The sequence below is a fragment of the Periophthalmus magnuspinnatus genome, chromosome 8, assembly GCF_009829125.3.
Source record: "Periophthalmus magnuspinnatus isolate fPerMag1 chromosome 8, fPerMag1.2.pri, whole genome shotgun sequence".
Lineage (NCBI taxonomy): Eukaryota > Metazoa > Chordata > Actinopteri > Gobiiformes > Gobiidae > Periophthalmus > Periophthalmus magnuspinnatus.
The window spans coordinates 11,050,338-11,111,285 of NC_047133.1; the positions used below are offsets into that span (position 1 = coordinate 11,050,338).

At 38.9% G+C, this 60,948-nt stretch overlaps 2 protein-coding genes across 2 annotated transcripts; one reads left to right on the forward strand and one right to left on the reverse strand.

Moving 5' to 3' along the window:
- Nucleotides 1-27,173: 27,173 nt before the first annotated feature.
- On the reverse strand, nt 27,174-34,829 carry pctp (phosphatidylcholine transfer protein). Its single transcript, XM_033971883.2, has 6 exons — nt 34,627-34,829; nt 31,950-32,067; nt 30,793-30,872; nt 30,521-30,692; nt 30,274-30,341; nt 27,174-28,426 (listed from the first exon to the last, which is right to left on the reverse strand). Exons 1-6 carry the CDS (start codon nt 34,753-34,755, stop codon nt 28,352-28,354), a joined length of 642 nt encoding a protein of 213 aa, XP_033827774.1. The 5' UTR covers nt 34,756-34,829; the 3' UTR covers nt 27,174-28,351.
- A 1,379-nt stretch (nt 34,830-36,208) lies between these two features.
- Nucleotides 36,209-40,844, forward strand: tmem100a (transmembrane protein 100a). The gene is made up of 2 exons (XM_033971884.2): nt 36,209-36,389; nt 40,167-40,844. The coding sequence occupies exon 2, from the start codon at nt 40,222-40,224 to the stop codon at nt 40,633-40,635; it is 414 nt and encodes a 137-aa protein (XP_033827775.1). The 5' UTR covers nt 36,209-36,389; nt 40,167-40,221; the 3' UTR covers nt 40,636-40,844.
- Nucleotides 40,845-60,948: the final 20,104 nt, after the last annotated feature.

Here is a 60,948-nt window from a genome sequence, read left to right on the forward strand (position 1 = left end):
TCCGCTCTTGTCTCTTGAGAGTTGTGAAAATCACTTATAAACTCATTGTGGTGAATAATTAGGATGTTTGGAATGCTTACAAGTGAGGAATAACTCTGGACTACTGCAAACTGTTTAAAATGAACTAGTTTTTTTGTTTTGTTTGTTTTTTAAGACAGTAGAATCGATCTAAATCTAAACCTATTTATAAATTATTGTTCATGTTGCAGTTTGGTGTAGTATCTGTGGACCTTCATACCATGGACTACTTTATATGTATTTACTCCACATACCAGAATCAGACTTACTTTTATTCATTCTTAAGGCAAAATCTTTTTTTGTTACAGACATGCATTTGACCAGCAGAAGAGTTTTCAGTAATTAAAAGTTAAGAAAACTAAAACTAATTATAAAAACTCTCTTCTTTTTTGACAACTAAAATAAACTTACATTGTAACCTAAAGCTACCATCTATGATTATATTAGCCAAACCAGACCTGTTGTATTCTCGCATATCACCACTAGACGGTATCTACATTACTGCAGTTAAATTAACTTGCAGATTGTAGCTCTAATTTGAAATAAAATATAGTCCCGTCGCTATCTATCTATCTATCTATCTATCTATCTATCTATCTATCTATATATATATATATATATATATATATATATATATATATATATATATATATATATATATATATATATATATATATATATATATATATATATATATATATATATATATATATATATATATATATCTATATATATATCTATATCTATCTATCTATCTATCTATCTATCTATATATATATATATATATATATATATATATATATATATATATATCTCTATATATATATATATATATATATATATATATATATATATATATATATATATATATATATATATCTATATATATATATATATATATATATATATATATCTATATCTATATATATATATATATATATATATATATATATATATATATATATATATATATATATATATGTGTGTGTGTGTGTGTGTATATATGTGTGTGTGTGTGTGTATATATGTGTGTACAATTTTACAATCACGCAAAATGGACTCTTGTGAGCTTTAAGCAATGTTACAGTGTTGTTACCTCCTCAAAAACATACCTGGAGTTGTGTTTTGGTCCATTTACACATGTTTGAGTAATCCTTTATTATTAGTCTGTCTACATCTCCAAAGCTCAAAATGCTCTGTTTCACCTTGTGATGTCACGAAGTGGTAGTTTTCAAGTTCCAAAAGTATGTTTTTAATGAGGAAACAACATTATAACATAGATCAGAAAGTATCATAATATGGGCCCTTTAAGCCATCCCTTTAGGACGTCCCTTTATCTAAATACTGTTTCAAATCGTTCCACATCTAACATGGACACTTGTGTTTGGTGTTGTGATGGTTCAGTGTTGTAACAGTGGAATTAACAGCAGCAGTAGCAGAGGTGTGGGGTCCAGCGCACAGAGCCTGCTTGTGACTCCGCTCTCTCCTCCCCTCCTCCTCTCCTCACCCCCTCCTCACCCCCTCTTCTCCCCCTATCCCCTCTCCTCTCCCCCCCCTCCCTCCCTCCCTCTGCTCTGTCCCTCTCGGCTCCAAGTTCACACTTCATAAATCAAGATGGACCGTCCCAGGTGAATTCATGTCTCCGAGAGGGACAGAGACGCCATTGTCCACAGACAGCATCGGTCTATGAGCTCAGTCTACGTTTGTCCAGCGTCCAGGGTTAACCTTATATTAAAGGTAAGTTTGAATGAAGGCTTAAGTTATTTCTGTGGAACACTGTGAAGTGAACAATAATCGACCAGTGGGGATGAGACAGGATTATGTGCCACTAGTACATAAAGTCAATCGAAAATGTGTGAAGTGGGGGAACTGGAGGAAGTGTCTGGGGTGAGGGAGGTCTGGAAGTCCTTGCTTAGACTGCGGCCCCCAGTCAAAGGTTTGGACATGCTTTATCATTTTTTGTTTTTTCTTCATTTTTATGACTGTTTACATTGTAGATTCCCACTGAAGGCATCCAAACTATGAATGAACACATGGGGACTGTAGTAAACAAAAATAAACTCAAAATAACTCAAAATGTGTTTTAGTTTTAGAGAGAAGGCCAAAGGTCGACAAAGCAAAGGGTGGATACTTTGAGAAATCTGAATATAAAATGTAAAAATATATTTAGTCGAGTCATTTCACTTTTTTTCTTCACAACATAATTCTATATATCCTGAGTCATATATTTGATGAATTCAGTTTGTATCTACAATGTAAACGTAGTACACATGAAGGAAAAAAAAACATTAAATGAGAAGGTGTGTCCAAGAAGGCGCCTGATTTGTCTGTTATTAATGTTCATATCTTGATTTATGGACACAATAGCAAAATAAAAACACCGGGATCATGTAGAGCGGGTTAATATGAACTTGTAAGACCAAAATGATGAGTCTGACAACAGAAGTTACAAAGAAAGGGGCGACATTTTTTGGGCGTAAAGTGAATTGGAGCCAGAGTCGATGGAGCCAGAATTGCGCCCATGCTCACTTCCTGTTTGGAACGTGGCTAACATGTTAGTTATGTCCATTTATATAAAGTGTATGGTCCAAACTTTTGACTGGTAGTGTATTTATTCAATAGTCAAACCAACCAATGCATTTGTTCTCCAGAATCTTTGTCAGAAGAACCAAGCAAGACCCTAATCCAGATTTGAGTGAGAATTGTGGTCCTTGCCTGGCCAAGATCACACCTTTTTTTCTCCTTGAACGTATCCTTTTTGCAATTTCTAATGGGTGTGATTGACAGTCAGAGTAGCCAATCACGCGCTGCCTGTGTCAAAACAAAGATGGCGCTTTACGAGTAAAAATAAATAACAGAATCACCAACCAAAGACCTAAACTTTGCTTTGGTCAGCTGGGTTTGACTCCCTGTGTGAAGTTTGCATGTTCTCCCTATGTTTGTGTAGATTAGACCCTTCTGTAGATTTTTACTTTAGAATCAAGACTAAACTAAGACGAAACCAGGACTAAACCAGGACTAAAATGGGTACTATTAGCTCTCAAGTAATTCAAATATTCTTCCCCTCTTGTCTGGGCGAAAATGCTGCATCAGCCTTAAGTCTCAGCTCCCCTGGCAGTTTGGATCACTCTTAGAAAACAGAACTAAACCAGAACTAAACCAGGACTAAAATGAGTACTATTAGCTTTAGTATTAATATAGTAAATAAATTAAATATTCTTGTTGTCTGGGTGAAAGTGCTACATCAGCCTTAAGTCTCAACTCCCCTGGCTGCTCGGACAAGTCTAAAAACTAAATCAGGGACTAAACCAGAGATAAACCAGAAGTAAACCAGGACTAAACCAAGACTAAACTAGGACCAAACTCAGGCAAAATTGCAGAGTCAGCCTTAAGTCTCAGCTCCTTGGTCAGCTCGGATCACTCCAAAAACCATCACTAAACCGGGGACTAAACCAGAATTAAACCAGCACTAACCCAGGACTAAACCAGGACTAAAATAGAAAATGGGTACTATTAGCTCTAGTATTCCAAATATTCTTGTCGTCTGGGTGAAATTGCCACGTCAGCCTTAAGTCTCAGCTTCTCTGGCAGCTTGGACCGTTCCAAAAATACGAGCTCTAATTGGACTTGTTTATTTCTGTTGGGGAGAATTGGTCTAAGTGTTTTTAGCAGCTTGTTTGTGGCGCTCTGGGAGGTATGGCTCTATGGAAAAACTCCGACACAGACTTTAATTTTTTATTTTTTCTACTGTAAATAAGTCCTTTTACAGAGGAGTGGGCAGTGACATCATGGTGTTGACTCCGGGGGATGACTGATGCTCGCTGCTGTCTGTAAAGCCCTAATACACGAGGAGAACCAGCACACAGGGGACCTCTGTCACCTGCTCAGCCCAGAGAGAGGCTCCAGACTGGGGGAGGAGGAGGCCAGCGCAGGGGTGGGGGTGGTCCTGGCTGCTCCTATAGACTAATATAGACACAGTGTTTTACTATGGCCATACGACATGTCTGAGCTCTGGGGGATATGAAACACTCCAATAGTAAATAGTGCTGGAATGGGACTGGACTTTCATGTAAAACACCAAAATTAGATTTGAACTGTGACGAAAGCTGTAACTAAACCTGGAATAGACCAGGACTAATCCAGGACTGGACCAGGACTAATCCAGGACTGGACCAGGACTAATCCAGGACTGGACCAGGACTAATCCAGGACTGGACCAGGACTAAACCGGGACTAAACCAGGACTAGACCAGGACTAATCCTGGACTGGACCAGGACTGGACCAGGACTAAACCGGGACTAGACCAGGACTAATCCAGAACTAGACCAGGACTAATCCAGGACTAGACCAAGACTAAACCAATAGTGGACTAAACCAGAACTAGACCAGGACAAATCCAGAACTAGACCAGGACTAATCCAGAACTAGACCAGGACTAATCCACGACTAGACCAGGACTAATTCAGGACTAGACCAACACTAAACTGGGACTGGACAAGGACTAAACCCGGACTAGACCAGGACTAGACCAGGACTAGACCAGGACTGGAGCAGGACTAAACCAAATCCAAATCCACTTTATTTATATAACACATTTTATAAACAAACCCATTTCCAAACAACAAAAGTATAATTGCTAAAAATCAAAACCAGGGCTAGAGCAGGTCTAAACCAGGACTAGAACTGGACTAAACCAGGACTAGAACTGGACTGAACCAGGACTAGAACTGGGCTAAACCTGGACTAACTCAGGACTAGAACAAGGACTATACAGGGATCAAACCAGCGCTAAAGTAATTTGTATTTTATCGTTTCATTTCATTGTTTATTTTCACTTCTTATATGGCATTGCGTGGTTCCTAACTGTTTTACCTGGTGTGCCCATGGGAAGAATATTTTAAAAATGTATTTGTTAGTTTTGTTCACCAAGTGGTCATTTAAAACATCTGTGAAAATAAATATAAAAAATGTTCATTCTCATGCTAATTTCACCAGCTGGGAAAAATATATTGTATAAATTCTTTCTTTCCGATAAAGTTAGTGTTAAAACAGAAGCCATAATATTACTGGGGGCGGGGTGGTTTAAGTGTCTTGCCCAAGGACACAAGAACAGTATTCATCTGTGGGAGCTGGAATCACACCGTCAACCTTTGAGTCAGTGGACCAATGTGTAACCAATGACGTTTATGTCGAGAGCGGGATTCGAACCGCCAACCTTCAAATCAGTGGACAAACAATTTAAAATATACTTATGTTATACTATAAATTTATCGATATTAAGTAAAAATCACTGTTTCAAGAGGTTATGAAAGAATGGGCAGTTTATGCTTTTAATACTTTACGAGAGAGAAGCTTTGTTTTAGTATCACAACAGCAGCAGAACCATCAGCCTCCTCAGCTTCTCCATCTCCTCCTCTTCACGTCCACCAGTGTCTATAGGCCCAGAGGGAGATTATAACACATACATCCTTTTTACATAATTCCATATATCTTACTTCATATATTTTATGCCTGCAGTATGTATATGAAATGTTGAAAGTAGTAAAAATAAAAAAATATAATAAAAATTCCTAAACATTATTTTTGTCTCTACAGTCTTTGTTAAAGGTACAGTGCGTAACTTTCTGGAGGCAGCACGTCACCTGCCTGATTCCACGGAAACACAAAGTTAAAACTGTACTTTCTCCATGGCGATAGATACGTTTTACGCCATACTGTGGAATATTATACCCAAATGAACCAAATTTGCATGGAAAAAAGCGGGAGGAGGCCCTCATCTAGGCCAGATACGAGTCAGGTTTGTGGAGGTGTAAGCCCACTTACAGTAACAACGCACAATTTTCAGATTAATAAATACAACTAAAAAACAAAACAAAAACATGCTTGTATTTTAGTCTCCTTTTTTGGCCAAAAGGTTACATCCTGCGGCTTAAAAATTGTTTAAATATTAGAAACCTATTTTACATGTAGACAGTTGATCTTGTTTTATATTCTTGTCTATGTGTTCAAACCAACTTTTTTCAGGATATTTGTTTAAAAAAAATGTGCAAACATGAAATAACGAGCAATAATCACAAAATGTACAATGAATCTACAATGAAAGGCACACATAGCCACATGAAAACGTTGATTTCAAATGATTCAGGCTGAGCTAAACTCAAGACTGAAGTCATAGTCTTTGCCCCATAGAAACATAGAGAAAGTGTCTGCAGTCACCTCCAGTCTCTCTCTCAAAAACCTTCAAATCAGGCTAGAAATCTAGGGGTGATAATAGACTCAGACTTGAACTTTAACAGCCACATCAAATCAGTGACATCTGCAGCTTTTTACCATCTAAAAACATTGCAAAAATCAAAGGTATATAAAGGTAAAACCAGACTTGGAGAGACTTATCCATACATTTGTCTCTTTATTCATCCTTCTAAAACGCTAATTAAAGGTACTATATTACACAAAATTGACTCTTGTGAACTGTAAGTCATGTTACAAAAGTTGTGACCTCATCAAAAACATACATGGATTTGTATTTTGTTCCATTCACACATGTTTGAGTTATCCTTTAATATTAATCTGTCTACATCAGGGGTGTCCAAACTTTTTCACCGAGGGTCACATACTGAAACATATTTGAAGCAGAGGGCCACAGACCAGTGTCGATACAGGGAGTCAAATGGTGAATTTAACACAGGTTTGACAGAGACATTTTACCTTTAATAAGACTTGGAAGATTATTTTTAGGTCTGTGTCACAATGGAATTTGATGTTATTCAGGTTATAGAGGTAGAATCTCTTCAATTTGTAGTAAAAAATACTTCCTGATCCATTGAGCCAGTTTAGGAGGAGGCATGAAGGCCAACAAAAATTGGTCTGAGGGCCGCATTTGGCACCTGGGCTGTAATTTGGACAGACCCGGTCTACATCTCTAAAGTCCTTTTTCACCTTGTGATGTCATGAAGTGGTAGTTTTCAAGTTAACAGCTCCTTTTACCTATTGTTTAGAGATTGGCAATTCCAGATCTGAAATTATCCAAATTATTCTGGTGAAGGTGTTTGGAGTTTACAGACACAGTGGAGCACTTCCTGTATTACCATGTGACATCACAAGGTGGAATAGAGTGTTTTCTCTTTGAGAGAAGAACTTAAATATGTAGGATTTGTGTGTTAAATATGTGTGAATGAAGAAAAACACAACTCCAGGTATGTTTGTGATGAGGAAACAAGATTATAACATACAGTAGATCAGAAAATAGTATAATATGTCCCTTTAAACTGTAGTTATGAAAAAGCTTTTACCTAAATCTTAATAGTCAAAACTACTCTAAGATAAATATTCTTCACTCAAGTCATGTAGCCTCTCGCAGTGCGCTCCCAGTATAGCTCTAGTCTTATAATCCCACTATCAGCTTGTCCATAACAGCCCATAATGCAGTGCAGAGCCGGCGGCGTCTGAGCTCTGCGTCGGGGGCCTTGTAAAGCCGCGGGAGCACAGGGAAGAGCGCTGATGTGTGGGGGTCCCTGCTGTGCCGCGACCCCTCGGTGGGACAGTGGTCTGGAGCTCTGTCACCAGCTCCAGTGATCAAAGCGGCGACCCCAACCCGAGCGGCTCCGTCTGCGAGGGGAGGGGCTATGTGGGGCTCAACACAAATCAGTCTATCTGTAACGTTAGCTTAAATGGACAATGGCTAAAGAGGCATGGGACGATACTGAAATTTTGTGTTGAAATTATTATGGCCAAAGTAATTTCAATAAATGATTATGTCACAAGAGTTGAACCCCCATGGCTTCCCCGTAGACGTTGGCGTCCATTTTCTCAACTGTTTTGGTTGTTATTGATATGGACACTGCATTATGTCACTTCAAATTGTGGGCAAAGTTGAAGTTTTCTAGGACGTACACTAAATGTCAAAAGTTTGGACACACATCTCATTTAGTGTTTTGTTTTTTAATGTATTTTTTACTACATTCTACATTTTAGATACATACAGAAGACATCAAATACATGAAGAAAAACGATCTCATCCCTTTTTCCATGCTTGGGACCTCTACCAGAGTCCTAGGAGCTTGAGGGTTCTGCACAGTCTCTTTGCTGTTTCTAGTACTGCACTTTTCTGGACTGAGATGTTTGTTGTTTCTCCTGGGATCTGCTGTAGCCACTCCTTCAGTTTGGAGGTCACTGCCCCAAGTTCTCCAATGACCACGGGCACCACTGATGCCTTCACCTTCCAGGCCTTCTCCAGCTCTTCTTTGAGCCCCTGGTATTTCTCTAGTTTCTCATGTTCCTTTTTCCTGATGTTCCCATCACTTGGTCCTGCGATGTCCACCACAACGGCTTTGCTCTGTTATTTATCCACCACCACAATGTCCGGTTGGCCCATCACCATTCTGTCAGTCTGTATCTGAAGTCTCACAGGGTCTTGGCTCGATCATTCTGCACTACCTTTGGAGGTGTTTCCCACTTTGAACTTGGAGTCTCCAGTCCATACTCTACACAGATGTTTCTGTATACTATATATATATATATTATAGTAGTGGCCACCAGCTTTGTTGTGCAGTGTTATTTATATATATATATTTTTGCTACATAATTCCTTATTCATATATGTGATGTCTTCTGTATGTCTAAAATGTAGAAAAAGCTTTGAATGAGAGGGTGTCCAAACTTTTGACTGGTAGTGTATGTTTAAACACCAGTAGCAACAGTAGCTGATCCGAAGGTTGGTGGTTCGAAACCCGCTCTCGACGTAAACATCATTGGTTGAGCGGTCAGATCCATTGACCCACAGGTTGGCCGTGCGATTCCAACTCCCACAAATGAATACCGTTGTTGTGTCCTTTGGCAAGACACTTAACCCACCTCACCCTCAGTGTCTGTGTACACTGGTGTATGAGTGTGTGTAAATGGGTGAGTGGTTCCTTGATGTAAAATGTCACCATCCTAATTATTAACCGCAATGAGTTATTAAGTGATTTTCACAACTTTCAGAGACGCTGAGTTTTGCCATGACGGTCAAGTTAACAACAGCTAGCATGCTAACGCACACTTCCTTGTTCCTGGACAATAAAACACTCTTTAATAAGATACAGACAGCACACAGCGAGCTTATTTTGACCTCATGAGCTGCTTATACCATATATCTGTACTTTGGCAAGACACATTTTGCTCAAACACATAGGAAAAAAATCGGGTACATGACCAAATTAGTGATGGACATGTGACTGCACGCTCATAAATTACACAAGCTGTTTTGGTCTGTCCCTCTGTTGGTTTATTGATCCTCAGACTCTGGACAGTGACGAATGGTCTTTGGGCTCCAGCAGAGTCCAGACTCCACAGGATCCCGACCAGAGTCCAGTCCGGAGAGTAAAGACCAGACCAGAGACCAGTCCAAAGTCCAGCTCAGGTCAGACTAAACAAAGACACAGCTATCCAGGGACCACAAAATCCACAAGATCTCCTGACCCCTGCCTCTGATCCGAGACCAGACCAGGACTAAACCAGGACTACACCAGGGTATAAATCTACTCCTGATCTCTCTGTGGAGTGTGTGTGTGTCCTTCCAATGTTAATGCGGCAGAGTGGTTATCCTGTCTCCTCCTGTCAGTAAGGACGTTGTGGGTTAGACTCCTGAGATCTGGAGTGTGTATTTATTGACATACCAATGTACAAGAACAAGAAATACAGAAATATAAAGTTGCAAAATGTATATGATGAATTTAACTCCCAGAGTCAAGGGTAATAACATATTTGGTACAACGAACAAATACGCACAGTGACTACTTTATTAAAGGTAAGGTATTATTCTGCTACCAGCTTAACATAACGCTAAATGGATTGGGATTTTTTTTAAATAATACAACAAAACATGCTATTTTAACTGTGAGCAGGGTCACCTCTCCACAGATCTGACGTGTAATTTGTTGCTATCTGCTTGTTTCCATGGAGATAGATATGTTTATTGCAATACTGTGTAATATAAGAAAATCAAACTTGTTTCCATGGTGACAAACTGATAGTGTAGTAAAGTTACATAGTGCACCTTTAAGGGGTTAGGAGTTAGGTCTAGGTGTCAGGGTGCATAGGCCTTAGTTTTTTCAAATTCTGACTTGGTTTGGTGGGATAGTACCGATGGTAAATATCTGTCATAGTTTTACATCAGGTAAGTGCCAGTTTGTGGGAGGAAAAAAAGAAAAGAAGAAAAGTACAAACGCTAAAATGAATAAATGTTTAAAGATGAGGCAGTGGACAGGGAGCTGCAGGTGGATGTCACTGACAACATGTTAAAAACTACACAAATGAAATTAATACTTCACCAGAGGAGAGATAGATGTGTGTGTCTCATTGCTAACACTAATGCTAATTTTGAGACATAATAAATATTACAACACCACCAACTGTAGTATTCCACCAATGAAATAAAGGGGTAGTCTTTATTTTAAATCATTTGAATTTTAATAGGTTGTTTATTTTTTTTTTCCGATTTTTTTTTTTTCATTTATTCAAATTTTTTGTTTGATCAGTGTATAACTCCATGCAGTCTACATAGCTACATTATATTCAGCCTGATGCCCATAAAATAAAGCATTCAGTATGTAGCAGCAGCTTACAGTTTTAATCATCATGTTGCAAAATCAAGGTGTTATCTATTTTTTATTAGTCTAATCATAACTATTGTGGATTTTATACAAGTTTTGGCCATAGACTGTATATATAAATGGACATAGATAACATGCTAGCTGCCGCATTCCAAATAGGAAGTGATCATGGGCGCGCTCCCGGCTCCTTTGGCACCGATTCACTTTACAATGAAAAACTGTCACCCCTCTCTCTGCAGTGAGCCTCATCTTTTTGGTCTTAAAATGTTCATATTAACCCGTTCTACATGATCCCAGTGTTTTTATTTCACTATTGTGTCCGTGAATCAAGATACAAATGTTAATAACAGACAAATCAGGCGCCTTGTTTCCCTGAAGGCTAGTGATAGCAACAGGTTTGATTGACAGCGTTGCTCCCTGCTAGATCAGTGGTGAGGGGCGTTACCTTCAATAGTATTGCTCCAGATTGGCTCATTGGTTGCTATGATACTCGCGCTCGGATTTCCAAATATGGAACTCAGCTCCATATCCGCCCCTGTCCAGGACCAGACCAGGCCTCGATGAGCTTCAATTCACTGGAGTCGAACGGTATGGGTGACGTCACACTCACTTAGTCCGCTTCTTTATATGGTCTATGGTTTTGGACCTTATTAACATTACGGTTGCTAGGTAACAAAGATGAAAGTACCTATACATATGTCACATCTGCTGCTCATTTGCAACTAGGAAGTAAAATGATAAACTTCACTAAAATACAAAACTAGGCAATTTTATTAGTAAAATCTTAAATACATATATACATATTTTAATTTCGCCTTATATTTTTATTTTTTTTTACCATTAATAAACACTTTAAGCTGTCCATTTGAAGAACTCTGGAGTCGTATTTGTGTTTCTCTGCACAGTGCATTCATATGTCATTCCCATCTCGCCTGTGAGTGACTGAGGCCCATTAAAAACACATTAGATTAGTCACCGCTGCAGTAACTGTACTTTTATTCAATGTAAGAAGGCGATTTGTCAGCTGTGCAAACACAAGGATGAAATATTGAACATAAATACATGCGCTGACATGGTACAAACCGTTTAGAGAGTCCAGCTCAGTGATGGATGTGATCGACTGACACTTTCAGACCAATATTTATCCTCACTCAAGCTTCTACATGATGTGATTTCAAATACTGCTTTCGTTGGACTAAAACTAAAATGGTATAATCCATCTTTGTACCGTGAGTCAGTGTGTCAAGTTGTTATTTATCTGGATAATTGGCTTACAGTTGGTAGATTTCACTTTGCGCCATCCTTCACTGCCACTGTGGTAAAACCTGTCAAAGGCCTTGGGCGAAAATCATTGCGAGATCTGTTTGTACAATAATATCACTACAATATCTGAAACTTCAGAGGTTCGGGTTAGGTTCAAGGTTTTTTTTTTGTTGTTTAAAGTATTTGATCCACTGTTCAATGTCTATCGTAGCGACTCACGGGGGGAGCAAAGATTCAGACTTGGGTAAAAGTTTGCACAAAGTTTATTTACAAACGCGGAAATGTGAATGAAGGTTGACAGAGCAGACAGTTGGGAGCGGTGTCGTATGCAGTCATCTTGGAGCAAGTCGTGGGTCGTGGGGTCAGAGGCTGGGGTGTCCGTAGAGGTCATAGAGTGCTGGGTCGGAGGCGGAGGTGCAGAGTGGTTTCAAGGAGCGAGATCTGGCAAAGAATGAGAAATAACGAACTGAGAGCTGAGATCATAAACGCAAAAACTAGACAGTACCACGGTGGATGCACGGACGATCTGGCGCTGAGTGTCGGATCATCGGCCCCTTTGTCCTCCACAGGTGCAGCTTGATTGTAGATTTGTTGAAGGTGTGTGTCGGAGCAACCACAATCTCCGCCCAGCTCTAGGCAAGACACAGAAGCTAGGGAGAAGGACATCAAAAAAAACAAAAAAAAACAACACAGGACAGACTGGGATCTTGACACTGCCACTTGGATAACCTATCAGGAGCAATAGGACCCATCTCCAGACTACTTCAGCTGGAGGATTTGACTCATTGTGCATGTTTTGGGTTGACCCTGACACGAGGAGAACATACACGCAGAAATAAAACTATCAAACTCAGATGCTTTTTCGTCTCTTTGCACCTCTCTAAATACATGCTTGACATTGCTGAGATGTGTACGTATTATTGGGTTTTCGAGAAATCTGACAAACTGGAGAATAACCAAGCTCCTGTCGTATGGAGTGAAGTGTGCAAAGAGACCGATCCTTCTCTTGTGGTAGAGTACTCTTATTGCAAGCGTGGATTTCAGGGGTGACAGAGATGCTGCGCTTGGAAAGGATACGTCATATTTAAAAAGACTATTTGGACAATTTTGAGCGAAAGTGGGAGCCATTTACTTCATATTTGGAAAGCATGGGCTGATAAATAGAGCAGTACACAGTGAGATAGCACCTTGGTGAATGGGATTTTATTTAAGTTTTTGTTTTTTTTAGTTACTATACGCTTTTAGTAATGTCTTTTCTCCATCCTTTTATGTTAAAACTAAGCAAAATTGCATCAATGTACAAATTCACACTGGCTTCTCAATAAATATATTTGAAACGACGTTGCTGAGGTGTGGAGTTGTTCATAGGGAAAGTGATCCGTGCAGTAACAGTTTGCACAGTGTCTTTTAGCCTTTTTTAACAGAGCGTAACAGGTTTATAGTGGCTGTAAATACCAGACTCTGAAGGAAAGTCCCTGAGGAATCCTAAACAAATATCACATCAACACTCGGGACTAAACAAAAAGGTCCAAGGGATCATGTGGGATATTCTTTTTAAACAACTATAGTAAACTTTGGTACCACTTTATAATCGCTACATCTTAATTAGCCTTAATGAAGCATGAGGAAAGACTTAATTCATAATGAACAAAGAGATAAATAAGAACTAAGAATATTAAGAAATCAGGTTTTGTAAGAGGTTACATTAGGAGGTTAGGGTATGATGTAGCATATATATACATCAGTGATATATGCAGGATATAGCACTGATAATGCACCACCACGTTACATTACAGGTCAGATCTATGGATAAGCAAGCACACTTTTTTTGAGTCATAAAAGACCTATGACTTTATTTCAGAAAGGTTCATTTGATCTTCTTTTCTTCAAATTACTTTTTTTTTTCATCTAACAGACCAGTTTGTTTATTCTTGACATGTTTGCATCATCAGATGAGTCACATGATGTTGCTGTGATGTGTCTTTGGCGTAGGCTTCATTCTGGGGAAGGTTCGACTTCTTCAGAATAGTATCCCAAGTGCGGCACAGCAAGAACGCCCCACTGACTCGGTTTAGTGTATGGGCACGTTTTTGGATTTATTTTGCTTCTTTTATCCAGTGATGATGTTTACTGTCCTCTGTCCCAATAACTTTGGCTCCATCCAAATCCATAATGTGATTGTCCCTTTAGTAGTGGTCTGAGACGGGGCTATTTTATCTTTGGGATGGAGTAATTGTCCAAATTTGTTCTATTAATTTAATGGTGTGTTAATGTTGTGTTTCCTCAATGCAATTTGTATTTTCTGCATGGATTATAGACTGGGAAACAGCAACATCTACGACTGAATAAAGATCGATAGATACATTTAAGACCATATTTTGAAGCATATTGTATAAAGAAGTGGACTAAGTGTGACATCATCCATAGCGTTGGTTCTAGCTAAATTAAATTAATCGAGACTAGCAGTTATAGTGGCTCATTTGGAACCAAGATCCATGTTTGGAATTCGGAAAACGTGTATCATTGCAACCATGGAGCCAGTCAGGAGTGAGAGTGTGGAAGCCCTTTAGTAACGCTGTCAATCAAACACGTTGCAAAGACTAGCACGAGCAACTTTAGGGAAAGAAGGTGCCTGATTTGTCTGTTATTAATGTTAATATCTTGGTTTATGGACATGGACGATGAGCATTGTAAGGTCAGAATGATGAGCCTGACAACAGCAGTTACAGTGAGAGGGGCGATGTTTTTTCAATAGAAAGTGAATTGGAACCAGAGTTGATGGCGCCGTGCTCACTTCAGATTAGGAACACGATGGCTAGCACATCTATCGGACAACCTTAGCTGGTGGATTTGACCTTTAGTGCATGTTTTGGGTGCCTGGAGTAATCCCGCCCAGAGAAAAAGAGAAAAATGCAAACTCCACACAGAAAGACCTGGGAGTCGAACATGAGACATTCTTTGTGTGAGGCAAGAGTGCTATCAAATCAGCCACCATGCCCCAAATTAGCCATACTGAGCTGTTTTAAACTGGGACGGGACACATAACTCTGACTGTGAGAACACTTCATTAAAGACCAACAAGAATCTATTTCACGCTCGTTCATTTTTCAAAGGCCCTCGCAGTCGTGGGTTTATGTTCCCAAATTTGCTGCCGGAGCCGAGAGGACAAAACACTGATAAAAACCAGAGTAAAGTCAATAATCTGAGCGCTCTGTCCAATCGCTGTGCTGTTTGTGGAGAGATGGAGCGCAGATAGTGAGCGCTCCCCCTCCTTCTCTCCAGACCTCATTGTGAACCTGCTGTCATCATCTTCTGCATAGATCTGTGTACGTTTAGATTTGTTTTAGTTTGAGTGTTGTTGGAGCAGAGCAGGAGACGCAGGAACAGGCTCAACCTTTTATTCTGTTAACATGTTTCTTTGTCTCATGGTTCTACGGAGAAGTTTGAACACGGAGACGACTCAAGGCCTTTCACTAAATCTCAATCCAAGCCCAACAAAACAGGTCGGTAGGTAAACTTTATCGATCCTTTGTCAGGGAAATTCATTCTTTACATATGTCCAAGGACAACCTGTCATGAGAATTAAACTTCTGCCATACAGCGCTACGGGACCCATCTCCAGATCTTGGTCTAGTCTTGGTCAGGACTACCTTAGCTGGAGGATTTGACCTGTAGTGCATGTTTTGGGTTGATGGGTGAAACCAAAATGCCCAGACACAGGAAGAACATACAAACTCTGCACATAAACGGAATCAAACACTAGCTACTCGGCCACTGTGCCAATCTCGATACTTGAAATACCAAGGATGGTTTCCAAAATAAGTGTCACATACACTGGTCCCATGGTCCTCGTGGGGGTTACATTCTGAAACTAACCCGCAATAGGCGAAATCCGTGAAGTCGTCAGCTTTATTTTTTACAATTATTATATATGTTTTGCAGCTGTAAAACCCCTCACCACACACTTTATACACTTTTCTCACACAGGCATTAACATTTTCTCACATTTTTCTCTTGTTTAATTAATTAATAGTGAGTCACGTATATTTCACAGTTCCTCTGACCGTGCCTTTTTGTCCTGGTGGTGCTCCACTGTACTGTCGAGCGAACATTTATGCAAATTTGGCTGAACACATTCTGTACTGTAGAGGAGACTGATTAAGAATGGTCTACAGTCCCTTAGCCAATCAGGACGGAGAACACAATGTACGAACAGTGAAACGTCTTCACTCCTACAACGATTTGTCCAGTTGACAGATTTAAACTTCGTCTTTGGCTCTTTGCAAAATGTATACATTTGAATACTTGTTTTCATCATTAATCAGACCTGTATCGTTGACTCCATTTTGTGATACTCTCCTTAAAAATGAGACCGGCATCCTGCAGTTTTAAGGTGCAGATTTAAACAGAGCAGTGACCGGGGCCGACAGGAGCAGAGACGGAGGAGGCGTCGCTGCTGCAGAGAAAGTCATTTACGTCAAACCAAAACTCGTAAAAACTGTAAAAATGTCTCGTAATTTAGCCACGACAGCGATAATCAGTGTTCATTTTTATTATTTGCTACAAACTGAGATGGGCTGTAAACGTAAGAATTTCGGATTGTTCAAACTGGACTCGTGCTGAAAGGATGAAATATAGGTTCAAATTACTTCTGTTCTGTATAGATCTTGTTTTGTCCATTTTAGATTCAGTTCATTTTCTGATTAAATAATGATTGCATTCCCAGGAGGGCCAGTTTAATGCCATACTGTGGAACATTCTAGACATGCTTTTAGACAGACAAGTGACGAACCCTCTGAATGAACCTTTAATCCAGGCATGCCCAAACTGTGACCCATGGGCCAAATGCGGCCCTCAGACCAATTTTTCTTGGCCCTCAAGCTTCCAGGTGAATTGGCCCATATTAACTTAAACAGTACTTTTTACTGTACATTTCTGAAAATCTACTTTAAGAAGCCCATATCAAATATTTAGTGTGTCCCACTGAGGATGTCAACATGAATAAAGGTCTAGTGGTTCAGTCTAAGTTGTAATAATAACGCAGATTTGAAGTATTCACTGTATTGGTGACCAGTCTATGGCCCTCAATCGAACCTCAGCTTTGTCTGTGTTTTTATGTGTGGCCCTAAATGAGAAAAGTTAAGACACCCCTATTTTAAGCAATAAGATAACTTATTTATTTTAATTAATTAAATTATTTTTGCAATTTTTAAGAACTATTTCTCCATCTCAGCCCTCACCTCGCAGCAAGAAGGTTCAAGTCCCAGTTAGTTTAATACAGATGTTAAATTTGCAGCTAAATAAATACAAGACAATAAAGGGTGAGTATGATTGTTTTGTTTGTGGAAATATCTCTTCTGACACTGGTGGAGGTGAAGAGGAGGGAATGGAGAGGCTGCGGAGGCTGTAGGGTTTGCTCTGTGATAAAGAAAAAGTACTGCTGGAACAAACGCGAAAGAAATATATTAGCTTTTATGAATGTAGTGCTCTTCAACACGCAAGATGGCCCCAACATGCAAATCAAACACAACACCACTCCAGGTAAGTTTTTGACAGTGTAGTAACATCACAAAATGATTAAATCCTCAAAAAAGTCCAGCTTAAAAATATGGGGACTATAAATCATGATGCAAAACAGCATTAGCCAAACGCTGCACTAATTATGACAGGAGCAGGGCCAAATGTCAGATTTACGTGTTTGCTCAAGGGCGCGGGCAGTGCTGGGAGTCGTACTCGCGGCGCCGGTCTCCTCCCTCCCTCTGTGGCTCTGTTTATTATGAAACGCAACAAAACCACCCCAGTCTAACCTCCCGCACACCGAACGCTGCAAAAACAACTATATCTGAGGCTGAACATGAGTTGAAAGAAGAACTACTGTCTAAGTTTAGAATTAAATACATTTCTCACAGTTTTAAGTGTTGAGACTGTCCTGTTTATTGTGTTGTTCAAATGCATTTTAAACATTTTAGTTAAAAGACAAAAAGTACAAGATAACCACTCTGCCACAAATGCGTTTTTATTTTTTATTAAAAGTAAAAAAGTACAATAAGGGGGGAAAAAAAAGTTTGGAGATTGTTGTGCAATGAAAAAAGTAAAAATGTAGGTTAAATCAGACACAATATGCAAAATACGTGTTTGAAGTTTATATTTTATTCTAGCTGTTTAAATAACAAAATGTTCCACAGTATGGCATTAAACTTATCTATGTGATCATATTATCTGTTCAATTAGGTGTTTGTCACAGATGTTACGTAACTTGGCTTAATGGCATCACCTGCTTGTATCCATGGAGATAAATATGATCTGTGGTGGAAGAAGTACTCACTTTTGTTACTTAAGCAAAAGTACAGATATCAGAGCAAAAAAACACTCAAGTAAAAGTATCACATGAAAAAAATCTACTTAAGTAAACGTACCTGTTTAAAAATGTACTTAAAGATCAAAAAGTTAAAGTATTTTGCGTAGATTTTAAGCTCTAATAATTCTTCAGATGTAGTGATTATGATAAAGATTTACATTGAATTATGTTCAACAGAAACAATGTAATTAACGGAAATTTTTCTTGTAGCTTTTTTAATTTATAAAACTGTTCAAAAATAAACCACTCAGCCTTTTACTTTTCAGTCCTGTTGAAAATTGTAGTGCATAAAATACAGATACCTGCTCTCAAATGTAGTGAAACAAAACTAAAAAGTACTGTACACTCTTTAAAACTGACTTAAGTAAAGTGCAGATACCTACATTTTTTAATTTAAATAAAATAATAATAATAAAAAAATACTGCTACTTTACTACAACTTTTACTTTGTTCCATTCCACCACTGTACTGTATAAGTTTAATGCCATACAGTGGAACAATCTAGGCAAAGCTATAACATCTCCATGGAGACAAGCAAACGGCAAACCTTTCACCAGAAACTTTCACCACAAAACTTTAAATAACGCGGGAGAAGTGTCTTGCCCAAGAACACAAGAACAATATGCACTGGTCAGAGCTGGAATTGAACCACTCTCACCTTACGCTCACTAAAATTTAAGTTTAGATTTATTAAGTAAAAGCATAGACTGTAGAAAGAAGTGAACTAAGTGAGTGTTAGTGGTTAGCGGTTATAGTGGCTAATCTGGAGCCGAGTTCCATGTTTGGAATTCCGATTGCGAGTATCATAGCAACAGAAGACCCAATCCGGAGTGAGGCTGTTGAAGATCTGCACTGCTGGTTTAGCACGGAGAGAGCGCTTAGCAACAGGTTTGATTGACAGTGTTGTTAGTGGAAGCGACCTCGAGGAAAGAAGGCGCTTGATTTGTCTGTTTTTAATGTTCATATCTTGATTTATTGACAAAAAAGTACCAGGATCATGTAGAGCGGGATAATACAAACATTTTAAGCCCAAAACGACTTGACAGCAGCAGTTACAGAGAGACGGGCGACAGTTTTTCAATAGAAAGTGCATTGAAGCCAGAGTTAATGAAGTTAGAAACGCAGCAATGCTCACTTCCTGTTTGGAATATATACAGTCTATGGGCAAGAATCACGTTATTTACTTACTTTAATTAGAGTCATTTTCACTGTGGCACTTAGGTGTTTTTTGTAATAATAATAATAATAATAATAATAATAATAATAATAATAATAATAATAATAATAATAATAATAATAATAATAATACAGGCCTCACTGGTGGATACTGAGCGGTTTATTGGTCCCAAAATGGCCGCCCTGCTCCTGTGACCGACGCAGACCGAGGTTTACGAAGAGCACTTAAGTTCAGAGAGCAGTTTATGATCGACTCCCAAAAGAAAAGAAAAGTGAGAAAGAGAATGTGAGGAGAGAGGGAGGGATGTGTAGAAAGATGGAGGGAGAGAGGAGGGAGGACAGAGAATGGGAGAAAAAGGGTAAGAGACAGGGGGTAAAGAGGAAGAGAGGAAATAGAGACAGAGAGAGGGGAAGAGGAATGGGGGAGAGAGCTAGAGCAAGAGATGAGTAGAAAGACACGCGAGAAAGAGAGAGAGAAGGAGAGAGAGGTGGAGAAGAGGTAGGATTGTGAGAGGAAGAGAGAGAGAATACTGTAGGTTAGCAATGTGAGGAGAGAAAATGAAAGAGAGAGAGAGGTGATTAAGATAGAAAGAAGTGTAAAAGTAAAGAGTATATAAAGTTAGAGAGAGAGAGAGGGAGGGAGGGTGGAGAAAGGATTACAGGGGGTTACATGAGGAGAAAAAGAGAGAGAGAAAGGGGAAGAGAGAGAACTAAGCATGAAACGAAAGAGTATGTGAAGAGAGAGAGAAAGAGGGAGGATGGAGAAAGGGGATTATAGGGGGTTACATGAGGAGAAAAAGAGGGAAAGACAGACAGAGATAAAGGGGAAGAGAGAGAGCTAAGCGTGAAAAGAAAGAGAATGTGAGGAGAGAGAGAGCGAGGATGGAGGAAAGCTAGAGCGAGGGATGAGTACAAACAGAGAGAGTACCCAAAACATGCACAATAGGTGAAACCCTCCAGCTAAAGTACTCCTGACTAAGACTAGCTCAATATCTGCCGATGCGTCTCTCATTTTTGTAGTTTTCTTGTGACTCTGCTGATTTGACAGGAGAGTTTCTTCCTCGTTCCTCTTGTAATTTCACTCCTCCCACTTTATAAAAAACGCAGACCCTCGGGGCAAACTTCAGGTTCAGGAAAGTTTGAATAAAAGCAGATAATTAGGTGAGTTATTTCATAATTACATGGGTTACTCAGAGCAGACAGACTGACAGGAGCTGAGGCTGCGGTTTCAAACACTCATAAAAACACAAGGAGAAATAATAACTTTATTTATGTCTCATCAGAGAAATGGTATTTAAACGACTTTAAAGGCTCTGTACATAATGTATCCATGTATTTGAGCTAAATGTGTCCAGAACAAATACACTGTATATCTTGAGATCAAAACAAGTCCACCGAGTGCTGTTTGCATCTAATTATGAAGTGTTTTATAGTCCAATGATCAGGAAGTGTACTGTTTGCATGCTAGTTTTGATAGTTTTGGTCTCTGATAGTTGTGAAAAGTGCTTATAAAATCATTGTGGTGAATAATTAGGATGCTCTGAATGCAAAAGTAAATGAAGAATAACTTTGGACGTTTGCAAACTGTTTAAAATGAACTAGTTTTGTTTTTAATGTTTTTAGGACAGTAAAAATCAAGTACATACAGCGCATTTAAAGTCTAATATTTTACTAAACTGACATGAGATTTTAACCACGCTCCACGCTAGTTACCTACATGGAGTTGTATTTTGTTTTATTCACACACGTTTGAGTGATCCGGCATCATTTCTCCTCAAAGAACAAACATTTCCAGAAAATTAATTAATTAAAATGCAAATTAAGATGTGCCTATACCTTCAAGATCATTAATATTTGTTGTTTTTTTAGCTTGGACATGTCCTGAATGTTATGTGACCATCAAAAATCACTATATTATGTTTAACTACTGTATAATCCTCCAAAATAGATCATGCATAAGCTAATATTCGGTTCGGTGTTTGCAAGAAATGTCCCATCTTTTGCATTAACGTTGTGATTTCAAACTCAATTTCAAAAGTAATAAATGGCTTTGATACCGCAATAATAGATTTTACAATAGAATGTCATTTTCAAATCGTAGTTTCTTAACGAGGGGGTATTTTACTTCTATGGGATATTAACTTCTAGCACATAACATATTTAGATCGCCATGTTACCTTTTATTGTTTGAAAATGCTATATTTGCCCAAAACAATGATGATCTATGTGATTTCTTCAGCATCAATACCGGTTCAAATGGTCTAGCTTCTTCTGTGTATGTTTTTGACAATGTGCCTCTAAACTAAAGTGTCGCACACGCCGCTTTCATGTTTCAGACTCGTCTCAGAGAAAAGGAAAAGTAAACTGCTCGGGGCTCTCAGACAGACTCAGTGAGTTATTATCGGACCATAACAGCTCTAAGTGCTGTCATCTTTGGTTAAAATGATGAGGCGTCTCAGTTTGTAGATACATTTCTGGAATACCAACCGACCGACCGACGCTTTGGCAATAATTAGCATCCATAATTAACTTTGAGCTTTTAGAAATACAAAAAGGTGCTATTAAAATGTCCTGAAGCAGTCGTCGTCCGAAGCAGTGCGACTCCATGTGCCTAAGAAACAGACTTTATGCACAACTTTGGAAAGCGCTGGCTGTTTAATCGTGCTCTATAAATATTAAAATGTCTGATCTGATTCGACAAGTTTGCTCATGGCAGAAATGTGCAGCTGTATGAATTGAGTTTTACACATCGATATGGAATGTCTCTGCTGAAAGTGATCGGGAAAAGGCGGAACATCATGAGGAATATTTGAATCTGATTGGTCAAAAGTGAAGAGCTCTCGTCACATCTGCCTCCATCGCCATCTCCATTCGAGCACTTTAGGTTGAGAGGAGAAACGGGAGCATCCAAATAAAAACAATACAGTCATGGGGAGAACATGCAAACTGCACACATGAGCCAGTTAGCAAAGCCCTGGGTTAAATTACTGAAATAGGTGTGGACTGTCTGTGTGGAGTTTGCACATTCTCCCTGTGTCTGGATGAGTTTCCTCGCGGTGGTTTCCTTTGTTTACTCCATGGAATGTTCCTCCAACTGAGAAAGGAACTTCTGACCAAACTTACCACAGGATCTGTTTGTTTGCAGTGATCCAAAGTTATTCCTCACTTATCTTATGCTCTACTAGCAACCTCATTATTCACCATGATGAGTTTATAAGCACTTTTCACAACTTTCAGAGACCAGTACAGAGGATTGCCATCACGCTAAAGCTAACAACAACTAGCATTTTAATACATATTTCCTAATGCAAACCACACACAGCTGACTGATTTTGACCTTATTCCTCCTCTTTTATCTCTAAATGCTACAAAAACGCACTCGTTGTGGTGGCACTTACAGTTAAGCGCGAATCTCATTTAAGTTTTGCCGCGAAAATATGAGATAAAGTAGGTAGATTTGTGTAAAATGTTCAGTGTTCATGTGCACCGACACGTCAACAATCCCATTCTCTGAGAGGTTTTAAAATGGCTCTGTCCGTATGAAACTCCAAATAGAAAACCCATTCAATATAATACAACCCAACTGATGATGGGGTGGCCACAGGATAAGGTTAATGCAATATATCTGTACTGGGGCAACTTAACTGGGTATTGACAGAAGTATATTGTATGTCCTTGAAACCAAACCAGGGACCATCTCACTGCAAAGCTACTAAGTCACAGAGCAGATCTCATAAAACCTAAACAGAACTAAGTGGAGAGTTTCAGAGACATGCAATTGAGCTCTCACATAAATGAGCAGAGGAGATAATTGTAACGTGTCAAATTCCCACTTTGGAAAATCTCCATGATCCAGGATTCCAAGAGCCACGATGTCGGTGATAGCGGTAAATACTGTTACAGCGCTTCCCCCATCTTGTTGAGAAAATAAGCATCTACGCACACAACTGAAAAGTACAAAGCAATGCCAAACACCTCCTTAACAAAATGCAAAAGTCAAAATCAACGTCTTCGAACATCAAAAAAGGTCAAATGGAGCAAGACACCGTGGCCTCAATAGTGGCGCAGCAAAAGCTATTCAGAAGCAAGTCAATCGAAGACAATAGAAGACCTGAAGTCATCATTTGGGACTCTTTCTGATGAACTACAAATCATGAAACAGAGGGTAGATAAGACAGAAGACGAGATCCAACAGCTTGAAGACAAAGTGGTTGAACTGGAGTGCTACAAACTGGTGGAATTCACGGTTATGTGGGACGCCAGAGACGGAGGGAGAACAGGTGTAAGAGGTGATATTATCCAGTTCTCAATACGACATTACTGTGATACCATCTGTAAAATAAAAAAATCTAAAACAGCAGAACCTACACTTCAAGGAGGACCTGACGCCAAAGGACCTGATGCTGGAGGACCACACTCAGGAGGCGCCGAAGGAGTTAAATTAAAAAATACATTAAAATTATCAAAAATCTCACTATTAATTCACAATATTTGATCTGCCAAAGCACGACAAATAGCACATGGATTTCATAATTTCATCTTTACAAAAAATGAGCATTAATGAGTAAAAAGGGAAAACCTACTGCAGGGAGAGAGATATGTTTAAGTCATCCTGCAAACACAAGATGTTTTCTCAGCCTTGAAAACAAAAACACCATGTACAGAATTTGAAATGTAAAGTGTAACCTTGTATTTACTTGTATAATGCATAATGCAAATCCTGCACATGCCGAGCCCTGTAAATGTGAACACTTCAGCTTCTAGCAATGTTATTGTAAATACCACTGTATATTTGAAAGAAAAAAAAGGGATCCAGGATTCCCTCCACCCAGAGTCACTCCGCCATACACGTCTGAACGATTAAAACGTGCACAGAAAAGCGTCTCGTAACATCAGCGTAATCATGAGCGTAATCACCTCAATCATCACAATTAAACCAACGATCACCTCAGACCCTAAAGGACTCATTTTCCTTGGAAGGGTTAGCGTTAGCCTTAGCCAACAAACATCACAAATTATGAGTAATCAAGAAAGTTTTGACAACTGACAAGCGCTCGACCACATTTAAGGTTGTCCTGGAGAGGTGAGAGAACATTAGCGTGCAGTGTGCTTATTAGTGTTAGCAGCGGTGGAACGTAACAAAGTAAAAGTAGCAAAATACTGCACTTAAGATGTTTTTTACTTCACTACATTTGAGGTGAGGTATTTGTACTTTCTACTCCACTATATTTTGTAACAGAATTGAATGGTAAGCGTATTTTTTCTGACCGTTTAAGACCTGCTGAAAAGGCTGAAGGTTTATTTTTAACCAATTGAACAAACAGAAATATACAAACAGCTAGGAAAAATTGAATTGTTTATGTTAAAAATTCAGCATGCCGGTACAGTCCGGGGTGTCTGGGGTGAGGGAAGTCTGGGAGTCCCTGCTTAGAATGCTGCCCCCATTACCCAGCCTCGGATAAGCAGGAAAAAAATGGACGGATGGATGGAAAATTCAGCACAAATCTTTCCCAAAACCGCTACATTTTAAGTTTAATTAGATCTCAAAATCTGCACAAAATGCTCTTACTTTTTACTGTCACTAGCAAAGCCCACACCACAACAAAGATAAACGGTAAAGATAAGATTTATTGATGATATGAACAGATGTGGAGACTGTGGAGACACTCAGGACGATTCAGGACCCCTCGTCTCTGTAGATGGTGAGATTTCCGGGCTAAAACATGAACAAGGCACACGAGGTAGGACGGAGGGGTCGAGAGAGCGCAGACAGACAGTGTTGCCGGGATAGGCTTGTGTAAATAGGGCTTCTGGGTAATTAGAAGTGTGGTTGAGGTGAGCTGTGGTTTGCTGGAGAGGAGCAGGAGGAGGCTGAGGCGTGGTCCTGCTTCAGTGTACTTCTAAACAAGTACTTCAACAGTTTTTATCTTGTAATACTTTTAATCGAGTATTTGTTTTCTCTGGTATCTGTACTTTTACTTTAATAACATATAGTGAGTGCTTCTTCACCGCTGGCGTTTAGTGTGACGTCAATCAATCTGGATCATTCGCTGTAAAATTTCTAGTAGATAATTATACAATAACTATAATTATACAATCTTTAATCTTGACTTTTTGCATACACCATTCAAAACAATACTCTTTACTATGCAAATACCTAAATACTTATACTTATCCTATTGCTATAGAAGAATTAAAGTGATGCTATGTAACTTTTCTGGTGGAGGGTCTCTATAAATATGTTGTTTTGTCTAGATTTTTCGTTAATAAGGCATTCAACTTTTTTCATTTTTTGAACGTGTGTTTTTATTGCTTTAAATAACATGCATTCTTACTGTGAGTGGGGTCGCCTCTCCAAAGATCTGACCTGTAACTTGGCCTGGCTGCATAACGCTCTTCTCCATAGAGACCAATTTTAGTGCCGTAGTGTGGAACATTCCAGGAAAAAAACCAAAACAATAATATCTGCAGCGTCACAAGCAGGTGACAGATGATCCAATAGAAACATCCCACCATGGAGCTTTAACTGTTCATATATTTTTAGCTTCATTGCACAAACTGAAGATTTTATTTATATATTTTTATGTTTTCATTTTTTTATTATGGGTAAAATAGGACTGAGAGAGAGGGGGGGTGGAGAGAGAAAGACAGAGAGAGGGAGAGAAAGGGAGAGAGAGAAAAAGAGAGGGAGAGAGAGAGAGGGAGAGAAAGAGGGACAGAGAGAGAGAAAGAGAGAGGGAGAGAGAAAGGGAGAAAGAGAGGTAGAGAAAGAGAGAGGGAGAGAGAGAGAGCAGGAAAGAGGAGATTTGTTTGAATTGAAGGGAGACAGATGTAATACAGTCTTTATTCCAGCAGAGGGCGCTAGATCATCAGACTCCAGTGTTTATGAACCCCAAATAACAGTCATTTATAAAGATGTCTTCACCTTTTCTTAAACTTGACCTGTCTTTGTCCCCAGATATGACCTAAACATGTTCAAATCAAATATAGTTTTTACTGATAACTATTTTAATACTGATTTATACTTAATTATTAAAAAAAAAAACATTATAAAAAAAATAGACACAAACGGCAAGTTGTTTTAAGTTCTAATTTTGTGTTGTTGTTCTCAAGGCGATTATCCAGTTTGTTTTTTGTTGCCAGGTTCAATGCTGAAATCCAGTTGGTTTAAACCTAAAAGGACTCTCTCTGGTCTGAATCGTCACTACCTAAACCCCAGCACCTGCAGCCAATCATGACTCAGTGCTAGTCCAGCCTCTGGAGCTCAGTGAGTGAATTCTGGAGGTTCTGAGTTTTCACATGAGGCCTGTCCATGCACTGAGAATGAGAAACACTCGTATGCATCTCTATCTGCAGGTTAAGACTCTGGCAACACAGGTTCAGTTGTGATTGTAGAACCTTTTTTTTAAACTGTAAGAGCACAGGCCACATACAGTTCCTTTAAAATCGTAAATGGTCATACAATTTTATATAGCGCTTTTTCCATCTTTACACTTTACATCAAGGAACCACTCACACATTCACGCACACAATCGCACTCCGGTGTACACAAACACTGTCAGTAAGGTGGGGTAAGTGTCTTGCATAAGGACACAACAGTATTCATTTGTGTGAGTTGGAATCGCACTGCCAACCTGTGGGTCAAAGGATCTGCCCGCTCTACCAATGATGTTTATGTTAAGACTGGGAATTGAACCACCAACCTTCAGATCAGTGGACAAACACTTGTTACTGTCGCCCACTGTTAAGATTCAAAAACGAGTCATTTTTCCACATGCTTTCTTTAAAATGTATTCCTTTGTTCAGCAGCATTACACAGTAATCAGTTCATATATTAGCCTCATCTGAGAACATGTATAAGATTGTAAACATTCCCACAACAGCAAAGTCCAACAATACACACAGTTTAACAGACAAATACACATAAATGCATAGTCTTCATTCAGTTTACAATCAATACCAAAGAGAAGAGAGTGTAGACAGCGACAGGAGCTTCTTTTCATTGGAGTTTTCGAGGTAATAAGGCTACAGAACAAAAGTATCAATATAGAAATACAGTTTGGCCTCACCTGCTCGTCTTTATAGAGGTACAGAAGTTTAATGATGATCTGTGGCATGTTTTAGACAAATCATTAACATCTCCATGGAGACGAGCTGGTGGAAACCCTCAGAAAAGTTACATAGTGCAGCTCTAAATAATATACTGGAGTGTAAACATAATTTTCTACACAGCTTTGAACAAATGGCTGATAAAAAAAACAATTAAAAGTTTCAACTGCATTCGACAAATACAAGTCTGGACTGAGGACTCAAAGATATCCTGTGTACTTGTACTTTAGAAGTATTTGTGAAGTAGCAGTACGTCAATTGCAGTATTTCTCGGAGTGCTAACATTGGGGATAGAGAGATTTAAAAAATAAATAAAATGTGGAGATTTTAAAAGACTGATTGCACAAAAGATTAATTATAGTTACAGCAATAGCGTCAAACCTGAAGGAGTCTCCCATCAGCAGAATTTCAAAATAAAAGCATATCCACCTCACAGGCCGTCAAAATAAGAGCTTTACATGAGTCGGGGTTGGAAATGACTGGAATTATTTAGCTTGATTTGGATTAGTTCTGATTTATGTAGTTTGAATATTCATGATAATTACTATTTGTTGTTGCTGTTTTTTTATATATATAAAAGTCAGGTATTTCTTTCTTTCTTTCTTTTACAGTGAATACAGAGAATAAAAGAAAAGTATAACTTGATACTTGTGTATCAAGGACAAAATAAACAGTGAAAGTGAACAAACAAAATATAGTGTAAAAAAATCTAAATGAAACAAATTTAAGTCATTTTAACTGATGTAGAAATGGTCTTTTTGCAGGGTACATACTTGGATAAATCTAATAAACCCAGATTAAATGAATTCCAGTCATTTCTTGCAGTGTAGACGCTCACTTCTTCTGGCTGTAGGACTTGTAGTCCTTGCAGGCCTTTTGCATGTCCTTCAAAAACCCAGGGACTCCACTCTGACAAAAACATGATCACAAATGTTATGGTCACATGGTAAACGGTCACATTTTTATACAGCGCTTTTCCACCTTCAAGGCGCTCAGAGCTCTTTAGATCAAGGAACCACTCACACATTCACACACACATTCATGCAACAGTGTACGCAGACACTGAGGGCGAAACGGGTTAAGTGTCTTGCTCAAGGACACAACGACAGCATTCAACTGTGGGAGCTGGAATCGCATTGTGATTCATTGTAAATGAAAAAATGTGACTAATCAAATAAAATAATTGCTGAATATTTTACAAACTCTATACAATTTTGGATTTTCATCATTAACACCCATGGATTTTTTTTCTTTCTATCTAGAAGCTTATTCATATTTCAACATTTATTTTCGTAAAATTGCATTCAGAAAATCTCAACTGACTAGTCGATTGCTATAAAAAATTGTTAGTTGCAGCTGCAGTGGTGGAAGAAGTACTTATTTTTTGTTACTTAAATAAAAGTAAAGATACCAGAGCTAAGAGATACTCAAGAAAAAGTATCACATGAAAAAAATCGACTTAAGTAAAAGTATTAAAGTACTTATTTAAAAAGTACTTAAAAAGTATCTCGCGCAGAGTTTGAGCTCTATAATAAAGTTTCAAATGTAGTGATTTTGAAACAGATTTGTGCAACAAAAACAATTCAATTGATACTTTGTTTTTTTTCTAGCTGTCTTTATTAGTCTATTTTTATTTCCTCAAACTACAAATGTGTTAAACATAAACCTTCAGCCTTTTCAGCAGATCTCAGAAAATAATAAAAATAATTGTACTTTTCAGTCCAGTTCAAAAATGTAGTGGAGAAGAATGTACAGATACCTTCTGTCGAATGAGGTAAAATAAAAGTATCCTCTATAAAATGTACTTAAGTAAAGTCCAGATACCTAAAATGTTTACTTAAGCACTGTACTTTACTACTTTTACTTTGTTACATTCTAGCACTGGTTGCAGCTATAGCTATTATTGTTATAACAACTGGCATATTAGGGCTGCTCCTTTTAATTTAACAAAATAAATGTTGACGGTTTTTAATCATTGTTATCTGGTAAACATTCTCTAAACACATGTAAAAGATTAATAAATACATTTTAGAACAAAGACAGAGGAAATATGAAATCAAAATGACAAATTATACTTTTAATTAATAAATATTGTGTGTCTAGAACCCCTTAGCAGCATGTTTTTACCTTTATCTTAAAAATGTGTTTTAAAAAATCTTTATATACAACTAGTTTATACTTATAACTAACCAATACTATAACTAGTCGACTAATCAAAATTTAAAAATGTTTCTAACTAATCGACTTCTAAAATAATCCTTAGTTGTTGTGACTATAGCCAATATTGAATGAAAAGGAACAAAACACTTCACTTCTGACTGTTGCCTGCAGAGGGCGACAGACGCTTAGTCCAAATGCTCACTACACTATAACCAGTGAAGTGAAGTGCTCAAATTTGTTACTTAAGTAAAAGTACAGATACAGAGGTAAAAAGTTACTCAAGTAACAGCAGAAGTATCACAAGAAAAAAAAATCAACTTATGTAAAATATTAAAGTACCTGTTTAAAATGTACTTTTAAAGTAAAAGTATTTCACAAGGATTTTAATAGTGTTAATTTGTTAAATGTAGTGAGATTAAAAACAGCTACATATTTTGGTTAACAGTAGCAATCAATTTCTTAATTTATTAAATTAATTTTGTGCACTTATTTTTGTTTGCTCAAAGCCAAAGCCTAAGCCAAATTCACTTGAGTGAAGTACAGATACCTAAAAATGTTAGCTTTGTCTTAAATAACATTGCCTCTAAAGGACTGACCTTAGCTGCCCAGTTGATGAGCCACGTGGGGATGGATCCTCCAGGATTGTCAAAGTAGTTCATAAACACTGGAACACAAATGATCCACAGGTTAGCACAACAAGAGAAGAACAGAAATGTCATCATCTTATTTTGAATTTACTTGTAGAACAAAGATTACCGAAACATCCGTGAATCATTAAAAACTCTGAAAAGTCAAATAAGCATCATACTTTAACTTTAACTCATATTTTGTAGTGTTTCTTACTCTTGGTTCCTGAGGCTCCGTCGCTCTCGATGGCCAGGGTCTGTTTGTAGTCGCACACCCGGATGACTCCACTCTTCTCTGGGCATGAGGTCTGAGGAGAACTGCGCGCCAGAACCACAAAGATCTTCCTCCCATCAACCTCCAGGTCTCTGCGCTCACGAATGTACACATACTGTAAATGATAAGGAAAAATAACATCTGTGCATCTTCTTCATCTGACACTCTCCTCTTCTCCATCTGACCCTCTCCTTTCATTTGTCTCAAAAGGATACGTCTCTGTTTGACAAAGGAAATGGGTATTTGACCTCCCAGTAAATGGCTCTCTGTTCTTCGAAGTCCTTCTCGTACAGCTCTGTGAAAAAAACAAGACAAAAAGTGAGAACATTTTATACCAATATCACTTTTAAAGCTGAACCATTGAGCATTTCTAGTGGAGAATTCACCACCTGCGTGTCTCCATAAAAATGTTTTACTTTACCTGAAATGTTCCACAGTATAGCATTAACTTAACAAGCATTTACTCCATTCCAGGCGTCTTTACCGCTTAAAAAATATTTGGAAAAACTTATGTTCTTATTGTGATGGGGCACCTATCCTGGTTTCATGTAGATAGACAAGTTTATTGCCATATGGTGGAATATTCTAGGTACAGCAGCCATCTCCATGGAGACAAACAGGTGACAGAAAGTTCCTTAGAGCGCCTTTAAATTCCTACTGTATTTTAATGCCACATACATACATCAGGAAATTAATATATATAAGATTGGAAATTTACTAAGCAAATTGAATAATGTCAACTTGGTAATTACGTAATATGACATTTATAAAAGTGTAATTAAATGGATAAATTGGTGCAACAATATTTAAAATTTGACCAAAAAATAAATCATTTTCTGTTTTGTTTTTTTTATTTCATGTGATATTGAATGTAATGCTTTTTAAGATTTTTATATTTCCATCTTTTTAACAACTTTATTCTACAACTGGGTAAAATAAAATGTACTAGATAGTTTGACCAATCACAACAACCACAGAAGTCAGCTGACCAATGAGAGCAGACTAGAGGGAGGGACTTGAATACTACGTACTAACTACAGCCTGTACAATCAGTCTTAGTTATTACCTTTAGTTTACTGCAGTGAGGCGCTGAGCAAAGGGAAAGTGTGAAATGAACAAGAACACAGCAAAAGTTTGAGAGAATGAAAGATGGAAAAAATATGGACACTTAACACAACAGATATAATGTATAAGCAGCTCTTGAGGTCAAAATAAGTCAGTTATGTGCTGCCTGCAACTACAACAGAACCAAAACAAGTCTATATCAGGACTAAACAAGGCTCAAACCAGGACCAAACCAACACAAGTACGTAAAAATTCAAATCTGATGAATGATTACACACCGCTCCAGTGTTGTACATAACTGTGTCACCTTTGACGTAGGAGTCCCAGTGCTTCCTGTAGGTTAAGTCCATGTACACTTCTGCACACAGGTCAGCAGGGCAGGTCTCCATGACGCCGAATACTTTGTACTCATAAAGCCCCGTCTCCTGCAAAAGGAAACTTACACTTAGACAAAATGATTATTATTTGCTCATTTGGTAGGGGCAGGGGTGGTGAATGAAAGTTTTAGATACACTCTTTAACTCAGCCTTTCGTTTCATTGCAGGTGATGAATTTAAAACCCATCACTGTTCACTCTATGGAAAAGCAGGTTGGACATTGCTGTCTGTCAGAAGAGAACAACACCATATAAATATCTGTGTAATCCCTCAGTCGTCCAGGTCTGATCCATGGCAAAAGAAAATTAAAATCTGTCAACTGGACAAAAGGTTGTAAGACTGAAGACGTTTCGCTTCTCATCCAAGCCGCTTCTTCAGTTCTGGTCAGATTACCGGTGGACACTGCCTTATATCTGTCTGAATGGAGGAGCTAGCTACACTGAAACTCAAAACACCTCTTTTATACAGTTTCTCTTTGTAGGCTCGGTCTATTGTGCTACCCTAAGTGTGCACTGTGCCCGAGTCCTACGTAGCATAGTCATTCAAACCTCTAATGAGTGATTTCACACCTGTTAGCATCCTGGCTAGCCCTATTGTTCTGTTCCCTTGAAGAAGCGGCTTGGATGAGCAGCGAAACGTCTTCTCTCCTACAACCTTTTGTTCAGTTACAGATTTTAATTTTCTTTTGCAACACTGTATAAAATTTATTTATAAGGGACTACTTGATAGACTGCCTTCATATCTGACTTATTTGTTTTAACTTTGATACAGGAATTTTTAATATGAGATCTCATGATTGTCTATGTCTAAAAACTGGTTGTGTTAGAGCTGAAACGGGAACAAAAGCTTTATGCTGTTTTGCTTTAATAATCTGGTGATAAACATATATACTCACACATGTACTTGTCTGAGTGTTTTAAATTGACCCATGTACTTACTTCTTTTGTTTGTTTTGTGTTTGTATTTTTCTGAATTTGAACAGGACACCCTGATTGCTCACACTAGGCTCTCCCTGTATAAATAAAGATAAATGAAAATGCTGAGAACAAACTGGACTGCAGCCATGAGCAAATTTCCATGCATTGTCCCGCAGGTCAGATGGAGTCTAAACAAGTTCAATAGAAAAACAGGAATGCACCATGAAGTGGTCTAAAATCACGATTAATATTTACTACTTTAATAGAATATTTATATTAGTAAGAGGGATTGGTACAAGGATATTCACACACACACACACACAAAAAAAACAAAAAAAAAACAGAATACAGTTTGAGCGAAACTGTCCAAATAATAATCCTGCACATGCTCTCAGGAATCAAACACTAAAGTAACAGTTATGCAAACCAATGCAATTTTATTTTATTTATTTATTTTTAGATTATTTTCTACCCACCAAAAAGGCAGTCATGATTTGCTTTGACCAGTGGTGGAAGGTAAACAAGTATAAGTAGTAAAACACCATAACTAAGTATACATTTTTCATATCTGTACTTTGCTTAAGTAGATTGTAAAGTGGATACTTTTAGCTTTTGTTTCTCTACATTTGAGAGCAGGTATCTGTGCTTTCTACTCCACTACATTTTTGAACTGGACTGAAAAGTTAGAGTAATTTTGTATTATTGTTTGAGACCGGCTGAAAAGGCTGAGGGGTTTATTTTTTAACACATTTACAGTTTGAGCAAAACAAAAATACACAAAGAAAAACAGCTAGGGAAAAAAAAAAAACTATGAATAGGATTGTTTCTGCTGAACAAAATTCAGCACAAATCTGTATCAAAATCACTATATTTGAAGCTTTAGGCTATAAATCTCACAATCTGCACAAAATACTTTAACTTTCTCTCCTTGAGTACATTGTCAAACGGGTGCTTTAATACTTACACTTAAGTAGATTTTATCATGCGATTCTTTTACAAATTTTATTACATCTGTTCTTTACTTAATTGTTCCACCATTGGCTTTGATAGACAGAAGCAGCCACATTTACAATACAAATGAAAGCCAAATATTACATTTATATGTCTTAAACTGCACTAGACTCCTTTATTACAGTTCATGACTATTTAATACTTGTTACACAACCTGTTACTTCCACATCTTGCCTCATAGTATTTCAGTATTTACCTCTGGCCTTTTGTTTTTAAATGGGGATTAGTACAGTGGAATGCAGGCGTTGTCAGCACTGCATTAGTCATTTGACCTATGAAATAAACAAAATGACACAATTTCTCGTGTTTAAATGAATGCCGTTTTAAAGACAACTTGCTCTTTGTTTCTACATCACGTTTAACCAGGCGTAATCACGTTTTTTAAAGCGATTTGGAGCGAAACGACCGTAGTTTTACACAATTTATGAATGAAGTTTGGCAACAGGAATGACAGGTTTCAAACTTCCACCTTTAACCACCAGAATAAACAAATCTGACATAATATATAGCTCTTAAAATCATTATGGCACGTATTTCTTTCATTTTAGTCCGTTCTTTCTTAAATAAACATGGAAAAATAGCGTTAAATGTGCTAAATGTCTTCCGTGAGTTCCGGCTCGTACACCGACTCTCCTCACTGACTGTATCCGCGTTGAGAGCGCTTGTCCCGGGCTGTTACCTGGTCGTAGCGCCGGTAGATCTTGACGCCCATGGTCTCGGTGAAGAGCTCCCATCCTCCGTCCAGCTGCGGCTCGTCCAGCTCCTTCCAGGCCGCTTGGAAGTCCTCATCGGTGAACTGTAGAGCCATGGCCGGGGCTCGGTGCGGGGCAGACGCGGTAGGAGCACCGGGGATCTCCGCTGCGGCGATGACGAGGACCGGAGAGCCGAGTCAGGACCGGAAACGGCATCCTTTCACAATAAAAGTATACTTCATTGGATATATGGTACTTCAATGTAGAAATCAACATCAGCCTTAATATTATAGCTGTACTGTGGAACTTCTTGGGGAGGGCCTTCCGTCTGTTTGTCTCCATGGTGATGTTATTCCTTGGTCTTGTATACTCCACTGTATGGCATTAAACACTGACCGGAAACAGCATCCTTTCACAATAAAAGTATACTTCCCATGGATATATATAATACTTCAATGTAGAAACAACATCAGCCCAGCCTTAATATTAAAGATGCACGATGGAACTTCTTGGGGAAGGCCTGCCACCTGCTTGTCTCCATGGAGATGATGCTGCTTGGTCTTGAATGCTTCACTGTATGGCATTAAATAAATATGGACCAGAGAGCCAAGTGAGGACCGGAAACGGCATCCTTTCACAATAAAAGTACACTTCCCATGGATATATAATACTTCAATGTAGAAATCAGCATAAGCCTTAATATTAAAGCTGCACTATGGAACTTCTTGGGTAGGGCCTGCCACCTGCTTGTCTCCATGGATATTGCTTATTATTGCTTGGCCTTGAATGCTCCACCATATGGCATTAAACATATATATCGCCACAGAGACAAGCAGATGACACCACCAGGCCAAGTTACAAGTTACATCTGTGGAGAGGCGACCCCACTCACAGAAAGTGATTTTGTAGCAATGGTAAACAGCTGCATTTTTATAGAGCACTTTTGCTCCTTCTAAGCATTCAAAGCTCTCAGTTTGTAGTGTGTTCGTCCTCTGATCCAAAGGTTGCTGGTTCAAATCCCGCTCTTGACTTAAACTTCATTGGTAGAGTGGTCAGATCCATTGACTCACTGGTTGGCGGTCTGATTCCAGCTCTCACAGATGAATGCTGACACTTAACCCACCTCGCCCCCAGTATCTGCGTACACTGGTGTATGAATGTCTGTGTGACCATGTGAGTGGTTCCTGATGTAAAGGGCTTTGAGCCTTGAAAGTGGAAAAGCACTATATAAAAATGTGACTGTTTAGGAATTTTCTCTTTTAGTTTTACTCTTACTAATAGTAAGTAACTTCTTGGACCACTACTTATTACTTCTACCTGAGTAATATTATTTTGAAGTAACGTTCCTCTTACTGGAGTATACGTTTTGGGTACTCTACCCAACCCTGTTTATTGGTTTGTATATGACCTTAAATAACATTTTCACAATCAGAAAGTGTAACATCCTACAGAAAACCTGCTGCACTTTAAGTTTATTTTGTAAACCCCCACAGGAAGTGCTCTCCCTCTGCTCCTCCTCCTCAGTGATATTTCTTGGGGAGCTCTTTGTGAATGAGCAGCAGTCTGAAGTGTCCAGTGACAGTGAATAAGTTCAACCCTCAGGTTGTCAAACCTGGGATTTCTCAAGACTTTACTGTCCAAGAATACTGTTCAAAAACATATTTTTTAAGAGAATTCTACAATTTCTTTTCCTATTTTTGACGAGACTATTTTGAGCCTAAATTGGAAAAACATGGGGAACAGCTGTGAGGTGAGTGCACATGCCTAACCCTGTAGAAAGTATAATGGGATTGTAATAGATTTGACTGTATACAAACTGATAAGACTGTTATATTTTTTTTAACTCTCAAACTGAATTGTCTGCATTTTATAACTTTATATTGTATATGGCACATCTTCTTTAATTATGTGTTAGTTGTTTTGTTTTGGGTTTTTTTTTGTCAAAATAACATGAATAACATTATATAAAACCATATATATATATATATATATATATATATATATATATATATATATATATATATATATATATATATGTTCATTCAGAAAATGAAACTAAATGCACATTTATACTGCCACACACACATCTCATGAAAACTGAATTTAAATTGGAACTACGCCTGGACCAGACCAGGACCAAACCAGAGCTATTGAACAGGACTAACCCAAGTCTACATCAGGACTAAACAAGGCTCAAACCAGGACCAAATCAGGTCAGCTATGAACGAATCATTAAACAGTTCAAGTACCACCTAAGACAAAATTTGAATCTTTAGTTAATGTAGACTAAACCAGGTTTAAGTGAATACAAGAAATTACACCAGGACTAAAACATAAACCAGAACAAAGCAGAACTAAATCAAGTTGGACTAAACAGTTATACAGGAATGATAAACCAGGCCTAAACATGGACTAAAAGTGGACAAAAGCAGTTCTAATCCTGAGAATCCACCTCAGTATTAGAGACAATCGTGTGGGGCCCGTCTCTGTGTTTAGTCCTACACCAAGGCTAAAGTAGGACTGCAACAGAACTAAACCAGGAGTAAACCAGAACTAAACCAGGGACTAAACCAAAACTAAACCACAACTAAACCAGTATCATGAGAATCCACTTACCCCTTCGTAGTAGTTGTGTGTTAGTACAGTTGTGTGGGACGCTGTCTGTGTGTATATAAACAAAATACTAAACCAGAACTATACCAGAACTAAACCAGGACTAGACCAAGCTCTAAAGTAGGACTAATCATACTCTTTATCTTCCTGTACATATTGTGTTAGTGTGTGTATATAAACAAAGCACTAAACCAGGTCTTAAGTCAGACTAAATCACTTGGCTTCCCTCAAGAGTTGGACATGGGCCCTGTCAGTGTGTATGTATAAACAAAGGAGGAGGAAAATGATGAGCGAGCATAAACAGAGAGACGCCCGAGGAGGGGAGGAAATTAAAACCCTTCTGCTCATGTTGAACTGGTCCGTCTTGGGTTTGAATCCAGATCACGGGGGGTCTTTTTAAGCTTGCACGTTTTCCCTGTGTAAACTATAGACTCTTGAACCCACAGTTGCCCTGACTGGTGGAAACAAGGCTGCCAATCTGCACCACCACTTACTCACCAAAAAAAGTGTGTTTATTGCATTAAATAAAACTTCTGTCCTTACTGCGAGCAGGTTTGCATCTCCACAAACCTGACTCTTACTTGACTGTTGGAGGGTTTTCTCCTATTGGTCTCCATGGAAAATGCTGTTCCTTGCAGATGCCGAAATTAAGCAACAAGAACTACAAGTTACAGAGTATTTTGGATATAGGGTTTATATACAAGTCATATTTATTCACTTTTCAAACCATAAAACCGATAATTACTTTTTCGCCTGCTCGGTTAGCACTTGGCGCGTGTGTGTGCAGTGTGGTAGTATCGTACATTCTGCAAAGTGGTTGCCCCTAGAGAAACCCTGAGTCTCCTATTACACCCTCCCCACCACCTCCTCCTCCCTCCGTCTCTTTTCCCCCCTCTCACACACACACAAGTTGGGTTTCCGTGTTCTTTGGGGACATAACATTGACTTAAATTAATTTCCCGGAGACTGATCCTAACCTTAACCATAGTCACTACTGGCCTAACCCGTGTCTAAGCTTTAAGCCTTGTTATTTATTAAAGGGCTCATATTACGCTATTTTCTGATCTAAGTTAGAATGTTGCATCCTCATCAAAAACACATCCGGAGTTGTGTTTTGTTTCATTCAGAAATGTTTAACACACAAATCCTGCATGTTTAGCCTGAGGTCTTCTCTCAAACAGAAAACACTCTGTGTTTTTAAAGCCGTGCACCCTTACTGAAATCATCTGGATGATTTCAGACCTGGAATTCCCAATATCTACTCAACAAAAGATAAAATGTGGCTGTTAACTTTAAAACTACATTAGATGACATCACAAGGTGGAACAGAGCATTTTGAGCTTTGGAGATGTGGACAGACATGTGTGAATGAAGCAAAACACAACTCCAGGTATGTTTTTGAGGAGATAACAACATCATATCATGCCTTAAATCTCTCAGGAGTCAATGTTGCGTAATATAGGACTTTTATGTAATATTTATCAAGCAATAGCGCTCACTAATACACATTAAGACTATTAAGATAATGTCAAATAACATCCAGATGAAGTGGGCGATAGTAGCTCAGTTGGTTCGTCCAGTGTCTTTGTACACTGGTGTATGAATGTGTCTGTGAATGGGTGAGTGGTTCCTTGATGTAAAGTGCTTTGAGTGCCTTGAAGGTGGAAAAGTGCTATATAAAAGTTGTAGTTGTTAAATACAGTCATTGAGTACGCCTATATTTTGCCATTAATTTGTGGTCCCTTAATGCAAATGTTAACTGTTGAGCTAATGACAATAATAATAATGATAATAATTGTCTCCATAAATGATCCAGGTCCCATCAGCTGAGTGTGTTTACAGGTTTTAGTCCCCACACTGTGAGAGATACAAATACCCCCATCTCATCCCCCTGTCCCTCCTCTATTCCCCCCGCCTCACGTATTTCGTCTTGGAGAATGTCTCAGCTCGTGGAGGGCCGACCGCCTGCGTCAGAGCTCTGTGTGAGCTCTGAGTGAGCCCCGCGCTGGGCTCCGTGCTGAGAGGAGTGGGGTCAGATTGTGAAACTCAGAGTAAACTCAAGTCACAGGGAGGAGACCAAACACATGTCCTCAGTATAGAGCAGGCAGCTGACCTTTGACACCCAAACCGAGGGAATACACACATTTATAAAGAATGTATGTGAACATGAGCTTTTAAAGAAGGGGTCTTTTTTATTATTAACCTTTATTTAACCAGGTGAAATCATGTAAAAACATTTACACATTCAGACCAAAGTAGAAACAGTATACATTAAATGATTTTATAATACTTTTTTTTTTTTATATATAGAACAAAATTCCCTTAAAGAAACAAGAAACCAGCTCATAAAGCTTCAGTTCTGATTGAAAAGTATTCCCATAACTGAACGCTGGCTTCAGTTATGCTACTCCTGCATCTTGGACCTTCGAATCTGAACTTAAGTTTTGTGAGCTGGTTTCTACCATGTTTCTTTCTGATTGTTCACACAGGTCACTTTAATCCAGGTAATATGTTGCTGGCTAGCTCTGACCTTTCGGTCAAATGTCAGTTGGAGTTGGCTGTTTTTTGTTTCTTTTTTTTAAACCAGTGATTTAAAATAAAACACCACAAATAACAAGGACAACCAGTCCCCACACATTCCTACAACCTTGACAACATGGTTGCTTGAGCAGCCAGTGCCTTGTACATTCAGTTCATATCCAGAAGGGTCTGGAATCGGATCGTAGAGCGTCTTATCTTGGGACGGTCGAACCATAATCGTTAATTAGTATTAGTGTCTCTCAGATGTAGAAGGCATCTTGTATCATTCAGAACTAAATATTTAACTTCTTTTACCTGAGATAAATATGAGTTTGGTGCTTCAATAGTTGATTTTCTGTCTTATTTGAGTTGACAGTTTCTTCTCTCCTTCCAGACTCCGTAGCTCCGACCAGCCCCTCACCTGGCGTCCCCGTCTGTCCCTCCCTGCGATGCCCGAAAAGGTCCACAGCCACAAATCCGCCATGAAAACTCCAGCGTCTTCAGACAAACCCAACGCTAACTCTGCCTCCAACCAGGACCGCCATGTCACAGTCAGCATCCCATTGGTCAATGAAGTCCAGCTCACGGCGGCGACGGGAGGGACGGAGCTTTCGTGCTACCGCTGTACCATTCCATTTGGCGTTGTGGTGCTAATCGCCGGAATCGTAGTCACCGCGGTTGCCTATAGTTTCAACTCACATGGATCTACAATCTCCTACTTTGGTCTGGTTTTGCTTTCCACCGGATTGGTGCTGCTAGCATCCAGCGCCATCTGCTGGAAGGTCAGGATGGAGCGGAAGAAGGAGAGGAGGCGGGAGAGTCAGACCGCACTAGTGACCAATCATAGAAGCATTTTTTCATGAACAAATTTGGAGAGAATTGACACGAAAATGGTTGTTTGTGAAGACTTTGAGACATGCTAGGGACTGGAAGCAAAGTTGTTGAACTGGTGAACCCTAATGGAGACAGTATGTTAAAGTGCACTGTGTAACTTTTCTGGTGTCTGAAACCTTTGTTTTTACTCTGCTTGTAATGTTCCACAGTATCATCACCAGACCAAGTATATTGCAGCCGTTGAATATCATACTGCGGAACATTCCAAGTACACCAATACAATCTCTAAAAACAAAAACAAAAAAACACACACAGAAAAGTTATGTAGTACACCTTTAAAGATCATGTACCTGATTTTTTCCCCATGTATTTGAGCAAAATTTGCCCCAGATAGCATAAGCAGTTCTTGAGGTCAAAATAAGACCGCTGTGTCCTAATTATAAAGGTTTTTACTGTCCGATAATCAGGAAGTGCGTTGCTAGCATATATTGTTGCTAAGTTTACCATCACTGAAAACTCCTCTGGTTTCTGAAAGTTGTGAAAAGCATTTCTAAATTTCATCACTGGGATTAATTAAGATGCGTAAGGTAAGTGAGGAATAACTTTGGACCACTGTAAACCATTTAAAATTAATCTGTTCTGTTTTTCATGTTTTTAAGACCGTTAAAAATCAGGTACAGAGTCTTTAAAAATCCTACAAATTGCATACAGTTGTAACCCAATGCATATATGACAAGGTACTGGTCGTGGTACTGATAGGACTTAAGTCGCCTCTCTGAGTGAAGTTTGCATGTCCTCCCTGTGTTCCTGTGGCAGAGTGGTTAGACTGTCTCTGGCTGTGGGTTAGATTCCCTCCCTCAAAGACATGCTTGAACTGGCCGTACACTCAGTCAGAAGAGAAAAGAAAGATAATGCCAAAGTAGATCTTGAGGGCATCACTAATGTTATGTATAATGGACTCTTGTATTCAACTGCATATATCTAAAGCACTTTGATTCACAAACTGTTACTGAGAACTCCCATACCGTGAGAGGTCAGTGTATGTAGCACATATTTTTCTTTGTGTTTACTGTATCAGACAAAATCACCTAATAAATGTGTATCAAATATAATATGTCGTGGCTTGCTCTAAAGTTATGGTTTACTTTAAATGGGGTGTTATACTAAATAGAGCTTTCTACCATGTTGTATTGTTTCCACATCAAAAACATGCCTAAAGAAGTAATAGGTATCATCCATGCATGTTTGAGTATTTGAGCAATCTCTCCCGGGCCCTGTTCACACCCTCCTTACAGTTAGCTGTAACAGTCTGTGCAATGCTTAGCCCACAAACCTACATCATTCATGCTCCCACACTACAATTTTGTGATAGTGCTCTGAAGGGGGAGTGACTTACCATGGGGAGCAAAGGGTGGGCAACATAGAGTGTCAAAAACAAGAGTGAAACTTATAAAATATGTTAATATCTTGTTTTTGGCAAATGTAGCATTTGCAAAAAAATAAAAGGTAACATGGACTGTCCACACTATTCCCTACTTAGGGCACGCCATTTTTAGTGATGTTCGAATGGCAATTTCGTGAAAAAGTGCACTAAAAATTTCCCACCATGCACCTTGAAAAGTAGTGAGCATCGGTGGTCACTAGACTGATCAAAATAGACTACAATCCACTGCGAGAGTCAGAAAAATAACAGTGGACAGAGACAGGTGTGTAACTGGACACAACACGACTCAGTGAAAGCAGATAGAAGTGTTAGTTTATCACACTGTTGACCCACTCTTAAACTGTTGCTGTGTAAAGTTGCTTGCGTTGCGCTGTTAAAAGAGTGATCATTTCCACATTTCAAACAAAATTTTTTAAATCTAGTCCGATTACGTGAGATACAGCTTTACAAAAACTTGTATGGTTATTATTAGTCCATCAAGTTTTATTAGAGTTTAGCTGACTTTTCCAACCAGACGCTAGAGTCATGTGACTCGTATTTCTCTGTGAATGAGTACACTGTGGAGTCCACTAAAGAGTGCAGGGCTATGCAGTGAATAAAGGGTTAGGGGCTAGAGGGGACGTTCAAACCAGGGCCAGGGTGCTCTAAATATGTTACGTTATGTGTTAGCAGTTAATACCCCCATAGAAGTAAAATACCCCTCTTTAAACAGTCCCTGTTGCAAGACACATTTTTTTTTATTTTAATCAAAAAATACATGGAGTTGTGTTTTTCTAGCAGAAGTTTGAGTATTTTAATTGTCTACTCAGAACACAATTTTACAAGTTTTGATGTTGTTGGGTTTGTAATCCCCTCCTTGAACTGCACCTTAATGTGGTGGAGGGTTTGAGTGCCTAGGAGCTATGTTGTCAGGGACTTTATGCCTATCATAGGGTCACCCATGGTAAACAGGTCCTAGGGAATGGGTCAGACTAAGAACGATTCAGAAGCCCGTTATGATGAATTCCACAAGGCCTGGGGTGAGTTCTCATCAATGATTGTCTGGTGGCTGGATCAGGCACAGCCCGAAGGAGAGGCATGGGAATCTGTAAGGGGTCAGAGCAGGCACATCTGGATAGCGGTTGAAGAGGGGAACCTCAACGACTGGATTTCCAGACATGGAACGTCACCTTGCTGGGGGGGAAGAAGCTTGAGCTTATGCAGGAGGTTGGGCGTTACTGACTAGATATAGTCAGGCTCACCTCCACATATATCTTGGGCTCTGGAACCCATCTCCATGAGAGAGGCTGGATTCTCCACTTCTCTGGCGTTGCCTGCAGGGAGAAATGGCAGGCTGGTGTGGGCTTGCTTATAGCCCCACAGCTGGAGTTCATCCCAGTGAAGGAGAGGGTCGTGTCTCTCTGCCTTTGGTTCGGGGACAGGTCTCTCATTGTTGTGTCATCCTACGGGCCAAACAGCAGTACAGAGTACCTGGCCTTCAAGGGGGTACAGTGTACTGAGGGTCAATGATCAACTTTGTTGTTGTTGTGTCATCTGACCTTCGGCAGCATGTCTCGGACAGAGAGGGCAGAACTGTCAACCAATCACCACCTGTTGGTGAGGACCCGAGCGTCTGTTGAAAACATCTGGCAGAGCCCTTTGTCAGCAGCTTCTTCAACACACATCTCCAGAGATATTCTCCCATATCCCGGAGGGAGTGGGCTGGTGACACAGAGTCTGAGTAAACCATCTTCTTTGCCTCATTGTCATTGTAGCCGTTCGTAGCTGTGGTTGTACGGTCTGTGATGCTTGTCATGACGACAACCTCTGAACTCGGTGGTGGACACCGGAAGTAAGGGATGCTGTCAGGCTGAAGAAGTCTAGTGAAGAGTCCTATCAGCCCATGTTTACTTGTGGGACTCCTAAAGCAGTTGACATTTACCAACAGCCACGTGTGCTGCAGCTTGTGCAGTTAGAGAGTCAAAAACTCAAGGTTGGGAGGAGGTCAGGGAGCGCATGGAGGAGGACTATTGGTCAGTCTCAAAGAAATTCTGGAAAACCGTCCAATCATCCTCAGGAGGGGGAAGCAGTGATTCATCAACACTGTTTACAGTGTGGGTGGAGAGAAGGTGGAAGGAATACTTTGAAAATCTCCTCAATCCCACCGTCACTGCTTTCCAAGGAGGAAGCATAGACTGAGGACTCGGAGGTGGACTCATCCATCACACTGGTTGAAGACAGGGGCTCCAGGGGTGGATGAGATCCTTCCTGAGTATCTTAAGTCTCTGGATGTTGTGGAGTTGTCTTGGCTGACACACCCCTATGAATAACAAAACTGAAAAAGTGTGTCCAAACCTTTGAATGATAGTATAGGTTACTGTAATCTATATTCAAAATATTATATAATTCTTGTGTTGTCATATGTTTTATTTGTAAAATAAAAACTACTGTGAAAATTAGATGAGTTTGGGCCTTGACAATTTTATTTAGTTTAGTGTTGTCACAATACAAACATTTGAAACTCAATTTCAATACTAAGGACTAGACCCCATACTTAATACTGATTTAGATACAATGATAATGTACCTTTAGACAATAGAATGTGATTTTCATCATTAAATAATAGCACTTTCTTTTATATAACCATGTGGTATTATATCAGTGTATCTTCAGGTGGGTTCCACAGTGGTCCATGCGTATACTAGTCTATGTGTCTTATACTTGCTCTGATACAACTAAAGGTTGGTTCATTTTCTGTGATGGAATAATTGATACCTGCTCAAATGACTATCTAGTTTCGACACTAGTTTTTTATTGATTGTTATCTATATTCTTGAGAACCCTAGTCTACTTTTGTCCCATGCCCGTCAAAGCATTCACTGTTTTGAGAAAGTGTCAAGATTCTGAAATAACCTTTTCAAAGGCTCTGTGAATCATCCGTGTTTGCTTTGGTGTGGACAGAGTTTAAATCTCTGTGACAGACCAGCCCCACACCCACAGCCCTGGTCTTGGTCTGGTCCTGGTTTGGAGTCTTCACAGCGGGACATAAATCTGAGCTTTGCAGGAAGAGAAGACCTCCGCGGCTAAAGCTAACCCGGGACGACGCACGGAGCTAAAAATAACTCCAGACCCAAAGTCGCTATGTGCTCCGCGATACAAGACACTACTACTGCTGCACCTCCTGCGTCAGAGCCAGAGACCTAGCCAAGACCTGGGATAGACCTCGACAGAACTAGGCTAGACCTGGGTTAGACCTGGGTTGGGACTGGGTTAGAACTTGATTAGAACTTCGATCTGGGTTATACCTTGGTTAGACTTTAGAAGTAGGTAAGAGCTAGGTTAGACCTGGGTTAGATCTGGACTATATCTTGGTGAGAACTAGGTTAGAACTTAAAACTATGGTAGATCTGGGTTAAACCTGGGTAAGAGCTGGGTTAGAATTAGGCTGGGATTTAATTCTGGGTTAGAACTATATTAGAACACTTAAAATTGGATTAGAACCTGGACTTGAACTGGTTTAGACCTGGACTAGATGAGGGTTAGAACTATAGGAAAACTAGGTTAGAACAATATGTTAGAATTTAGAACTGGGTTAGACCTGGATAAGATCTGGGTTAGAACTAGGTTAAATCTCAGAACTGGGTTGTACCTGGACTAGGACTGGGTTAGAATTATAGGTTAGAACTTAGAACTAGGTTAGACATGAGTTCGAACACATAGACCTGATTTAGAACACTTTGAATTGGCTTAGAAACTGGACTAGAACGGGGCAAGAATCTGGGACAGGGTTAGAATTTAGACCTGGGTTTGAACTGGGTTTAAACCTGGGTAAGACCTGGTTTGGTCCTGACTTGAGTTCAGTTTAGTTATTGATGTAAGTTGAGTTTGGTCTGTTGTTTTGGTTTAGTCCTGGTCTAGTTATTTGAGTGCACCCTGAGAACTAGGTTAAAACTTAGAACTGGGTTAAAACTAGGTTAAAACTTAGAACTAGGTTAAAACTAGGTTAGAACAAAGCTCTGGGTTAGATCTGTGTTAGACCGGGGTTGAACTGGTTTAATTAGGGATGGTTTTGTCCGGCTTTTGACCTATACTTAAAGGCATGTTCTAGTTCTAGCTAAGACCAGGCTCTTAATTCCGATCTGGTTTAGACCTGGTCCACACCTGGTTTGAACCTGGTTTACTCTGGGTTTAGTCCTGTTTACTCTTGGTTTAAGGGGTTTCTTGTGATAAATAATAACTCTTAGCTGAGATCTGGTTCAGACCTGGTTCAGACGCGATCTTGGACTGGGTCTTGGCAGCAGGTGGAGTGGATCTGAAGTGCGTCACTCGGAGTTTCCACTGCGTGACGTGGTTTGTCAGTAAACAGAGGAGAGCAGGTTATGTAACAACAGAAGAAGCAGACCCCCGGTTCAGTTTGGGGGGGTGCGGGGTAGGGGGTGGGGGTTCAGATGACGTCCCAACATTCTATAAGCCAATAATATTTAATACAGATTGGGGCAGTTAAAATTAATATGTTCAAATGCAGATTTTTGTTGTAATAAAGTGACTCAATTATAGAAATAATCAGGTTCAACATTTGTGAATTTAGCTTTTTGGATATTTTCATTGTTTATCTGGATCTGAAAAACACAAATACTTAAATTTTAGTTTCAAGACACTGATCCTGGCTTGAGTTTTTTGGCTGTTTCTGATATGGTTTAGTCGGCCACAATATGTATTACCCAATGAATCATTTTATTTAAATTACAAGTAAAAGTTAAATTACAAGGACAACAATAAAACAACAACAGAAGTTAGTGAGTGCATGACTTAGCTGAAGATTTGGCATTTTTTGGTATTTATTTGTAAAACGGCAGAATAAATTCATGATTCACAAGTTAATTAATAATATTCAAATAGAAAAGTGCGTTGAGCTACTAAAATCAGAATGACTTTTATTCATCCCAAAGAGGAAATTATTTTTGTTACAGTACAATAAAGTAAAGAAACGTAAATGTCAGTTACATCAAGACAAGCAATATTTACAATACAATGCAATACAATTTTTCCATTAGGCCCATACCTGATTTTTCCCATGTATTTGAGCAAAACCGGTCTCGTCACAGAGGAGATATACTATAAACGTCTCTTGAGGGTGAAATCTAATCTAATCTGTCTGCATCTAATTACATTGTGTTTTATTGTCTGAGAATCAGGAAGTATGCTAGTTCAATTTCAATTCAATTTATTTTTTAAAGCCCAAAATTACAATAGCAGTTGCCTCTTAGGGCTTAACATGATAACTGATTTAACCAACAGAAAGCTAGAAAATCTACAATGAAATAGATATTGGTTAATAACAAGAAAACAAGCAAATGGATAACTGTCCCAGGGCGTCCTCTGTTCTTAGATCCTCCTTTTCGTCAAGGAAAAACTCAAAAAACACAGTGGGAAAAAGAAACTTCAAGGAGAACCATATTGAAGGAGAGATCCACTCCCATGGACGGACAGGCTGCAGATGTGTTCAGAACAAGTGCACATCCAGGTGAGGGAAGGGGAGGATCCAGCATCAACATGTGAATAGCAATGAACAAACTCCAGGTGAATTGAATAGTGAATGCTGTTGACAGTAGTAGGAGGAAACAGAAGAAAGTCCCCAGGTTACTCATACTTCCCCCAGCAGAGATTCTTGGAAGGCATCTTAGATAAAACTTTTATTTCTGCTCCTAACTAGCCTGGCCGTAAGATAATTCAAAGAGGAATGTTTTAAGCCTGGTCTTAAATGTAGAGACAGTGGGGGCCTCTTTAACAAGGGCGGGGAGCTGATTCAATTACACAGCAGCGGAAAGCTCTCCCTCCTACTGTGTTTTTAGACAAACCAGTTGTCCAGCATTTTGAAAGTGGAGTGCTCTGTTTGGATCATATGTTAATGATACTATAGCATCCTGCACATACGATGGAGCGACAACCTTTACGACTGTCAGGAGCAGAACTTTTAATTTAATTATTAACTTAACATGAAGCCAGTGAATGGACTCCAGCACTGGGGTGATGTGTTCTCTTCTCTTAGGTCCCGTTAAGAGCTGGACTGCTGCATTTTGAACTATCTGAAGGCTTTTAATGAAGTTTTTAGGACACACAACTAGTAGGGAATTACAATAATCTAGCCTTGATGTAACAAATGAATGGATATGTTTTTCAGCGTCACTTTTAGACAAGATATTTCTGATTTTGACGATGGAAGAAGGCTCGTTCGCAGCCTTGGTTTATCTATCTATCTATCTATCTATCTATCTATCTATAATTAAGTTGTCATTAGCTTTACCGTGACAGCAAAACTCTGCACTGGAGATTTGTAAAGAGTGCTTATAAACTCATCGCGGTGAATAATTAGGATGTTCTGAATGCATAAGGTAAATGAGGAATAATTTTGACCCACTGTAATCTGTTTAAAATGAAATAGTTCTGTTTATCATGTTTTTAAGACAGTAAAAATTAAGTACAGCGCTGATTTAGTCCAAAAAAAAAAAATGCTGGTCATTTGAAAACTTTAACTAATGTGAGCAAACCTTTTGTGTTGTGTTCATATCTGCACTTTCAAAACTAATATTTCCGTGTTAAACAGAACACTGAACTCCAGATTCAAAAACTGAAAATGCGAAAGCAGATTTTCACAATTGCAGAAAGGCGTGTGTTTATCTCATATCTTTTGGTGGAGAGTCAAGACCCACTCGGAGGTATTACAAAACAACTGCAGTGATGAGAGAAAACATTTGGAGAGGAGGGAGATTGAGAAAGAGGACCCTAAAAAAACACCTCCTGTGTGGGAAATGTAATACGACCAGGACAGAGGAAATAATCAAACCAGTGTGTGTGTTCAGAATGTTATCATTAAGGCAGGAAAAACAATTAATAATGAGGACAAGAACTTGCTGGAATAAATCAGAAAGACCTGAATTATTGATACTTTGCAATGACATCACTCTAGGGGTCTTCTACATTGATCTCTATGGTAGAATGTTCAGCAGTTTTCATGGTGAAACAATGCACACACACGAGAAAACACTGTCAAAATGTTTTTAAAATGTCTGAAAACTTAAGATAAAACACAAGATTTAAACGAGTATTAAACGAGTATTCATGGTTTGATTTTCAACAAAAAAAGGTGAGAGTGACTAATGCTAACCAACTTTTGACAGTAATTTTATCTGTGAGAGCCGTGTTTAAAAGCACAAATCAGCTCATCTGTTGTAGTTCCAACTAAACCAGCTCTCACCAGTCAGATTATGAAAAAATAAAGACCAGATTAATGTCCAATAGAACTTCAGGCAGAGCAGCGTCTAGAGTCAGAATCAGATCAGAATCAGACTATTATTGCCATTGTTAGGGAACACAACTCACAAACTAGGAACTTACTTTGGTGATAAAGTGCAACATAAAACACTGGAAAAAAAAAAAAAAAGAAAAAAAAATTAATAATAATAATAATAATAATAATAATAAATAAATAAATAAATAAATAAATAAATAAATAAATAAATAAATAAATAAATAAATAAATAAATAAATAAATAAATAAATAAATAAATAAAAGATAAAAAGATATGCTTAAAATAAAATAGCCTTAGAGGTCAATATCTCCAACAACACCAACATCAGAACAACAGTGCAAACATGACTTGACATGACTAAGACATGACTAAGCACACAAAATCACCAGGGCAACCGTACGTGGCGCCATCTTGGAAGTTAGGATTCACAGGGAATGTTGATGATATCAGCTGCAAAGTAATTATAAGTAATTTGGTTAGTTTAGCTAGTTTAGATATGAGACTAGAGTAAGTAACTTTACCATTTTGTGCATTATTCGTTCACTCCATATGGTCCCAGAAGGATGGTTTTAACTTACTGTTGATTTAAAATGTGGAATATTTCAGTTTTTGGTGTTGTTTTAATATTACGCCTCTAAATTAGCATTAGAGTTAGCGTTGAGTCAAACATTTCTTTCTAAACACAGTGTCCTCTGGTGAAATATTTATTTTATCTGTGTAGCATGTTGTCAGTGACATCCACCCACACCTCTCTGTCCACTGCCTCATCTTTAAATATTTATGCATTTTAGCACAACTTGGCAGAAACCACACGGATAAAACTGGACAATAAGTAATGATGCTAATGGTGAAGTTGCCAGGTGGTGATGTGCACAGAGCCTATTATAGTGTGGATACTGGGAATGTTTAAACCACCAAGTGTCGACTGAATAAAATGCATAACAAAGCATCTCAAAAAGCACTAACAACGCATACATTATCAGACTTCTATAAATATTCTCTGAACCTCAAGGAAGTCAAGTATTATTTTGCATTTTCCATTGTACATTTTTGGCTTCTTTGGTGCAAGTTGTGTGAGCGCTAAAGCTTCGTCATGTCGGGGTCACAGATGTGTTAGAATCCACAGGACGCTTCCTCTGAAATCGTTTGATCTTTGGATTTTCTGAGTATTTTTGTGAATGAGCTCAGCGGGACCTGGATCCGGGCCGCACTCGGACTGGTCTGGACCGGTCTGGATTGGTCTGGACTAAGTGGATCTGATGTCCTTCGGAAGGCGCAATGATCTGAATGACATCAAACAAGAAAAGAGGTGGAAGTTCAAACAGTTGACAGATGGATTTAAGGCCATTTGTTTGTTCAGAATTCATTCATTGACATGTATTTTTCGACTTTTATTATTATTATTATTATTATTATTATTATTATTATTATTATTATTATTATTATTATTATTATTATTATTATTTGCACTGAACATGAAGGAAACGTTTACTCTATTTCCATGTATTATTTTGTTAATCCAAAGTAAATAACTAATGTTACAATGTGTAACTTTCTGGAGCTGGCACATCACCTGCATGATACCCTCCTCGAAATAAATAAGCGTCAGGTTTGTGGAGATGCAAGCCTACTCACAGTATGGACTCGTGTTTTTCTAAATGTCTGTCAGAGCAATAAACACAACCAAATAAAAAGAAAAAACATGCTTATACTTTAATAGTAATGATGACAATAATAATCCATAACTTTTCTTGAAGACGCTTCACACAATTCAAGACAAAACTACAAATGAAAATGGAAATGGAAAGAAAAATAATTTAAGATGACGATATTTACATGTGGCATTTAAATTTGACATACATTTTATTTAATCAGAAAGAAAGATGACATAATGTATTTATATTGAACTATTGTTTTGTGTTTGTCTTCATTTAAAAGTCCTATATTATGCAAAATTTATTGAGCTTTTAGCCATGTTTTAATGTTGTTACCTCATCAAAAACATACCTGGAGTTCTGTTTTGATTCATTTGCAGATGTTTTAATTAGTCTGTCTGCATCTCCAAAGCTCAAAATTCTCTGTTCCACCTTGTGATGTCATCAAGTGGTAGTTTTCAACAGCTAAATATGCAGGATTGGTGTGTTAAACATGTGTGAATGAAACAAAACACAACTCCAGGTCCGTTTGTGATGAGGAAATAATTCATTTCCTCATCAGAAAATAGTGTAATATGGGCTGTTTAATGTGTTTTGTTTTTTTTTTTTTTGTTTTTTGTTTTTAAGTGCCTGGCTCAAGGATGACAAAAGCACATGACTATTTAGAACTATTTAGCGGTCTAATTTATTTTAATTTTTATTTACATTCATTTCTTCCTCACTTTCATTGACTGCTTGGATAATGTTTCTTCACCTAAACGTGCGTTACATTTCTGCACGACTGCATCGATTCTCAAACATCACTGTGTTTTGTGTTTTCAATTATGTTTATAGATGTGTTACAGCTTCACATAAATCCCTCTAACTTTTTCTCTCCCTATCCTTTCCCCTCTCCTCTCCCTTCTCTGTCCTTCACTCTTTCTCCCTTTTTCTACCCACTCTCCCTCTGTCTCTCATCCTCTCTTCCCTCTCCCTCCTGCTCTCTCCCCCTCATCCCTCTCTCCTTGTACAGTGAAATAAGCAGAGCATTCTCCCTCTGTCCTCCTCTCCCTCCTCTTTCTCCTTCCTCCTGGTCTCCTCTTCGTCTCCTCTCTCTCCTCCTCTCCTCCTTCTCTCCTTTTACCTCTCTTTCTCATCCCTCTTTCTCTTTACAGAAGAACAGAGTGTGAGATCAGGATGTGTCGTTTATCTTAAGCTCCCCCATCTCTCCCTCCTCACTTCTCCTCCCACCACTCTCTTCCTCCCCCTCTCATTTTCTCCCCTTCCTTCCTGTCCCTCCCTTTTCTCTCTCTTTCCCATCTTCTCTCCTCCTTTCTCCCCTCTCCTCTTCTCCCCCCTCATCCCTCTCTCCTTGTACAGTGAAAAAGGATCGTTGTCCCTCTGTTCTCTCCTCCCTCTCTCCTCCTCTCCTCCCCCTCATCCCCCTCTTTCTGTACAGAAGAGCAGAGTTTGAGTGCAGGCTGACTCAAACGCTCTCCCCCTCTCTCCCTCCTCACTCTGCTCTCTTCCTCCCCCTCTCATTTTATCACCTTTCTTCCTGTCCCTCCCATCCCTCTCTTTCCTTCTCAAACGCTCTCTTCCTTTCTCCCCCTCATCCCTCTCTCCTTGTACAGTGAAATAAGATCGTTCTCTCTGCCCTCTCCTCCCACTCTCCTCCCTCTCTCCCTCATCCCTCTCTCTTTGTACAGAAGACCCCTTCCCACCTTCTCTCTTCCTTTCTCCCCCTCATCCCTCTCTCCTTGTACAGTGAAATAAGATCGTTCTCTCTGCCCTCTCCTCCCACTCCTCCTCTTGTCCCCCTCATCCCCCTCTCCTTGTACAGTGAAATAAGGTTGTTCTGCCTCTGTCCTCCTCTTCCTCTCTCCTCTTGGTCTCCTCTCTCTCCTCCTCTCCTCCTGGTCTCCTCTCTCTCCTTCCTCTCTCCTCCCTCTCCCCTCCTTCTCTGTGTCTCATCCCCCTCTTTCTGTACAGAAGAGCAGAGCGTGAGATCAGGATGCGTCGTCCATCTTATCCTCAGTTGATTCAAACTCTCTCACCCTGTCCCTCCCTCCCCTCTCTATCGCTCCTTCCCGGCCTCTCTCCTCCTTTCTCCCCCTCTCCTCTCTTCCTCTCTTCCCCCTCATCCCCCTCTCTCCGTACAGAAGAGCAGAGTGCGAGCGCAGGGTGTGGCGCTCGCCTTAAACTCAGCTGATTCAAACTCTTAGATTTGAGTTCAGGGCGTTTCACATTCTCACATAAATCACAACCAGAAGTCTTTCTCTCCACACCATTTATACTGCATCCAGATCCACACATTCAAAAGACTCGCACTCAATTTACCTCACGAGAACTTCAGGAATTCAAAGGCTGCACTAGCACTGATTAATCGTGTTAAATTATATTATCATAACATCCAATACAACTGTTGCAATCCAGTTTGACGTCAGAAAAAACTGATTTCATTTCATTTCTGTTGTGAGTGAACTGGGAATACAGGGCGAGTCTGATCAGAAACAGGCAGGAGCACTCGCAACGTTGAATGCTTTTAATTAAAAATCATCTTTTTTAGATTTCTGACATGTTATAACATTGTTCCCTCATCAAAAACATGCCTGAAGAGGTTTTAGATGTCATTGATGCATGTTTATGTGATCTAACGTTCTCTCCTGGGCCCTATTTGAACCCTCCTCACGGTTAGCTGTAAGATTCTGTCCAAAGCTCAGTCCACAAGCCTACACCACCCACAGGACAATTGACCATAACTATACAAAGGCAGGGTACAAAACAATATACTACAACTTCACAAACCTGACGCGATGTGACGCAAAGGAAAGGGGAATCAAAAATGAAACAGAAACTACCCATATTTTCTGGACTTTAAGCCGCACTTTTTTTCATAGTTTAGCCAGGGATGCATCATATACTCAGATGCAACTTATATGTGAAATTATTAAAACATATAATTTCACATCTTTATTATTGTCACACTGATAACCACGCGAGGTTATCAGTGATACCAGTATCTACTACTCCTGTACCACTGAACATTTAAAATTTCAACATCACAGTAATTTAAAAGACATCTGAGAAAGACTGAACAAAAATACCCCATAATAGAAAATCATATTCTGCTGAGTCTGAGCCACGAAGAAGAGGAAGCAGTACTTCATCTACCTCCAGAGTTGGCAGAATTGTTCAGAAGCAACACCGAGGATGAAGAATTCAAAGGATTTAGTGATTTGGAGTGATTTTTTATGCTTTAGTTATTTGATTAACTGTTAATATCTTATGTTAACATACCAGACACAAGCTGCTATTCATCCTGTTGTTCTCTATTTTATTATTATAACTTGCCTTTAAAGATAAAATGTCTGTTCTTGGTCTCAGATTTAGTAAAATACATTTCCCCAAAAATATGACTTATAGTCCAGTGCGACTTATATATGTTTTTTCTTCATTATCATGCATCTTTTGGCTGGTGCAACTTATATTTTGGAGCGACTTATAGTCTTGAAAACACGGTAATTACTAACACATTTTAATACTTTTTCAGCAAATACAGCACTGTCAGAACAATAAAAGGTAACATTGTGTAATACTTTAATGATTCACATTACTCACTGACTCTACTGAGAGAGGGACTCACCACTCTAGTAAAAGCTTCATTTTAATTTCTGCAATGATATATTTCTCATATGGATCTGATATTTTCACTGTAAATCATATTAGGATGTGCGTCAGAGCAGTGACATTGTTGTGGTATCATAAACTCCAGTCACACTTCACATATGGCTCAACTCTGGATAAAAAGAAAGCCTTTATTAAACTCAATATAGAGCCTCTGATCACTCACAGATGGAGTCTAACCCACAGCCTCCTTACTGAGAGGAGGAGAGGCTAACCACTCTGCCACTGTATAAGGAGGGGGTAAATAGGCCTCAAGCCATATGTTTTTCTCATTGGATTATACAGTGAATGAAAAGTAATGCACAGTTTGAGAATTTTATAACCTACTTCTAGGCTAAAATTAGCAATAATGTGAACAAGGAAATCAAAATTGTAGAGTTTTTGTCCAATGATCTGAAGGTTGGTGGTTCAAATCTTGCTGTTGACATAAAACATCATTGGTAGATTGGGAATTGAACCTGGAGCATTGTTTCTGTGAAGAATCAGAGCAGACCTGAACAAATATAAGATTCCCCAAAGCTTAACAGTTTCATTGGTTGATTTTAGGTACTAGAGTGTAATGATGTAATCCTCCCAGCTGGGGGCAGTGCCAGATTTTCATGTTGATTACATTGAACTTTAACATGACATTTTTAAAAGGTAAATTCACTAAAGTTGACCCTGACGATTTCTATGATTGACTAGACCCAAGAACTCACTCGTATTACAACACAAATGTACTTTTTAACAATATTCATGCCCCGATTTGCGTTAAATATTATAGGTCCATAGAATGTTGTGACGTCATCTGAAACACAGCGATACCAAGAATAAGGTGTCCAAACGTTGAGAAACCTGAGGGAACTCATCCGAACTCAATGAGAACATGCAGAGAGACGACCTTAACAAATGTACGATCATAGTGACACAAAGATAAATGTTTCCATCTTTACGGGCCTCACTGGGTGCATCAAAGTGGATAATGATCACTGTTACATAAAGGGGTGGGCCACAGCTCTGGGTGTGTGCTGTTTTGTGCCTTCGGTCCCTGGGACAGGACAGGATTCTACTGACGTAAGAGACAGTCGGACTTCAGCTGACCCCAAACTGGACACCTACAAACAAACGAGTGAATCAGTTCAACAAAATAAATGATACAAAAATAGAGCTGAATGAAACCTAAGATACTCAAATATAGAGCTGATAAGGAGAGATTAAGGTCAAAATAATGGAATCATCATGTTGGATGGAAGAAAACTGCTGTGCCCAAGGACACAACAACATGAACCACTGGCCTTCAGTCAATTTCATGCTTATGTGTCCCAATATCACTGAGTCCTCACATAGTCCCACATCTGAGTGTCCTGTTCAGAGGAAGCCGCGGGTGGATCCTCTCAGACACAAACACAGAGTCACAAACACAGAGTAACAGAGGAAGGAAGACCGGACCTGGACCTTATCTGGACCATCAAAGGACACACCCTCTGGCAGAGTGGTTTGCCCTGTCACCCTGATCCAATTTAAGTCCTGTGCTCTCTGAAAGGGACTGTATGCAGCCTGCGCTCTTACAGTTTTAAAACAAGTACTACAATCACAACTGAACCTGTGTTTGCCAGAGTCTTAACCTGCAGATAGAGGACACATGGAAGCTTTTCTCATTCTCAGTGTATGGACAGACCTCATGTGAAAGCTCAGAACCTCCAGAATTTACTCCCTGAGCTGCATAGGCTGCACTAGCGCTGATACATGATTGGCTGCAGATGCTGGGGTTTAGGTAGTGACGATTCAGATCAGAGAGAGTCCTTTTAGGTTTAAACCAGCTGGGTTTAGTTGTAGAAACTGGAGACACTCAAAAGTACAGCATAACTAGAGGTGAGAATAGAAACATCTTGAAGAAATTTTACTTTTTAGTGTAGTTTTCTGACATTATACTTTTATTTTACTCATACAAATAATGTTTCGCCCAATTATAAATCAGGTTTTAAATACAGTTTAGATCCAAATTGTTCTCAAGTAGTAGTGTCTCCAAGCACTTTTTCACTCTTTTTTACAAATACGGATAATATTTCAAAGTAATGCTAAGTATGCATTTTGGCTACTCACCTCTGAACGTAATTATGGCCATGTACGAAGCACTTGACCCCATCTGACCCCCTTCTCACTTCTCCCTTTCCGTGAGATGGTAAAATGACTCTTAATGAGCTGTATCTTGATGAGACTGTTATATTTGTGCTAGAAAACCCCAAGAGGGAAAAGTAAGTGTCAGATTTGGAACCAGTTTAGTTTCTCCTCCAGAGCTGTGAACCCGAGACAGTTCAACAGTTCAATGGAGACTGCACTGTAAAATCTAAATTAGTTAAATTAGTTGAGTTCAGAATATTTATCTAGTTTGAGTCTGGACCCCACTCCCTTCATTGCATCTCGAGTCAGAACCAAACACAACCATTCAGTCACATTTGTTTATTTCAGTGATACATGTGAAACAAAGGAGTTCATTGGTCGCTTGTCATTTTGAACAAACTTTCTCTCACCTCACCAGATTATGAGAGTTTAGTACTTCTCTCATTCATTCTGCAGAAATCCACGATCTTCTTTCAGGCCCCTGTGATATTTTTTTGATTTTCTTTTTCCTCATAAGCAGCCATATTTGTTTTGATACCGACGGGCCATGCATGCCCCTGACCTGCTAATCCACCTGTCAATCATGCCCATCTGAACTCAAGGAGATTCCCCGGTGACCAGACATCACATCTTTATAAAGTTTTGATCTTGATCCTATCCTGATTTCAATGTTTTTACACTGAGAAAATGACAAAATAGGGGAAAATGTCTAAATGAGTCATTACAACCGAAGCAAAGTGATTTTCCCCTTTAATGTTCCTCTTTTTTTACAGTGCGTCCCGGTGACACTGAGATGGGGCCGTTGAGAGGAGCCGAGAGGAAACGTGATCCTTTTGTGTTGGAGCTGTTCCATGAAGTCACAAATATGAGTTACACAACAAGGCCACAGAACATACAGTAAGGAACGTATATATGTGTGCAGGTCAGAGCGGTGCTGAAGGATGGGTCAAATGCGGAGGACACATTTCCCTGTGGCGACAGTAAAGTGCACCTTAACCTTAACCTAAGGCACACTTACATGGCTTTTTGGTTTATTGTCTAGGATTGTCAAGATAATAATAATCTAAACCTGTTTCCATGGAAATGCTGTTACTATAAAACAAATCTGTGCCTATTGGCCCATCATGACAAATGTTGAAGTGGAATATATTGCTGACAAAAATATAGATAATAGATGATAATATTCAAACTAATTAATGCAATAACCCTAAAGTAGAATTAGCCCTTTAAAAACAATTCCAAATGTAATATGGTTAAAAACATGAACTGGAATAAATAAACAGAAGAATGAAGCACTTTTGTAGTTATTTTATATTTATCTATATTTCTATACTTATGTCTAATGAGTTAGAAATGATTTATTCAACCCTCTACAGCTCAAATCGAACAGAACAGAACAGAAGAGAACAGAAAAATAACAAAATCTTTCCCACTTGTAGACGACTGCAGTGAGCGTTATATTAGAGAAACAAAAACATCCACTCCCTAAGAGAATGTACCAACATCATCGTGAGAGCAGCTCGGGACCCCAATCTGCTGTCACATCCATGTCAACTAACCACTAACTGCTCCTTTGAATATAGTGAGCTACAAATCTTTGCCAAAGAATATAAATGGTTTGAGAGGAGAGTTAAAGTGGCCATTTTTGTTAGGAAAGACAATCCATCTTTGAACAGGAATGGGGGCCTTAGACATCATTTATCTCCTATTTATACCTCCATCCTCAGGCCTAAATCAAAACAAGGAAAACAATAGTGATAGCCAGTTTGCTAATCGGGTGAGAGCATCCATTAGAGGCCTGAATGATAAATAAATATAGTATTAATAAATATTTTCATATTTCACTGCCAGATGAAATGCAGGCAATTAGGAAAGTTTAGTAATTCAATCTGAAGTAAAAATTTAAAATTTTCTTTAAAGGGCCGATATTACGCTATTTCTGATCTATGTCATGATATCATTTCATCATCAAAAACAGACCTGGAGTTTTGTTTTGTTTCATTCACACGTTTAATATACAGACCCTGCATATTTAGGCTGTGTTCTTCTCACAAACAGAAAACATTATGATGTTATATGATGATACAGGAAGTGCTCCATACATTTTCAGTCGCTTAGAATTATTTGGATGATTTCAGCCCAGGAATTGCCAAACTGTAAAAAGGAGCTGTTAACTTGAAAACTACCGCTCAATGACATCACAAGGTGAGACAGAGCATTTTGAGCTTTGGAGATGTAGACAGACTAATAATAAAGGATTACTCAAACGAGTAAAAAAAAAACACAACTCCAGGTATGTTTTCGAGGAAGTAACAATATTTTAACATGACTAAAAGCTCACATTTTGGCTAAAAGGGTCCATTTTGTATAATATAGAGACCTTTTAATACATTATTTCAACATGTTCTAGATAATTTTATGTTATGTATTTATTTTATGTATTTTTGTGATTTTGTATATTAATATTAACATTAATATTAACATTGATATTAATAATAATAATAATAACCTTCATTTATATTTATTTATGTATTTATTTATATATTTTTTTTTACCCAATATCACAATTGTTTGTTTAACCAGCAGTAAAATCAAACAATTAAAAACAAGCAGATTAACCAATATCTACACTTTTTTTTTTTTTTTTTTTTTACAGTGTACATGCCATTTTGATCTTTCATCAAGGACACATTTTCGCCTGTCCTGGTATATCCCTGTGTTATATATGAGTGTGTCCCATAGACTGACGCAGAGACAGGCCCTGGCACCAGACTGATCCATGTGCAGATAGGAGCCGCTCGGGCCCCTCCCAACACAATGGGACCAAACTGATCCTCCACAACATCCTTCACTGGGACGTGAGCAGTCCTTGGACATGCTGCCGCTCCCCCCTCTCTCCCCATCACACCCCTCTCTTTTCTTGCTTAGTTAAAGGCGCTGTAGCTGATTTTACTGTCTTTAAAACTTGAAAAACTTATTTTTGCCAGAGACCACATATGATACATTCTTGTGGCTTTAACTCCCTTTTAACTTTATATAACTGAAATAACCAAATTGTGTTACAAATACACTTGCCTTGTGATCAGTTTCACCACAGAATGAGTCCAGTTATGGTTTATGGGCTTCAAAACTGCTTAGGACAGGGGGGCCCAAACTCTTTTCACCAAGGGCCATATCTTGAAAAACATTTCAATTAAATTAATTTTATTTTTGTAATGCCCAAAATCACAACAACAGTTGTCTTGAAGGGCGTTCATGTTTTGGTTGATGGGGGAAACAGGAGTACCCGGAGGAAACCCATCCAGACACGGGTAGAAACATGTAAAACTCCACACAGAAAGGCCTGGGCGACCCAGGGATCGAACCAAACCCTCTTGCTGTGAGGCATGAGTGTTGCCACTCAGCCACTGTGCTGCCTACAAACACACACACACACATTTGACACAGAGGGCCAGTGGTCAATACAGTCAATAATTCAGATGGTGTATTTAACGTAGCTTTGACTGCATACTTTAAATAAGGCTTGAAATATTAATATTAGGTCTGTATGACAATGCAATGTGATGTTATTTAGGTTATATTGGTAGGATTACTCAAATTTGCAATAAAAAATACTGATTATGATCAATTGGGCCAGTTCAACTGAAGGCCTGAGGGCCAATAAAAATTGGTCTAAGGGTGTAACCCTAACCTTAACCCTTGGCTTAGGAGAAATGTGGAGTTCTACCTATGACTAAACAGAAAAACTGCAAATGAAGCATTTTTGAGTGCTTGAGACCACTTTTGTTGAATGGATTAATGAAACAAGTGTGAATGAAGCAAAGTACAACTCCAGATATGTTTTTAATGAGGCAATATCAGTATAGCATGGTTAAAAGATAAAAAAAAAAATAATAATAATAATAATAAAAAGAAGAAAAAAACAGTGCTTATACTAACGCTGTATGGACTGAAGAAAAACAGATGGTAGTCCACTTCTTGCACTACCACTGGATGACATCATGCAGTGGGACCATGCTTTCTGAGCAATGTGACTCAACTGTTCCGATTAAGCTACTCAACTGTATGAATGAAAACCACATGTAACTCATCTGTTAGTGAAGTTATGAAAATGATCTCGCCATGCCCTTTAACCTCCAGATGTCGATCCCCAGGTCTGTTGTGCGGTGATGTCATAGTGACGCCTCA

Coding starts and splice junctions, on each gene's coding strand:
- tmem100a (XM_033971884.2), top strand. CDS start 40,222: ATGCCCGAAAAGGTCCACAGCCACAAATCCGCCATGAAAACTCCAGCG.
- pctp (XM_033971883.2), bottom strand. CDS start 34,755: ATGGCTCTACAGTTCACCGATGAGGACTTCCAAGCGGCCTGGAAGGAG. Junction 30,873..31,949: donor CTGGGACTCCTACGTCAAAG/GTGACACAGTTA, acceptor TTTTTTTCACAG/AGCTGTACGAGAAGGACTTC. Junction 30,693..30,792: donor TTCCTTTGTCAAACAGAGAC/GTATCCTTTTGA, acceptor TATCATTTACAG/TATGTGTACATTCGTGAGCG.